Source organism: Cimex lectularius, unplaced genomic scaffold (genome assembly GCF_000648675.2).
Source record: "Cimex lectularius strain Harlan isolate CLEC.00 unplaced genomic scaffold, Clec_2.1 scaffold70, whole genome shotgun sequence".
NCBI lineage: Eukaryota > Metazoa > Arthropoda > Insecta > Hemiptera > Cimicidae > Cimex > Cimex lectularius.
The window spans coordinates 407,850-479,938 of NW_019392651.1; the positions used below are offsets into that span (position 1 = coordinate 407,850).

The 72,089-nt window shown below is 33.8% G+C and overlaps 1 protein-coding gene and 1 long non-coding RNA gene across 19 annotated transcripts in view; both read right to left on the reverse strand.

The window, feature by feature from the left end:
* Positions 1–1,659: 1,659 nt before the first annotated feature.
* On the reverse strand, positions 1,660–52,561 carry LOC112128457. Its single transcript, XR_002911029.1, has 3 exons — positions 52,336–52,561; positions 47,034–47,186; positions 1,660–1,810 (listed from the first exon to the last, which is right to left on the reverse strand). It is a non-coding gene; the product is annotated as an uncharacterized LOC112128457 (long non-coding RNA).
* Positions 52,562–59,386: 6,825 nt separating this feature from the next.
* LOC106667682 (CUGBP Elav-like family member 1) overlaps positions 59,387–72,089 on the reverse strand; it is a 661,474-nt gene continuing 648,771 nt past the window's right edge. For 6 of the 18 annotated variants that reach the window (XM_024230661.1, XM_024230662.1, XM_024230655.1 and 3 more), the window contains 6 exons: positions 71,944–71,970; positions 70,895–71,002; positions 69,597–69,773; positions 65,088–65,255; positions 59,853–60,017; positions 59,387–59,662 (listed from right to left, as the gene is read on the reverse strand). In XM_024230661.1, the coding sequence (XP_024086429.1) occupies positions 65,128–65,255; positions 69,597–69,773; positions 70,895–71,002; positions 71,944–71,970 (440 nt within the window). In that variant the 3' untranslated portion in view covers positions 59,387–59,662; positions 59,853–60,017; positions 65,088–65,127. Of the gene's footprint in view, positions 59,663–59,852; positions 60,018–62,450; positions 63,309–65,046; positions 65,256–69,596; positions 69,774–70,894; positions 71,003–71,943; positions 71,971–72,089 lie in introns of those variants that run through there. The other 12 variants (XM_024230651.1, XM_024230654.1, XM_024230649.1 and 9 more) reach the window with 9 other exon arrangements.

Consider the following 72,089-nt stretch of genomic DNA (forward strand, 5'->3'; position numbering starts at 1 on the left):
CGTAAAAAAAATTTAATACGTTTTGGATATATACTTGTTAAAACATCAATAAAGTCGTTCAGTTTGGCACTCGCATTTGAGTTATCGATGTCAAAATATGGCATATCATTACTTAATTGATATTTCAGCATACTTTTTGTATTTGTACATTTTCAAAAAATGTCTGCTTCCTGTAAATATAAAATTCACTTATCACTTTAAATTTTTCGACGAATCCTTAGCACCAAATTGTTCCCCGGGGATCGGGATATAAAACTGCTACAAGTACAATGAAAGTTACACCACCAGGGAAAGATCCTAATACGGATGTTGATATGGACTCGGCTGAATGTGATGGAAATATAATCAATATTTGGGTGGAGTAGATCCAGAGAGTGACATCGTAGAGTAAAAACCTAACCAAGGAATCGGGTCCTGTTTTGCCTGGACAAATGTTTAGTTGGTTGTGCCTAATAGACTATGAAATATGTTGGTACTCTGTCTACGCTAAACAAGACCAAAATAATGTTAGTTTAGATTTTAATCAAAAGATACTGACGTTTTACGTAAGGTTAGGTTGCTCACCATATTTTTTTTTTACGAGGGTTCGCGTCAGCAGAGGTCATATAAACCCTCGGAGAGCCGGTGTTTTTGAAAAAAAGCCCATTTGTAAGTATTTCGGGTTCGAATGCAGGGCCGCTGGATTCGAACCCGGGTCTTTTACCTTACAGTGATGAGCGCCGTGTCAAAGCCTAAACCGTTGCGGCCACCGATGCCCCCCCCCAGCTCCCCATATTCTACTGAATTTTAAAATGAAGTTATGACAATACAAATATGTGAGGAAGTTAATTTTCGATAACGAATGAGTTGATGACGCAACTTTACTTTTTTATGTTTTTGTTTTAGTTTTTATATTAAATTTTATCATATATTATCTAAATCAATCTTCATCTATCATCTAATTTTAATGTAAATTGAGGTTGTTTTTTGGTTTATGTTAGCTATGACAAAAATGTTTCAATCATAATTTGTTTATTGGTTGAGTTTGTGCCTGGTGACCTCTAGAACAGTATAAATGGCACAAAAACTCGATCTTATAATTGATATAATTATATAATTAATCCATATCAATTGTTTATCATTATTTCAACAAAAGAGTTATTTTCAATTAGGATTTAGTGTTTTCATACATTATTTCATTTGTAGCAACCAAGTTAAATTTAACAATTATAATATCGACATTTTAAAATTTGACTATTCCAAGAAATAAAATATGTTATTGAAATTAAAAGCGAAATATCGAAAACCATTTATGGATTATGACTCTTACGCTAAGGAAAATTAACATGCTAAACCAGCATGACTTGCAAGTCGGGACGGGCGATGTCTTTTCAACCTTAACATTAACTTATATTATTTTTTTAACTTACAGTATTGTTTATTGTACTAACGAAATAAGGTGAGTGCTCAAAAATGGCATATTATGGCTTCAATAATTACCTTTAATAATTTAAAATAAGTAAAGATAAATACCATCAATAATATGTCATAAATCGTAAATCAATAAAAGAAACGTTAAATTCTGTTTGGAATGTTAGTCAAATGGTTGGAACATTAGAAAAGATAACTTAGAGTTAGAATTCAAAAAATAAAATATAATAAAAATAGTGAGGTTTCACATTGAGACTGCAGTCGTTAGGTATTCTTCAATCATCCAGATTTGCTTAATCTCTTTGCTTTTAGTCTGTCAGCCGGGTTTGACCATTTTTCATGGTACGACAGGATGTCTTCGTTTTACTGAGGATCTTTACTTTTATATCCCAAATCGCCACTAAGAGATCAAAACGGATAAATCAGAAACTACATACATAACAAAATTATGTGGTTAAAATACAATTAGATATTTCAAATATTGTATGTATATATATATATATATATATATATATAATTATATATTATATAATTGTGATTAAATATTTGTTGGCCCTCACTTACTCCTCATTTTGTTCAATTTTTCTTTGGGATTACTGACACCACTATTACGTCTATCTCTATCACTCTCTCTCTCTCTCTCTCTCTCTCTCTATACATATATATATATATATATATATATATATATATATATAAGTTACGACTGCACGAAACCACTAATTCAGCAACAAATGATTCTACCCCTATACAAATTCAGAGAATGTAATGTAAGCATAAAATGTAAATTGTATTATAAGACCCCTCTTCGAGAGATCAACTCGGGACTCCGAACAGTATAGACACTTTAAAATAGAATCCTTGTGTAAAGTTATAGTTTATATTGAATAAACGTTATTTTTAAAAAATTAGTTTCTTGTTGTTATACCATAAAAAAAAATTTAAACAACCATAACTGTTTTATTTGTTAATTTTAATAAATAAAGAAAATCAACGAACGGGACATACAAATTTAGCATGTCCTACCTCCTATAATTTGGAGTTAATTTTAAAATTCTTACTTGTCCCAATACTAAACATATTTCACAGAATTAATAATTAGATAAATAAAATAAAAAATATTTCTGTATTTATCTGCCTCTTTACGCAGTATATTTCAGTTCTTTGCCGTTTCAGATATCCAATAGAAATTTGTCCTTGTAATTTGTTTCTTGTCCAGATAATTCTTCTGTGTCTGATCATTTCAACTATACCTCTGAGAGTTTAATTCATGCGCATAAAATGCGGTATACATCTTATGACACAATTTGTAGAATCCGTTTAAAAAGATCCCATATCTTTTTCCTTTTTACCGACAAGGTTTTAGTGCTATGCAGGTATTAAAAATCTATTTCCTTACAAAGTGAATAAATATAATTATTCCTACTTTCAAAAAAAAATTTTTTTTTTTTTACTTACAATTAGTCCTGACTTATCAACATCTATAATAAAAGAATACTACCATTTTGACACATTTTTCATATTAGGAGTAACAGGCAATTATATGTATTAATTTCTTGTAACGTAATATTTTTTCTTGACAATCTGTTGGGGCAGGATAATTTAATTTTATCACAGAAAAAATGCAGAATGTATAACATATTTCAGTGTTTCGTAAAGCCATATTATGGAAATTTTCATTTTTTAACGCTTTCAGATCACAAAAAGTGGTATAAATCGAAAAAAAATGGAAAGAATAAAAATAATACGGAGTCTTCTGAGAGGCGTTTGCGTGTCAAGACCTGTAGGGGGCGTCGGTGGACGCAACAGTTTAGGCGTTGACACGGCGTAAGGTGAAGTTCCCGGGTTCGAATCCAGTGGCCCTCCCTTCCACAAACTAACAAATTGGCTTTTTTCAAAAAGGTTGATTTGACTTCTGCTGTTGCGAACCCTCGTTAAATTAATAATAATAAAATGATATTAAATAAACTCTCACGTTACCCGATATACTTACAAATGGTTTTATTCCCAAAAAACACCGACTCCCTGAGGGTTTATATAATCTCTGTTGTTGCGAACCCTCGTAATAAAAAGACTATGACTTGTAGATGAGTCTCCGAGAACCTGAGCAGGAAACGGCGAATTGCCTTTATCCGATTGAAAATAGGTCACATGCGGTTGACTCAAGGGCACATGCTCCTGGGATATACTCATTCAAATGCCCCTTATGCAGACGTATATCCCTGTCCGATGATAAAGACTAATCATGCCGCCGAATTTAAGAATAGTCCTCGGGTACGGTACCCAGTTTCTGGGCCCCCAGTTCCAATTTTGAAGGATGTAGGTTTTTTTTATTGTATATAGATCTGTTCTATGTGTTTTTGGTAATGTGTTTTGTTCGAGTTAGGTTTCAGAAAAACATTTTCTTTATCTTGCCAATGTTTCGATCTTTATTGAGATCATCTTCAGGGCCTGGGATATACAAACATTGTTTACATATAACAATTACATTTTGGATGTGGAAAAGGATTAAACAAATTTCTCTTGTCCTATAACTTCAAAATAGCTTTCAAAAATTATAAAACAATTAAAACACTTTTTTCCATAATTAAAGATCCCACACCAATAACAAATAAATCTAACGTAATCTACAAGAGCAACTGTTTAAACTGTCCGGCAACTTACGTCGATCTTACATCCCAATATCTTGACAAGAGAGTAAAGCAACATATCTATGACTGCAAAAAACCTAAGCAAATCCTACAGCAGTCGCTACCCACCATCTTGAACACCAACACAATTTTTACTTCAAAAATCCAAACGTATTACACACAGAACAAAACAAACATAAACGTAATTTCTTAGAAATGGTTTATATCAACAGAGATAAACACAGCATAAATTACAGAACAGATACATGTAAACTCAGTCGCAGCTACGCCAATATCATTAATCAAATTCAATACAGATAACATACCTATATCAACACATTACATTCCACACATCAAATATTTTTCACATAGTCTAATTTTCCAACAATTTAGCTTTCCTTTTCCTATNGGAAGTTTTCTCTGTTTTGACCTCTTCCGAAGATCCTCTGAAAAGACTTTTTATTTGAAGAATGCATGAAATCGTTAAATAATCGTGATAATGCATCTTCTTAGTAATTCTCAACTTTATAAGATTTTTTTCAGATTGTTGACTAGATGTTACACTTGTGATTTATCAACTGTGGTGGTATTATAACAAACAAAAGTCATTCAATGTGTTTACTTCAAGCGCCTGTTGTCACAATCATATTCAGAAAGCGCGTAAATTAATTAGATGTATTCAAAAGCGAAACCTTGGGAATCACGTCTCTATAAAGACATCCTTCAGGCAATGGAAATGGGAAAATAAAAGGCTAGTTGAAATATAGAAATGGGAGCGTTCGGAGACAAAACGACGTTTTAATAAGAGAAACGTTCGCACGTTAGGCCTCGTTGAATGGTGAAAAGGGGGGCTAACGGTGTTTATTTGAAGGGAGCACGGTTCGCTAAGGAGAATCTGTTGGCTGAGAGCTACCCTGTAAAAGGTAGACTATTTGCCGAAGGCTAAGATGCAATTAAAGTACCCTTACAAGAAATAAATAGCGTCTCTTTCCTTGATTGGCTATGACCCACTTGTCTGACAAAAACACTGCTGTTAAAGTTGCCTTATCGGCGAGAATGTGGTTTCCTTTTTAGAGAAAACAGTCATTGTTCTATTTATATAGCACAAATGTTGGCACAGAGCAGAAAGGAAATTCATCACGATACGTTAGGACAAAATCATTAAACAATTAGGAACTATTCTGGATCAAACGATCTACACCAGGGGTGCTCAAACGGTCGATCGCGATCTCGAGATCTTTTTGAGTAGATCTCGAGAAGAAAAAAATTTTTAATAAGTAGGTAGGTAACTAAACTACAAAAATGTATTACGTAATAAAACAACACTGCTTGCGGCAAAAGGTGGCTTTATCAAAGGAACGCGCGGCACTTGTCAAAGAAAAGCCGCGTTGTTTCTAGACTAGTAGACAGTACAGTCTAGTCTAGAAACAACGAGAGACAGTACAGTCTAGTTTCGGGCGGCGCGTTTGACGGGAACATTCGAGACTTTCGTTCACGCCGATATAAATGTTGTGCCTGCAGGAATTGGAGTCATTCTGAATTGTAACTTGATGGCGATACTACGTCGATACAAAGTTTATTATTAAATAGTGGAAAATGAGTGCAGTGAAATCTAAAACGTATCATTTTAATAAGGATTGGGAGGAAGAATTTTTCTTTTGTATGGTGAAGGATAAGTGCATTTGTGTTATTTGTCGTGCGTCAGTTGCAATACCTAAGCGTGATAACTTAGAGAGGCATCATAAAACGGTTCATAAAAACTATGAAATGGATTTTCCGCCACAGAGTGAATTAAGAAAACGAAAAGTAAGTGATTTGATATCTTGTTTGAAAAAAGAACAATCCATGTTCACAAGACCAGCCAAACAATCAAAAGCTGCTACGATCGCGTCATTTAAAATATCTCATATATTGGCGAAACACAAGAAACCATTCGAAGATGGATCGGTGGTGAAGGAAGCACTTATTGAAGCGGGTGAGTCTTTATTTGGAGATTTTAAAAATAAAACAGAAATCATGTCTGCTATTAGAGAACTTCAGTTATCTCGTCCGACTGTCACAAGGCGTATTGAAGTCATGAGTCAGGACGACTGACGAACTGACGATCATATGTCATCATGCTTGCGATTAGCACTCAGTGGTTACGTACCATCTTATGAAAAGTATGCTGAGGACATGCAGTGCCACGCTTCAACATCCAAAGCCACTCCTTAGTTAAGTTTAACACCATATGTAACTCTTTTGTTTTGTAACAACCAATAAACTCGCAATTTTGAATAACTATGAGTTTTTTCATTGATATTGTAGAGAAGAACCTAACTAAACCTAACCCAAACCTTGACTAAAATAATGTACCTATATTGTGCAGAAAGCTAATATCTATATATGCTACGGTACACCCTACCTAGGTAGGTAGGGTGTATCGTGTATGTACGACAACCCTGCATCACACACACTTGCAGCCTCTCAGAGTCGATCGTAAGTAGTCTAAAAATATTGAGGTAGATCGCCAGCAGTTCAAGTTTGAGCACCCCTGATCTACACTGACAGGCAAAAAATTCCACCCACTTGTAAAACAACTTGATGTGTATATATTTGTATGTATTATTCAAAGTTTTAAGTTTTTTAACGTTTACTAATTTAGTCTTTGTCTAAAAAAGTTTTAAAAAAAGTAAATTGCTGAAGAAAACGAAAAATAAAAAAGAGGGACAGAAAATTTTTTTAAATTATTTTAATTAACATTTCAATATCTTGTATTTCCTCCTCTTGCCTTAATTACATCTCGAAGACGCCTCGGCAAACGTTCTACCAGTCTGGACATGTCTTTTTGCTGGAGGTTAGCCCATTCTTCACAAAGAGACCTTTCAAGATGGTGGTATCAGGAAGAGATGGACGTGCTCTTAGTCGTCTTTTGAGGTTATCCCATAAATGTTCGATGTGGTTCAAGTCTGGAGAACGTGAAGGCCAGGCCACGACCGTGATGTTATGCAGTTGAAGGAACGTTTGCACAGTGCGAGTGATGTGGACGGGCATTTCGTGCATTAGAATAGGATTGTCGAGCAACTCATGATATTCCAAAATTCATCCTCGAAAAGCCGTTCAAGACCCCTTCACGAAAAATAACCTAACTCTGTGCGACGCTCCATTGAAATTCCCGCCCACACCATAACTGAGCTACATTGCAAATGTTATCTCTGGGAAAAATTATAGTTTTCGTACGTTCCATTTGCCTTCTCCACACACTTTCAAGACCATCTGGAGATCGCAGAGCAAAGTACATCAGACCAATCGTCCAAAGACTGTTGTTCTGTGTTCGCTTGTGTACTCGAGCAAATGAGAGACATGAAACTGTGTTCTGATCAATTCTGATCCTCTTAATGGGCGAAAAAGCCAACAGTGTATATTGATTTAATCTTCTTCGAGCAGTGCGTTTAGAAATTTGGACACCTTGAACTTCCTGGAGCTGATGAATCGCTTGAACTGAACACTAAGGTCCCGGGTTCGCCATATTCTCAAAGTAAAAAAAAACTGTCATCCTGTGGTTCTGTTACCTCAGGCCGTCCAGAACCGGACCTTCTATGGTAGGACCCAGTTTCTCGAAAACGTCTAACGGCATCCCGCAGAGTTTCGTAGGGAACTCCGTTAACTTTAATAAATAAACACAATAAATTCATGAATTAGTTTTTATTTGGAATTAAATAGGGCGTACCTCAATATACTGAGGATATTTCCCTACCATTTTTTTTTCAAGTTATTTCCCAACAAATACAGTTTTAAAAACAGCCCACATTTCTGGTGATGGCGCCAGATCGTCAAATGAAGATATCAGTGAAGTAGCTAATCAGTGCTACAGAAATTCTCAAACAGCACCAGCAATTGGTGTAAAAAAATGTAGAGAAAAAGTGAACTCATATAAGTCAGAAGTAGTCCAATTCACTTAACGTCGACTAGTGTCAAACGATACAATTTTGTTGTCGGGAGAACCTGTAACATCTACAATATTGGTGCCATATCTAGGGCTACACCTGGATCAAAAGCTACTATGGGAAACCCATATCAAAACCATTGTCACACATACTCGGCGTTGTACGTACGCTCTGAAACATGTCCTTCACAGTACAAACCATCCTCTAACGTGACGCGATTAATTTACATAATATACCTGGCAATATGGTTGTGTCATATGGTCATCGGCAACTGATTCGCCAATCATTCAGAAACGTATACTCTGTTGAATAACAAATGCTCCGTGGTATGCTCGTAACCAAACTATTCATCTAGACATGGACACCCCTAACTTTAACTCCGTGATTAAGTAAACCTACAGTTGACACCATCCATCATAGCGCACCCCAACCAACTGATGCAAGAAATTGACCAGAGCTAACCAACTCCAAGAAGCCAAAGAAAATGAAGAGACACTCCGACCTTGTACCATCCTAAACTCGTTAAACATAAATGAAATTAAATTCATTGCATTTATGATTTATTAATATTTATTAAGTCTTAAAATTTTCAAGTTATTAAATTTTTTTTAAACAAAAAAATAACAGTACAGTCAATTCGTTTGGTCGGTGGAGTACTTGATATTCCTCCACCGACCTATACTCAAACTAATCTAGATTGGGGTCGACGGAGTACTTTTATAAATATTCCGCCATCGACCCCGAACACACACTCATACGCTCTCAACGTTCGATGGACTATGATGGCGTTATATTTCACCCTCACACCTCGCCATTCACTCTAATAAATACATGCACTCAGACAAAACATATAGACACATAACACATAAGACATACTATATACAATAAAATACCCCAATTTCCCCTAAAAAGCGGAACAGGGGACCCAGAAACCCGATGCAGTGCTCGAGTACCATTTTCAGATTGGATGGCATGCCTACACGCTCCCTGTAGGGAGCCAAGGCATGACATGTTTCCAGTATGTGGGACACATCGAGCAACCTTTCTCTGCATAAAGGTGGCCATTCACGATCGCTCCAAGCAGGCCAAACGGAGCGACGCCGTTCCAAAAACCACGTCAATGGCAAAACTGAACTGGCGTGCCCGGCTGTGCCGAATATTCGACCGGTCCAAACTCCATCGCACCCCTCCAAATATGGCGGGGCATGGCGCGTTCGTGAATGGGAAAACCTGGCGGGAACGGTGGAATATTGGAGAGCTGGCTTGGTCTTGAATGGGAAAACCCTTGTGTTTTTTTTGTTTTTTTTTTTTTGGCGCAGTCTCCGTCTTTCTGTCACTGAGCAAACATCTCCGTCGTACATTCTCAAAAAGTCAAAAATGTTTATTCTTTATTGGTAATGACATCCAATGGAGATTTTATTGTTGAGGTGATTGAAATGTATGAAAGTTTAACATGTTTATGAAAGTGGTGGACATGATTATATTACCACGATAGAAATAAAAGAAATTCGATCCTCAACCAGTTGGTCGACGTTTTCAAAACAAAGGATACAAATGCAATGAGAGATGAGGTATTGATAACCCCTATCAATGATCAGAAACCGTAGTAGAGAACTTAAGTTCTTTGTAATTCATCCCTGTAGCGAGAAATCGTAATGTGGTTGCCAACTTTTCATGTAGTGATGATTTCTCTCATGACTGTCTTTTGTTTTCTAATCAAGGGGGTAACAAGCTGGAGTAAATATAAATAAGACGTTAATCTTTTTTTTGAAAGGTTTTGGTTGAAATGAAACACTAGTGTCACGAGGGGATTCGAATCCACGACATTCGGCTAAATACGCCGTTGCGCTATACTGACTTCGATAGTTAGATCCACTCGGGCACCAACTCCCCATCTCAACCTACAACCTTTCGAATTTTCTCTCTTTTTGCCATTTTTTGGTGTCGGAGAGGTTCGAAGTCACGATAGCTCAAGTGGTAGAGCAGCGGCGTATTTAGCCGAAGGCCATGAATTCAGATCCCGCTCGTGGCACTAGTTTTTTTCATTTCAACCAAAACCTTACAAAAAAGATTGAATAATTGAAAGAAGTAATTAGGTCAATAGAAACTAAATATAATGAATAAATAAGACGTTTCATCCATCCTTAAATAGTTCCTCCAATCAGCGGGTTCAAGGGAAAGATCTTTCATCAAATTGATATAGGTATTACGGCTTCTGTTCAGGAGCCACTTCTTACACCATTTTCTCTTCGATTTTTTTATTTTAATATGTAAATAAACAGAAGAGATCGTCATCCATTTTGAGAAGGTATTTCACTGGTTGACGTTCGGAGTGACTGGCCGTGGAGCGGTCGTGAATGCCCCTCAAATTTCAGGCACTCCAAATGGAGCTGTACGGCTTGGCGCGGTTCCATTGGAGTGTTCGTGAATGGCCACCTTAAGGGGCACCTGCGCGGGCTTTGGCCCAAGAACAGGTGCCCGTGTGTCAACAGCGTATGGCCTATTCTTAACCGCGTAAGGACGATTCCTTGTTTGGAGGGCCATCTACGAAAGTGCTCTTGACGCGCAAAAGCCTCTCGGACGACCCGACCCACTGACGCTGCCATCTTTCTTTTATCACGTTCACGTTTATCACGTTTACTGCTAGCTTGGCGTCATCGAAATTGTTACCAAATTTATTAATAATCTCACTATGTGAGGAATGCCGTTGGGCGTTTGTCCTCTTTACATGTTTCAAGTCCTATTTTATCCCTATCATAACTGTAATGTGCATTAGCGCGTTTTTAAAAAAGTCATGTTCTTATTTATTAGTTATTAAATAACGAGTAAATATTAAATAGTAGTTTCTGTCATCTATCAGATTAACTCAACCCAGGTATTTGTCATTGGCGATTATCTCTGACCAGTTTAATCTCGCTAATTGCTCGTGGAGAGATTCGATTCTGTTTAGTGCAATCTCCCTCGAACTATTGTTTTCAACAGTCCTATCAATAGTGTACAAACAGTGGTTATGCGAAACAAGCTTTGGGTATAATTTGAAACGGTTAAAGTGATCATTTGCTTATCCAATGGGGTTTAATTGTTCTCAAGTTATTGAGGATGTGTACGCGGGTAAGATTGATTACCAATCCGAAAAGATAATAACATAAAAAATCAAATGAAAGAGAAATGTTTTCTTTTTATTTCTATCTATGAATATGCTTTTTCTGGCACGGTTTCTATCTATTGGAGAAAACTGCTCTTAATGCTGACAAAACGTAGAGTTTAAAAATAATTTTATAGAAAAAAACAACTATTATTTAATTTTAGTTTGGAGATCGTGAGATGCGGTCGGGTGTGACGTAGGTTTACAAAAACATATTCTTTCTTTCCATTCAAATCGTTCAACAAAGCTAATACAATATTCTTGACACAATTAATTAATAATTTATTACACAAATAATTAGTTATACAAAACACAGTTTTCTCCCGATGTTTTTAAATAACCAAACAATTATTGAACCCTGTGTGGGTTTCCGAAAGTTTGTGAATGTTGAATATAAAAGTAAGTTACGATTACAATCCAAATTCATACATTCAAATTTCATTTTCCTGATTAACAAAACTTTTACAGTTATTTTTATTATTATTCAGAAATCGAGAGATGCGGTCTGGTGTGATGTAGGTTTCAGAAAAACATTTTCTTTATCGTGCCAACGTTTCGATCTTTATTGAGATCATCTTCAGGGCCTGGGATTTATAAACATTGTTTAAGATTTAATACAATGTTTATAAATTCCAGGCTCTGAAGTTGATCTCAATAAAGATCGAAACGTTGGCACGATGAAGAAAATGTTTTACGATAAAGAAAATGTTTTTCTAAACCTACGTCACACCAGACATCATCTCACGATCTCCAAATAATCATTAACTAACGGTCACTAAACACCACACATTATTTAATTTACTCAATTTATTAATACTAATATCTTAAAAAATAAACTTAGGATGAAGTTGAGGTTATCAACCTGCTGTATACGATGTTGTGAGTTGGATCTTCAGGAGGTCAAATGACGGATGAATTTAAAGACACAAGGAAACAGCTTCCGTGTTCAGCCGAGCTTTCGGCGATTTATATCTTATATATTTAGGCCCTGATGATGGCGGTATAAATGGCCGAAAGCTCGGCTGAACCCGGAGCTTTTTCCTTGTTTCTTTAAATTCATCCTTCATTTGACCTCCTGAAGATCCAACTCACAACAAAATAAACTTACATAGGATAATGATGTCGGCAGACAAATAGAAAATAGCTTTTGAAACTTTTGAAAAGCTTTGTTTTTTTAAATAAATTTAACAGCCGGACAAAATACGAATAATTCTGCATGATTCAATTTAGTTTCCTGCTTTTATTCAGTATTTTTAATAATATTAACAACCACAATAATAGTAATTGTAATAAAAAATTTTTAAAATTAGTGTTTTATAGATTAAAATAAAAGTTATATTTTGATCAACATCATTGCTATAAAAATATTATTTAAGACAACTTGGGCGTCATTTTTTTCCATGATTAAATTATTGTTTTCATGTTAATCGTAGCTTAATCTGTTCGTTCGGTTAATCAGGTTCAGTTGTTAAAATAACTAATCCATCCATAACAGGGAAGCTCTGATCGCTAGTCTCGTGAAATACGCACGGAAATCACGATTCAGACCAGCCAGAACGTGTACGATTATGTTACACCTCACTAGCACGGCTTTCACCGATGACAAATACTAACCAGCACATAGCCGCATAAAGAGAAATTATGGGAAAATTTTATGAAAAGGGGCTCCCATGTGCTACGATCCAAGACGATAAACGATAGATTTTTTCCCCAAACAAATTACTATCTTTATGTGTACGAAAGTCTATGTCTATGATCAATAGAATATATGTTAGATAAAATTGCAACATAAGATGCTTACGACCAATACCCAGGAGAGCCGGTTTTTTGGACAGAAAAAAACATTTGTATATATTAATCCCTATATGTATTTATGTCATCATTTACTTATTAATTATTTAAATTAATTATACTTTTTATCTAAGGTCTTGGTTGAAATGAAAAAGCAAATATATCAATATCAACCAAGATTTTAAATGAAAAGTATTCCTCCTTTTTGCCATTTTTCAAATGTCGTGTAATCGGATTGGATTCTCAACGACAAATAAAATGGCCACGGAGAGCTTTAGTGAAGTATACTTCATTTTAAATCATTAAATTCAATAATTTCAAAGTTTTTAGTTGAGAGAAAAATGGCAAAAAGGATGGAAAATTCGAGAGGTGAGGTTGAGATGGGAAGTTAGGGACCGAGCGGATCGAAGTCACGATAGCTCAAGTGGTAGAGCAGCGGCGTATTTAGCCGAAGGTCGTGGGTTCGAATCCCGCCCGTGACACTGACTTTTTTTATCTCAACCAAAACCTTTCATACATATTAATTAATTGAATAATTTACAACGATATAGATTAATTTATTAATTGATCTATATTAACTTACAGTTCCAATTTCTCTAATTAATTCCCCAATTGTCGTCGATCGATCAGTTTTATTTATGATCATCTACTTTTGGACTTTAGTATATTTTGTGGGATAATAAACGTCTTGTTCATAAATAACCGGTTCCAATTATTTTAGTTCAGAGTATATAATCCACGTACTATAATCTTGTTCATCTTTCCAACAGGATAAAATGAAAAATGGAGATACAGCGATTAAAGGATTATCTAAGACTTTACAATCCTACTGGTCGCTCTCTTGTTTTATTGCCGTAATCAATTCATTTTATATACACATATGAGTAAAAACACAATAATAAACATTAATAAAAATCACACAAGGCATGGATGTTGCGTGCACCTTATTGTGGATGTGTTTTCCTGTTCTTTCTTTAAATAAATTTACATTTCTTGATTGTATTATTTCACTGCAGCAAATGTTTTGTAGTGTTAGTTAGTCCTGTAATAGGCTTTATTTTTCACAATTAAATCTCCATAAAATCATTGCGTCAAATTAATTTAATTCATCATCTTTCCAGTTTGTAACCGATAGTTCTGATAACATTGGCAGCGATTCGAAAGGAAATTTGAATACGCTAAAAACCAGGTTTTCTATTTGTTCTTTAAAGACGATCATTAGGTTTGCGATGTAGGTTTCTTAGAACATTTTTATACTGATTTCATAAGAAATATAAATCAATTAAATGTAAACCATTTCACAGGGATCGCTAAACCATAATTTGAAATTTTATAACCACCTAAATTTGACTGTTGGCCGTTTCTAGGAGTTATTCTGTGAGAGTTCCGGAGGAAAAGTAATAATATAAAGAGAGTATTGGTATTTGCATGTAATTGACCTAGATAATGAGCACATAAAGTTTTTAATGAATCAATCGCCTGCAATTTCAATTCGACCAAACTCACGTCCTATATTAATTTGAACTCTAATATGTGTTGACACAAAAACCTTTTTTCTTCAGGACGAAAACAAAAAATCAGACAAAATCGTTAATATCTATGTTGTTAAAGTACACGTGTAAATTATTATTAAAACCATATTTTCTGATTTTAAAGAGTAAAGTACGAAATGGCCTCTGGCCACAGAGGTTATTCCCTATGTAAACAAAATTGAATGCTGATCGTTATGTGCTCATCTATATCATTAAAGGTTAAAAAAACTGCTGCTAAAATAATTTTGTTGATAGCCCTTGAAGTTAGAAAACTGGGGTGGGCAGGACGGTCAAACAGAGGACTCATCCCCCGGACTGTCAAGAACATGACGAGATGATTCTCACGGCTTGCCTTCCAGTTTAATGCAGAACTAATAAAACCCAAAAATACAGTGATTTTAACTGGCACTAAAACCTTAGGACCAAATAATAAGCAAAAATCAAAGACGCAATTAAAAATTCCAAGTTTACAAACCCCAAAAATGCAGCTTGAGCAATCCAATGTGCTAATTCACCTCAGATAAAAACAAATCAAAATAAATTTAAAAGTTACTAAAAAACTATTAAACTCTTAACAACCAAAAATACGGAACGATTCACAAAGCTACTAAAAACGTTGGAAACGATGACAAACAGTAATACGACAACTAAAACTACGATAAATAATGGCATGTTACTGGAACTATTACAATCTTAAAACCAAAAAGACGTAAACTTTTGCTACTACCAAATGATAAAAAAAATAATAATACACATTTGAAACCTTTCCAAAAAATAAGAGTTTTGCTTGACTACTTCTAAGAACTCAAATAGACGATGATTAGATAAAAGAAGACGGAAAACAACAAAGAATAAAGCATTACAAAAACTATTGGAATTATCCACATTACTAAATCTACAAGCTAAACCTATTGTTAAGAAGAACCAGTATTTATAAAGTTGTGGGGAGCGTAAATTTATGACGTTGGGGATTAATATAGTTATAAAAAAAATAAAACAAAAAATAAATCAATAACCGTTAAACATAAAAGGTTCTTATATTAACAACGAATAAGTGAATCAAATAAATCTTATAAATGGTTACAAAAAATTTAGGAAGGAAAACAGAACATTTTCTTATGATTGAAAAGTACTTTCAACAATAAGTATAAAGTACAAATAAGTATAAAGTTTTTCGATATCCTTTTCACTAGACAAGATGTAAAGTATAACGTAACGAACCTTGTTGAATTGAGCACCACCCGACAAGAATTCTACACAAGCAGTTTTATTTATTCTTTGAGCAAGTCACATATTTTTTTTAACTTTCTTTTCTTTTCTAACCATGCAAACGACCGACGTGCTCAAAGACTAAAAAAACAGCTTGTGTAGAATTCTTGTCGGGTAGTGCTCAACAATGCTCGTTACGTTATACTTTACATCTTGTCTAGTGAAAAAGATATCGAAAAATAACTTTATACTTAATTGTTGAAAGTACTTTTCAATCATAAGAAAATATTCTCTCAGTAACGTTTTCTAAAACTAAAAATTTGATTTATATCTTGTTAATGTATCTTCAGCTTGACCAATTAACATTTTTCAATCAATTTATATTTATGAAAGGTATTGGTCGAGATCAAAAAGGCAGTGTCACGAGCGGGATTCGAACCCACGACCTTCGGCTAGAACGCCGCTGCTCTACCACTTGAACTATCGTGACTTCGATCCACTCGGACACTAACTTCCTATCTCAACCCCACCTTTTGAATTTTCCTTTTTGCCATTTTTCAATGAATTTAATAAGTTAAAATGAAGTACATTTCACTAAAAGCTCACCGTGGCCATTTCATTTGTCGCCGAGAATCAAATAGATTACACGACATTTGAAAAATTGAAGGTTGAACAAAAATACGAGTGAAAAACCAGGAAAAGAAGTACAAACACCCAAAGTGTCAGCGATGACCTCAGCGGTTTGTGGTCCCTAACTTCCCACACTATTATCATTATTATTATTAACTCGCAGCGGCGTTTAAGCCGAAAGTCGAGGGTTCCAATCCCGCTCATGACACATGCTTTTGATCTCAACAAAAGACAAACCTAAAGTACAATTAATTAAAATTATTGTTACTACTGATTCACTACATAGTGAATACAAATTATTTTAAATCAGTCCTATATAACCGCTTTTTCTTACTACTTAGGCCGTAAGTTTTACACCAAGCAATAAAACTTTTACGTAAGAGAATAATTATGCGCTTCTACAGAAAAGAAGATGCGCATTACCGCTCTACCTGCGAGAGCTGAGGTAACATTAGAAATGTACTGAAAATAAAAGCCCCACTTGAACAATCAGAATCAGATGTTAACTGGCTCGTCATGTAGTTATTGGGAAACAAGTAAATGTTGTTCTATATAATTTTAATAATACTTATTAAATGTGTGGTATTTAGTGGCCGTTAAGAAATAATTATTTATGGAGATCGTGAGAAGCGGTTGGTGTGACGTAGGTTTAGAAAAATATTTTCTTTATCGTGCCTGTTTCGATCTGTATTGAGATCATCTTCAGGCCTGGGATTGAAAAGCATTGTTTAAAGTTTACAAATACATGTAGGACGTAAAAAAATGAATTTATACAATGCTAGAACTTTTAGACACAATCAAAGTATTTGTACTCACTCAAAGTGTTTACAAGAGAAAACAAACACTGATGATCCATGATGTGTTAGTTATTAGAAATAGTGATGATACATTAGGGACAAAATGATATTGTAAAAATATTGATGTTTCTAAAGCCTTCGATTCTGTCCGTCACTCTTCTCTCCTGTCTAAATTCGAATTTTTTTCCTTCTCCGCCAGCACCATCCGTTGGTTCCACTCCTACCTTACCAATCGCCACCAAGCTGTTTCCCTTCCCAATGGCCTTACATCCTCCTTCCTCCCTCTAAAATCTGGGGTGCCCCAAGGGTCTAACATCTCTCCTATCCTTTTTTCCATTTATATCAATGATCTGCCCGACTCCATCCAGTCCTGTAACTATCACCTATATGCCGATGACTCCCAAATATACATATCCTTTCACCTTTCCGATCTTCACTCGGCCATTCTCAAGATCCTAAAAGACCTAAACTCCATCAACGAATGGGCCCATAAAAATTCCCTAGTCCTCAACCCGTCCAAATCCACCGCCATAATTATCGGGTCCAGGCAACTCCTCAATTCCCTCCCCAGCATCCCACCTCTCATGCTAAATAACCATCCCATCCCCTTCTGCTCTTCGGTTAGAAACCTAGGAGCAGTCTTTGACCAAAACCTTTCCTGTCATTCCCACATTTCCCAAATTTCCCGCCATTTCTCCCTCAGCCTGTTCCGTCGGTCCTGGCTTCTCTTACCTTTCTCCATCCGCAAACTCCTTGTATCTTCCCTTATACTTCCCTTCTTCGATTATAGTTATTTGGCATACGGTGGTCTCTCGGAGGGGGAGAACGCGCGATTGAAGCGTATTATGAATTGTTGCGTAAGATTTGTGTACGGCATCCCGGGTGTCGGGGTTGTATTCCCAACTTTCCTGGCTATTCCCCTCCTTCCGTGCACAGTATTTCCTAGGTTGCTTTCTTTTCCAGTCCATCCACACTCGTCGTCCTACTTACATCATCCAATCCCTCCAATTCAACTCCTCACATCACACTCGTAAGACCCGCTCATCCCCAATCGACCTTGTCCTTCCGCAACATACAACCCATACCTTCGAAAGATCCTTTCTCATCCGAGCCCCTAAACTCTGGAACTCCCTTCCCCTTTCTATTCGTGACGCTGCCTCCTTTTCCTCCTTTAAATCCCATCTTTATAATCACCTCCTCTCCCTCCAAGCAGAGACCTCATGATAACATTTATTATTTTTGTTTAATATTCTCGTAATTTTCTCTTCTGGCCTGCCTTACTGGCATACATTATGTAAAGATTTCTATCTTTTTTTTCCTATAAATTTGTAACTTCATAGAAGGTACTTCCTTTATTTTATCTCATGTCATTTACTCTTATGGGACACCAGTCGCAGAATAAAGTTATTTTTCTTCTTCTTCTTAAAAAACTAGCATTGAACCGTCTTGCAAATTTTAATTCAAACCACCCCTTTGCCCAAAAAATTAACGTAGCTACAAACTTGATTAGAAAAGTGTTTTGTCTCAATTCAGAAATGGCTAGATATAAAGACAAAAAATTGTTATAGACATCCTAACTGAGAATAGGTTCCCTAAGGAGTTAATTAATAAATTAATAAATAATAAAAACATGTGGGATTTCCGAACAGATGATAAACCGATGAATGTAGACCCTGAATTTGAAAATTGTTTTTGCGTCCCCCCATATGTGAAGTACACAGTCAGACAGACTGAAACAGTCTATTTTAAAGAAATGTCCAGGAGCGAAGGTTTAGTGTGAACCTGGAAAAATCTCCACTCACACAAAAAGGATTTATCCCAGTAAGGGTTTTTACTCCTGAATTATTATTTATATCACAAAGGTGTTTGTAATATAAAATCAGCCCCCCCCATTGCAGCATATACACGGCAGAACTGTACGCGATTTGGCACGCTCTCGAGGCGGAGCGGACCGAGGAAGGATCAGCCTTCCTCGTATGCACCGACTCTATGAGCGCTGTCTGGGCCCTGCGGGACGGGTTCTCTTTGGACCCTCTCGTCGTGCTGTTGATGGAAAAAATCGCCGAGTTGAAGCGTTTCGGAAAAACGGTGATTGTTGTCTGGATCCCCGGGCACGTCGGGCTGGAGGGTAATGAACGTGCGGACGAGGCGGCAAAGGCCGGGACGTCCAACCCTCCAGACCGGACCATCGCGACCAGGCCCTCTAGCAGCTACCCAAGCTAGCAGTAAAGACCATGATAAAAGAAAGATGGCAGCGTCAGTGGGCCGGGTCGTCCGAGAGGCTTTTGCGCGTCAAGAGCACGATTCGTAGANATATATATATATATATATAAAATCAAAAACTAATGTATTATGTAATAATATAGTATAATGTATTTGTATGTTGTAGGCGTTTCTCTTGTATACCTTGAGAAAAGAGGTATATTGTCCGAAACGTCGGTGAAATAAATGTAAGTGAAACGTGTCATTTTTGACCGAAAATTCCCCCCAAAAAACCCAACAGAGACTTTATCAAATATGTTAAAATTAATGTTTATTACTAGCGAAGAAATGAAAGGCTTAGATAAGATTTAATTATAGGTAAGCTGTATTGAAAGGCGTGCTTAACTTGAGGATCAGGTAACCCCTTCTCGCTCTTTGGGTATCTACTTCATCAAACCGAATATCCCATTACCGTTAATTAGTAAATAATCTCCCTTCCATAAAAAATGAAGGCAAGGATCTCGGAGATAGGAGGGTTTCAGGACGAAAAACTTTAATTAACTCGCCCAATTAATGGTCCCTTTTCTATTGTTTAATTAATTCCGCCGGCCAATTGGCGATAAAAAAAGTATGCAAATTTCTTACAACGTGTACGTTGAAGTTGAAAACTGAATTTCTACGAAGAGGAACAGTCAGAATTTTAAAAACGCAAAGCATTATAATGTCATTAGATAAAGTAATAGATATTTTCTTTTATGTTACAGTAAAAACGTAAGACTAAACTTCCCTCTCTGGTCTTCTATTAGTTTTAGTTAAATTTAACATAGAAATTAACATAATTTTTAGATCGTCTAATAAAAATATTTTAAATAAGAATGTATATTATTTCAATGCAATACAAACACATGAGAAGGAGCACATATTCCAAATAACCCGCCTCATGTGGTCATATTGTTGGGATGTCCACCCGATAAAATGAAGAGGAACATGTAAAGGGGTCAAAAAGGTTATGAATAAAACACTGTTAAAAACCTACACTACAAATAATATAATAAATAATAATAATACAAATACAAATAATATAATTATAAATTACTATAAATAATATATAAAACTTCCAACTTCCATTTTTAGTAGTAGAACCTCTATTGTCCTTTATTAGAAAAATCGCAACTCTGTCAATTATTTCAATATTGCAAAAATCAAATTTTTGCCTAATTGTTGGTTAACGTTCCAAGAGTCCAGTTCCATTTCTGGATCTGTTACCACAGTCAGTAACATAATCCCGTATGTTCATTGAATTCATGATTTTCTCAACAATGAATGGATATTTTAAATAATGATACCACAATATAAATGCAGGTTGATGGTGTGGCGATGGGTGGCGTTTTCCCCTCCTTTTTCGTAGATATGCTAATGAATGTTTTTATTGATTGTGTTTTCATCTAACTTACAATCTTTCAATTAATTAAGGTTTTTAGTTGAGATAAAAAAGTCAATGTCACGACTTTCGGCTAAATACGCCGCTACTCTACCACTTGAGCTATCGTGACTTCGATCCACTCGGACACTAACTTCCCATCTCTACCCACCTTTTGAATTTTCCCTCCTTTTTGCCATTGTTCAAATCTATTTGATTCTATTCTATTATTTTAAAAATTTCGAATCCCGCTTGTGACATTGACTTTTTTATCTCAACGAAAAACCTTAATTAATTGAAAGATATTAATTGGTCAAGCGGACCATGAAAACTAGTGAATTGAGTAACTTAAATATTCAGTTCATTTGTTTCTGATGTTTCCGAGATTTTTCTGTCTCTGATTGTTTTAGACTATCTTAACCTTTTTAATAGTTACCATGAGAATTTCATTTATGAAATTTAAAGCAGTGTCTCTATTCCTTCCTAGTCGTAAATTGAGTAAAGTTCCAGAGGACAGTGATGGAGGAAATTTCTCTTTCTCTTATTCTTGTAAAACGATGTTTATAAATCCTCAAAATAAACTAGCTCACAATTATTAATTTGAATTCAATAAATCATTATATTATCCCATGAAATGTTGAAATTACGTCCAATGTCCATGCTATTTGTACAGCTACTCAATGTTTTCCCTCGAGGATGGAATTTTCTTTCCGAAAAAGACCTTTCAGTGGATGGGGTTCGTGCGCAAGAGCTTTATCAATTCTTTGTTACAAAATAGAACGCCTATAATGGAAAATTCTTGCTTAAAGAGGCAAAGTCACGTTTTATTGTTTGCTCTTAAGAAAGGGGCCGGGGATGATTATTTTCTAATATTGAGAGAAAGGTTTCTCAGAATAAAAAAATCGTCTCTCTATTTTTCTGTACATCTGCGTGAAATTAATCTGTAAACTTTCGTTTTCACGGACCTTCACTTGTCAGCCTTTGTAAAAGGGTTTGGTTCCATTTTCATCGACAGTTATGACTATATATAGAAGTCATTTTATATTAATAAAATTACATTTAGAGTTTACTTTTGGATCATTTTCAAATGGCCAGGTGAAACGAATTGTGCGGAATTTACCCTTCTATTTACTCAATTAATTATACACAATTTTTTCGAAATGAATCCCGCCTGTGACACAAAAAAATTTCATTTCGAAAAAATTGTGTATAATTAATTAAGTAGACATATAGTTAAGAATAAATGGATAACAATAATAAAAAAGTTAGTATTACCCTTTTGTATTATTGTATCTTTTTATTTTCCAATTTCTCCTCTGGACACCAACTCTATATATTTGTTTCTCGCCTGAAAAAAAAGGAAGAAGGCAATGTTTATGGAATGAAAAGGCACACAGTCGTTCAGTATTACAGAGTTATAATTCCAGTGAGAAAAACCTTGAGTTTAAATTTAACGTGGTATCAATTCTGTGACCATCCCCGGTTTAAAGGTAGTAAGTCACTGCAAGGGATCCTAAAGGGATTAGGAACTTTCAAAATAACGAAAAGCAATTATCAAAAACAAATCTATTTCATAACCACAATTTCCGATGTGGAATGGATCACAGTTCTCAATAAAAAATTAATTAAACTCAGATTATAAATGCCCAACACCAAATTAAACAAGATAAATTCTTCTGGTAATAAAACTATAAAAAAATAAAATACATGGCGATTGATAATGAAATAAATTCCTGTGCTATTTAAAACTACAATTAATCTTATAAACTAATAAAATGACAAAATAAATTGAGGCAAACAACGGTTTGAAGGGCATGCAAATATTTACTATGGCGTAGTGCCGTCTTCACTTCTGTTCAGAGTTCCCGATAGACCTGAAGGGTCTAGCTGGGCACACTTATCACCGCTTCCTCCACCACTTTACCCATTGTTGTTGTCTCCCATATTTTCTACATTTTCCACGACGGGGCCGGCCGTGACAATTCGTAACTTAGTTTCCGAATAGAAAGTAACCTAACCCTAACATAATCTAACCTAATCAAAACCTTTTCCCTACATAATCTTACCTTGTAGTGGCCACTAGTTAGTTTCCACGATACCGCTAGATGCCTCTACGAATTATGAAATTTTCTCGCCCTCCACTTTGCAGCCAATCTGAGTACAGCTCTCCCTTATATAAGTAGGGGCACTGCACCGCTGGAAATCTGGAATCAGACTCGTCAGCCCGACAAGGTCTCATACATCACTAATACTCAATGACACCAGACTCGTCAGCCCGACGAGCTATTACCAATGAAAACCTACAAAACTCCCAGTCACTAAAACCTAACCCAATCAAATTCTAACCCTAACATAACCCTAACACAACCGTAACCGAATCCTTACGCTAATCAGTACCTAACCTAATCTAGCCCTCCTAAACTACCTATACCTAGCCTAACTAACCCATATGCAATCCCCAGTTTAATCGATGACGGTAAATAAATTTGTGTATTTTGCCAAAAAAAATTATCCATGCCGACTTCAAGCTTGTGATGTTTAGACCTTCATGGATTCGATTCCCTGTCAGATTTCTGAGCATTCCCCTTCCGATATTTTTAAAAACTATTGTATTTTTACGTATGACAAAAAAGAAAGTTTAAGGACGAAAATAACGCCAAAGGAAAGATGGTTTAAGAAAATAACGCCAAGGAAAGATCGTTTAACAAACAGCAGGAGGTCATGTTCGGGGATGTGGGAAATTTCCGATTAAATCAGAACGAAATAGATTGCATTATATGTTCACAATTCAAAATCAAAATGTCCAAATTCATTTGACTTTTAAGCTGTCGCGTTGCTTTATCTTATTTATTTTAAGTACGATTGCAAGAACATGATTAAGGGAAATACAAGTAATAAGATAATTGACAATAATCGAAAAAAACAATTAGGTTACTAATGTATAACAGTTGATAATTACAATTGTATTGACCTAAAAAGCAAAAGTTATACAATCTTTTACTTATTTATTTAGAAATCGTGAGATGCGGTATGGTGTGATGTAGGTTTCAGAAAAACATTTTCTTTATCGCGCCAACGTTTCGATCTTTATTGAGCCCTGAAGATGATCTCAATAAAGGTCGAAAAGTTTGCACGATAAAGAAAATGTTTTTCTGAAACCTACATCACACCAGACCGCATCTCACGATTTCTAAATAAATATCGATTAACGGTCACCAATCACCACACAATCTTTTACATTCTAAAGCTCAATTGTTAGACTTACAAACTTAAAAGCCATTACAAGCCATTATGCATTTTACTATGTGATCTTATCTTTGTTCGTTCGACCCCTTAGGAATTTTCCTTAAGGTTTTATTACTTTCTTATTTTTATTTTGTTATATTTTGTTTTAACGATTGCTTACTTTCCAGCTTTTACAGAAAGCTTTTGGAAACGATTTGGCCAAACGAAAACAACCGACATTGACGAGCTTATGTTTCAGCTTACTCACTGATGGCTGTCTCGCCGTCCTTTTTAGTTCTTTCCCTCTCCGAATCCGGTCTCAATTGTAAACTTTGACATGCCCGGAAGTGTTAATCTCTTGCTAAGGGCGGGCAGCCATCGGACATCAAGATCTTCCTTCAGGAGACAAGGGGATAATCCGGTACAATTAGAGAAAGCGGGACCAGAGCGGATCCGGGATTAGCCGAGGCTAAGCACGAGTGATGTCGACGACGTGTATTTTTCACACTCATGTTCAACCCTCATGTTGCCCACACCCTCTGTTTACCTTACCCTAATGTCCCACTGTATGCACTTACCTGGTCTAATATTACCATTTTAAACCTTTTTTACCCCTTTTATACATTTTTAGCATTTCAGCAAAAGCAGACGGAAAGAATATAAAAAATTGAAGTTATTATGAAGGTATAAGTAAATGTAGGATTGCCAACATTATTACAACGTTTTATAATGTAAACACTTTTAACCGAACTTAATGAAAATAGTTACCCTTCGATAGTTTTTGGTTAAATAATAAAAATAAAAGTATTTCATACTATATACATTAGATAATAATAGCTAAATATATTTTAATTTGACTTATTTAATTATTTGGTTGGTTTCACCTAGTTCACTTTGAAAATGTTCCAAAAGCATACTCAAAATGTATTTTTATTAATATAATATGACTTCTATATATAGTCATAACTGTCGGTGAAAATGGAATCAAACGTGGCTGAAAAGTGAAGATCCGTGGAAAATTTACAGATTAATTCCACGCAGATGTACAGAGAAATAAAGAGACGATTTTTTTTCTGGGAAACCTTTCTCTCAGTAATAATAAATCAAATAAATCACAATTAGTAAAAACACCACACCTCCAATCTTCATATATATTTTATTATCATATTTAAAATATCCATTCATTTTTGAGAAAATTATTAATTGAATGAACAAACGGGAGTAATAATTAAGGTTTTGGTTGAGATAAAAAAGTCATTGTCACAAGCGGGATTCGAACCCACGACCTTCGGCTAAATACGCCGCTGCTCTACCACTTGAGCTATCGTGACTTCGATCCACTCGGATACTAACTTCTCATCTCAACCCCACCTTTTGAATTTTTCCTCCTTTTTGCCATTTTTCGAATGTCGTGTAATTTATTTGATTCTCGGCGAAAGATGAGTCGAGATTCATTTGTCGCCGAGAATCAAATAGATTACACGACATTTGAAAAATGGCAAAAAGGAGGGAAAATTCAAAAGGTGGGGTTGCAATGGGTAGTTAGTGTCCGAGCGGATCGAAGTCACAATAGCTCAAGTGGTAGAAGAGCAGCTGCGTATTTAGCCGAAAGTCGTGGGTTCGAATCCCGCTTGGGACATTGACTTTTTTATCTCAACCAAAACTTTAATTAATTGAAAAGAATTTATTTGGTCAAGCGGATCTCGAAACCTAATAAAATGTAAACGGAAGTATTTTATTGATTGTGGTTAAAGATACAGAAATGTTCATGAACTCATAGAATTGAGCAAAAATTTGATTTTTATAATGTTGAAATAATTGTCAAAGAATCTCGAATACTCACATAAAGAATAACGGAGGGCATAGATATTTAAAAGAAAAATATATTATTTGATGTATAAATTTTTGAACAGTGTACAGCATGGTTTTTGAGAGAATTCTGTTTTATTCGACTCCTTGACATGTGCCCTCTTCTGTGTTATTACAATTTATCGGATGGACATCCCTACAATGTGAGCACATGTGGCGTGTTATTTGGGGTTTGTACTCCTTCTGCTACGTTTTAGCTAGTCATGTGTTTGTATTGCATTGAATTCATTGATATTATAAGTCCCTACCTGCTGTCTTATGCCTTACCTAATGTACAAATACAATGCTAATTTACAAGAACTAATATGAATAATTTTTCAATTAATGAATATTTATGAAAGGTACTGGTTGAGATAAAAAAGTCAGTGTGACGAGCGGGATTCGAACCCACGACCTTCGGCTAAATACGCCGCTATTCTACCACTTGAGCTATCGTGACTTCGATCCGCTCGGACGCTAACTTCCCACCTCAACCCCACCTTTTGAATTGTCCCTCCTTTTTGCCATTTTGAATCCCGCTCGTCACACTGACTTTTTTATTGAACCAGTACCTTTCATAAATATTCATTAATTGAAAAATGTTAATTGATCAATCGGACCACGAATGTAATGGATTTAATATAAATAATGATAATTATACATTTAATTTTCACATGTTGAACAGAAAAAATAATTTTTACGGTAAATGACATATAAGACATCCAAAGCCATCAAAGTCAATAAAATTTCTCAAGGAGAGAGATGTAAAAGTGATAGATATGGACATACACGGCGATAACGAGTATAGTACAACACAAAACAAAAGGTATTATTCGACGAATTGAAATATAAACCGGCGATGGGCAGAGTCCGTGAGATAAAATAAAATAAAAAATACACATACACAGCAATTCTGCTGCGTGGTTATTTGAAAGCGAAAAGACATCAGAGACACTCGACAATGCAAATTCTTGTTGTATTGGGTTGTCCGGAAAATAATGCAGGATTTTAAGTTTTCATTAAAAAAAATCTATATAAAATATTCTGTTTACGTTTACAGGATTACTCATTTGTATNAATTATTTTGATTAAAGAACATTGCTTTAAAGTAACTAGTTTCTTTTTTTTTGTTTAATACCAAAATCCTGCATTATTTTCCGGACAACCCAATACATTACTCAAGGGGCCGAGCGGTCCGTATTTTTAGTCGAAGCAAACACGACCACTGTCAATATTGGCGGCCTCTTGTCTTCTGGGCAAACACGCGGAATTCCGGTAATGGGATTTAGCCGATGTAAATACCCATTACGCTGATTCCCTCCCGCGCCATCGCCAAATAGAAGTGAGGAACCCTCGATACTCACAATCCATTACCCAGATCTAAATCATAAAATAGGTGATCATTTGATCTTGTCCGTTACATTATTCCCATTCCTCTTGCAGTACAACATGCCGGAAATATTGTTACACCCAAAATTATGGGGGGTTAGGGTAAAATTATTCTGGCAGCTCGTCTGAAGGGATAATTTAAAAAACAAAACGGAAAAAAATTAAAGACCAAAGAAATATCACTGATTTTGGCGCCACCCCATTTTATGCCTCCAAAGTTTTTAAGGAGGGAGTAATGGTAAATTCCTTCAATTAAAAGTATTTTTCTTGTTTGCACCAAAAACAGATTCAATAAATATAATAAATAAATGAATAAAAAGGACACAAAAATATCAGAGGAAAGCAGTATAAAGAATTCGCTATGTATAAGAAATTTACCTGACTCAGTAGCGGATACTCGTCTTATATCTATACTTTATCCTTTCTGAAAACCACAAATGACGCTAACAGTCCTTACTCGCTCGCCGTGGTCTAGTGAGGAAAACGCACGGTAGAAATCCCAAAAGCGGAAATCCACACAAAGAACAATAAATCCGGACGACCTGTTTTCCAAAGAATTTTTTTTCCGTTTTGGTCGTAGCTGTTTACCGCAGTGTAATCCTCGGCGACCTGCCGCTCGGTCCATGCGGTCACGTTATCACTTAATCAATAACACTCACTGTTCATTTCCGCAAATTTCCACATGTACACTTATTTTAATTAATAACCCGTTACAAGAAAGGAAGCTTATCAAGTCAGAAAAATAAAAATTTAATTTTGGGTAAAAAAGGACTTTTTTATTCTTTACCACTTTCACCAACCGACCAAGTACAATTCTCATATCTGGTAGCATTGCTCTACATGGAGAAATCTATCAAACAACCGAATATAAAAACATTCTTCTTTTTATAATTATTTTATTCCATTGACGTCGCTTAATCCAATATTACAAACGAACGATAGAAAGGATAAATGGTGGAGTGAGTGTGTTGTTCAATATTTTTAAAAAGATAGTTCTTACTAACTGTTAGTTGTTTTCACAATCCAGATTCCAATCTTGCAGCGCATCACCAGGTTGAAGTAGTTTACAACCACGTCTCACGGCATGCATTGCAATAGAAGCATTTACTGTTGATTTTGATAACAGTTGACAGTTGGTAAAAGGTATATAGTTACAGCTGATTCCCGAATGTTTGGATGGTTTGAGAATAGTTACATCACGAATATTCGTACCCTTTGAAGAGGCAAGAAAACCGACAATAAGCCGAGCAGCGAGAAAATCGAGTAATATTATCTTTGATTTCCTTTCGAGACATTACAAAAAAGATATTGAATTAAAAGATACGTTCTTATGTTATATAAACGGAAAATATATAATTTGAATAAATGAAAGATAAGCCTGCTAGTAAACCGAAAATGATAATGAAAATAAAAGCAATAAGAAAATACGATTTGAGAAATGTGACGAATAAAAAAAAATATTGATTAAAATCTATTGATAAATCTAGTAAAATATTTGACAAGCGTTCGTGACATGAGTTGCTCAGTTTTTAATGGTCAGGCCGTGTACTCCTCTAAAATGAAATCTCTTTCCATTATTTTCAGTTTGGGACATTCTAAAATTATATGGCGCCAGTTCTGAACGGGAGCGGCACAGGTGCATGAAGATTTGTCAATTATCTTTCAATTAATTAAGGTTTTCAGTTGAGATAAAAAGTAAGTGTCACGAGCGGGATTCGAACCCACGACCTTCGGCTAGATACGCCGCTACTCTACCACTTGAGCTATCGTGACTTCGATCCGCTCAGACTAACTTCCCATCCCAACCCCCAACTTTTGAATTTTCCCTCTTTTTTGCCATTTTTTAATGAATTTAATAAGTTAAAATGAAGTACTACTACTACTACTACTACTATATGTCTTTATTGTTTAATATATATACAAAGTTTACAGATCGGCAGTATATATTACAGAGCAAGAAAGACGTTCCTCATGATTTAAAACCGTCTGAGGGTAAAATGAAGTATATTTCACTAAAAACTCACCGTGGCCATTTCATTTGTCGCCGAGAATCAAATAGATTACACGACATTTGAAAAATTGAAGGTTGAACAAAAATACGAGTGAAAAACCAGGCAAAGAAGTACAAACACCCTAAGGGTCAGCGATGACCTCAGCTGTTTGTCGGCCCTAACTTCCCACACTATTATTATTATTAAGTCGCAGCGGCGTTTAAGCCGAAAGTCGAGGGTTCCAATCACCGCTCATGACACATGCTTTTTGATCTCAACCAAGACAGACCTAAAGTATAAATAATTAAAATTATTGTTACTACTGATTCACTGCATAGTGAATACAAATTATTTTAAATAGTTTAACCACTTTTTCTTACTACTCGTAAGTTTTACACCAAGCAATAAAACTTTTAAGTAAGAGAATAACAAAACAATCGTATTTCTTAGAAATAAATTCTACTGTTTTATATTTTATGCAAAACCATGTCGGTAAACCTAGGGACGGTCTCAAATTTTTCGATTCCTGTATGACCGTGGGACGAGTCGAGTCGGCCCTTCTACCCTTTTCGTATCGGCTACACGGGTCGGGGGATGGGAAGTTTATGTGCAATCCTCCCAGGAAAAGAGGAATAATTTCCCATATAAACATCAGGCCAGGGCGAGCATATGTGTTAAGAGTTCTATAAAACAACAAGAAAAATAAAGACTAGCACGTCATGCGTGAATTGGCGGCCTCTATACCACTGGCAAAATGGTGAAATTCCAAATGTGGTAAACAAAGAAAAACAATGGCTATTAAAAGTTTTAACTATTTGATAACTTATAATTCATCCAACTTAAAATTTTATATAAAAAAGTCTTAGCAGATCCTTAAAACAACTTACACGTAAGAGCTCAATTACTGCCAACGTAAATTAAAAATCGTTTATCTAAAATTCTCTTATCAGCTGTACAAGTAATAGAAATTTATTATAAACCTGAAATGGTGGATCACAACACTAAAACTAAACATCAAGAAGAAACAGACCTCGGTTGATAAAAATAAACATGGATATAATATTCGTGTTTTCCATTTCTAAGACATTTACGGAGATACTACTGAATAGATTAGAAGAATCGTGTAATTTAAATAATATATTGGTAGAGAGCCAGGCAGGATTTCGGAAAAAATATTCCGCTGTGGATAATATTTTTAGTTTAACTAACATTATAAAATTGAAATTATCTGTAAAACGTAGAAAAGTTTACTGCTGCTTTGTTGATTTTAAGTCGGCGTTCGATTCGCCAAGCAGAATGGCCATTTTCTATAAACTATATAATTATGGGATCTCCAGTAAGTTTATCGAGGTATTAAAGTCGTTGTATAACGGGACAGAAAGTGCTGTGTGGCGGAGGGGAGAGGTCACAAGTACCTTTGAAACTAGAGTAGGTGTAAGGCAGGGCTGTCTGCTTTCCCCTCTTCTGTTCTCGCTGTTTATTAACGATTTACCCGAGTTTTTGGGTGGTGGTCTGTTTGTCGGAGCATCAAATGTAAACTGTTTAATGTATGCAGATGATGTGGTTTTGATGAATACTGAACCGGTTCAACTTCAAAAGATGTTAAACAGGTTGGGAGAATACTGCCGAATGTGGAATTTGTCAGTAAATTTGAATAAAACTAAGATTATGGTGTTTAGAAATGGCGGTAGACCATCAAAGAATGAACGATGGTTTTTAGAAAATGAAAGAATAGAGGTAGTAAAAGAGTACAAATATTTAGGTGTAACGTTGACTCCTCTACTTTCCTTCAATATGCATTTGGCCAATAAACTTAGGGTTGCTAAACAAGGATTGAATATAACCTGGAACGGATTTTCAATAGAGGAGATGTTCCTCTAAAAAGTAAATTTGAAGTTTTTAATTCCGTCTCTAATGCTGTGATGTGTTATGCGTCACAAGTATGGGGCTACCATCAGTATGAAGTGGTAGAAAAACTTCTTTGTTTTTTTTATTAAGAAGTTGTTTGGCGCTCCCTATTATACACCAAGTTATTTTCTTTATTTAGAATTAGGCTTTAGACCTTTGTTTGTGTATACGTTGAGGAGTCACTTAAATTATATACAGCAGGTTTTGAGTCTGAAACAAGGTCGTTTGCTCTACCTCCTTGCTCAGGAGATAATAAAAAAAAACATTTTTTGGTTTAAAGAATTGGAAGTGTTGTCTTCCGGATTGAACTGTAGTTCTCGTATAAATTTTACAGATGCGAAAAATTTCAAAATTTGGGCAGTACAATTATTGCAGGCAGCAGAAATTCATCACAGAGAAGAATGTTTAAGAAAAGTGCGATGTTCTACATACCATTTAATATACAAGAACTTCGATCTTGGAGACAACAATTGCTTGTATAAGGAATACAACTGGAATTTGATCAAGGTTGTTTTTCGCGCGAGAGGTCAATTATTATATTTAAATTTTAAGCCTTGGCTGGAGGAAAGAGACCAAGCATGTAAACTAAAAACGGTGGAAGATTTGTTTCATTTTTTGGCAGTTTGTCCAACTTTGGAGAACGTTAGGTTAATTTGATTCCACAGATGTCGTTTGACATTCCGTGGGTATATAGAACTTTAAAATGGGAACGATTGGTTTCGTTTGTATAGATATATTATAGTGCACTAAATTGCAGAGATAATTTTATGTTAAGTTTATAATTTGTATGCTAATTTAAGTTTTATTTGAATATAAATATGTAAGGGTCAACTGGCAGACGACTAGATTATGCCATTACAAGTATTATTTTGTAAAGAAATGTAATATTTTGTTTTCTTTTCTAAATATACTTTTATAATAAATAAAAAAATATTCGTGTCTTCAGCATAATCACTATCCATCAAACTTCAGAATTTAAATTTACGGCGGAAACATTTGTCAAAAAAAAAACTTAAAAATTTACAGGAGGATTGGTATTCGTTTCTCTTTATTATACAGCGCAACCAGGTCGATCAGAGTTGATCAAAGTCAAAGTAAAGGTTGTCAAAATTTTAACTCAAGTCCAAAAACAATTTTGAATTAAAATATTTTTTACATCCATTCTAATTAATATAAATCAAAAACTAATTTCGATTGGTGATATTTAATTTAAGATATGCTTGTCTTCTTTTTATAATTGATGATAAATATGGAACGGCACGAAAAAAATTCATTTTAAAATCAACCTTCCCGAATATAAACATCGATTTAAACGTCCATCCTCCAATATCAACCCCTTTTTCCAGGCTAAGGGGAATCTGGGTTATAAATAAAGCAGGCGGGGACCATAAAAGTCCTTTTTCAAACATCAGCCACAAAAAAAATTATTTAATTCCCAGACGTCCCTTAATTATTTAACGTTTTTCTATGGGAGTAGAAAATTGCCATCACCCACTCGCCAAGGTCATGCAAACAGATATTTAATTTTGGGAGTAAACTTGTCTAAAATATGTTAAGGAAACGTCTTAAACACTACGATTTACCGGTTAATAAACGACTTGATATCGTTCAATCGATGAATGTAATATAATTTGCGCACAAAAAATAAATCTATATAGTTTAATGCTTTCAGACATTTTCGATGTCCGTTTTCCTTAAAGATGGATAGTAAGGCCTTAAGTTGCCTTTTTTTATCTCAACTAATGACTTACATAAAGATTAATTATTTGAAAGATGCCATTTGGCCAATCGGACCACGAAATCTAATAGATTTAATAAGTTAAATGAAGTATATCTTCACTAAAGCTCTCCGTGGACATTTCACTTGTCGCCGAGAATCAAATAGATTACACAACATTTGAAAAATGGCAAAAAGGAGGGAAAATTCAAAAAGGTGGGGTTGAGATGGGAAGTTAGTGGCGGAGTGGATCGAAGTCACAATAGCTCAAGTGGTAGAGTAGCGGCGTATCAAGCCGAAGGTCGTGGGTTCAAATCCTGCTCGTGACACTGACTTTTTTATCTCAACTAATGCCTTACATAAAGATTAATTAATTGAAAGATGTTATTTGGTCAATCGGACAACGAAATCTAATGGGTAAAAAATAATGTAAAGACCAGTCCTATTTTTTTAAATATTTCCAAACAAAAGAAATACAAATGGGGTACTTTATAAATAATCACCCGGTATGTATGTAGATTGATGAGTTTAAAGACAAAATTATAGTTATGTTTTTCTTTACATTTTACAATATTAAAAAAATTGATAAAAAAATCTACACTACTATAAAATATAATTTATGGACACTTTGAATTCCCTCAATCTTTGCTATTATACAGGGAGAAAAACGGATTAAATACTGTGTTGTAGAGTGTAAATTTGTAAATCTAAAATACTGTCATTGCAGAAAGTACATATTATAATAAGTGGGTAATAAAAATTATTAGATATTGGATGACATTTAAGATGAATAATTAATTAATGGGCATTTTTCTTGGATCTCTCTCTCTCTCTCTCTCTCTCTCTCTCTCTCTCTCTCTCTCTATCTATCTCTCTCTCTATCTATCTATCTATCTATCTATCTATCTATCTATCTATCTATCTATCTATCTATCTATCTATCTATCTCCCTCCCTCTCTCTCTCATTCTATCTATCTCTCTTTCACTCTCTCTCTTTCGCTCTCTCTCTCTTTCTAGCTTTCTCTTTTTTTCTCTCCCTCTATCTATGTCTATATCTATTGCTCTCATAAAACACATAAAACTTAATCGTACACAGTATCCTCTTGTACTGAGTTAACACGTTACGATGAACGATTGAAACACATATATTGTAAAAGTCTTTGAAAATCTAAATATTGAATGTTAAACGTTTGAGTATTAAACATCAAAAATGTATCACAAACGGCAATATTCGAAAAGCGTGAACGGTAATCAGAAAATTAGAGTTCTTCCTCTTCTTATCCACTTTCTCGCGACATCTTCATGTTTATCTATATTTTGTTTTTATCCTCATTGTTTACGTAATTATTATTATTATCTCCAGCCTACCACTTGAGCTATCGTGACCTCGATCCACTCGAACACTAACTTCTCATCTCAACCCCACCTATTGAATTCTCCCTCCTTTTTGCCATTTTTCAAATGTGTTGATTTGATTCTCGGCGACAAATGAAATAGCCAAGGAGAACTTTAGTGAAGATATACTTCATTTATCTTATTAAATTCACTAGTTTTCGTGGTCCGCTTACCAATTAATATCTTTCAATTAATTAAGGTTTTTAGTTTAAATAAAGTGGTAGTTGATCGAGTGGATCGAGGTCACGATAGATCAAGTGGTAGAGCAGCGGCGTATCTAGCCGAAGGTCGTGAGTTCGAATCCCGCTCGTGACACTGACTTTTTTATCTCAACAGAAAACCATAAATAATTGAAAGTGTACATACAATTTATCTAGATTAAGTTAAACAGTGAATCAATCCATTACAATTTAGTGAGTTTAATCCAATACTAATAAAATGAAGAAATTCTTAGTTAATATGTAATAATAAAAAAGAAAGTATAAAAATAGTATAATATGTTGTTTTTTTCTTCAAATTTAGACCCTTTGTTACAAAATTGGAAATCCTTTCTCCCCGATACAGCATTTGTTGGTATGTGCTCCATTTGATAAAATGTCACAGGGTGTCACAGAGTTAAATGTCAATACTGCCATCGTAGATTCACTAAATGAAACGTAGTTCGGTACCACCAGAACGAGATATCTAACTTGACTCTTCGTGAGATATTAACATTTTGTAATTTTAGTCTGAAATGGCAAAAAGGAGGGACAATTCAAAAGGTGGGGTTGAGGTGGGAAGTTAGCGTCCGAGCGGGTCGAAGTCACGATAGCTCAAGTGGTAGAGCAGCGGCGAATTTAGCCGAAGGACGTGGGTTCGAATCCCGCTCGTGACACTGACTTGTTAATCTCAACAAAAAACCTTAATTAGTTTAGAAAAACATTTTCTTCTGTCGTGCCAACTTTCGATCTTTATTGAGATCGTCTTCAGGGTCCTAGGTTAATGTTAGACTCAATCGAAATATTTGTACTCACTCAAACTGTTTGTTTTCTCTTGTAAACACTTTGAGTGAGTACAAATACTTTGATTGTGTCTAAAATTTTTAGCATTGCATAAATTCATCATTCAATCCCAGGCCTGAAGATGATCTCAATACAGATCGAAACGTTGGCACGACAAAGAAAATGATTTTCTAAACCTACGTCACACCAGACGGCTTCTCACGATCTCCACAAATAATTATTACTTAACGGTCACCAAATACCACACATTTAATAAGTATTATTATAATTAACATAGAACAACATCTACTTGTTTCCCAATACCTACATGACGAGCCAATTAACATTTGATTCTGATTGTTCAAGTGGGGTTTTTATTTTCAGTACATTTCTAATGTTACCACAGCTCTCGCAGGTAGAGCGGAAATGCGCATCTTCTTTTCTGTAGAAGCGCATAATTACTTTAGCGGGCTTAATGAAAAGCAGGGAAGGAGTAACATTTTTACAGGCACAATTTCACCTTTAGGGGTTGTTTGGACGACTTTTACAAGGCACTCACACGTCTTTATCGTTCTTGAAAGAGCTTTTCAAATAGAAGCAGCCCTCAGGGGTAATTATCGCCTTTTATAGATTATCCACCCCTTTCCTACTTTAAGCCGGTTAACAGAGGTACTAGTGCCCCTACGCCACTTTTTCTGGTCCGGCCCTTTTCTAATTGCGAAAATTGACACAGTGCGATGAATAAACGCGTTTCGTTAAAATTCATCACTTTTGGTTTTTGTTGTCGCACCCGATGATCTCCTCTATCTTTTTCTATTTTTCGGTGTAGTTTACAAAGCGATTATTTGTCCACTCTGTAAAAAATGTTCAGTTTTGTTGGTAGGAACAAAGCTACAATTATTGTCAATTTGTGTTCTTTGCTTTAGATTGTTTTTTTATTTGTTTTAATTACTTGCGTGTTACGTTAATATTTCCAGTGTTTAAGAATTTTTTTACCGGCCGTCAATTAAATACATTCACACACTGCAAAAATCATGTATTCCCTATCCCAAGTTAGCCTAATTCGTCCGACGAGGTCTGAGGGTGCTCGAAATTCTACGTATCCGTACACACTTAACCATTCGCGCAAATAAATACATTCACACAGTTGGGTGGTAACTGGTTGATGATTACGTCAGTGAGTATCCCCTTTCTTATGGTTGATAAGGATATTATTTCAATCTACGTATAAAAGGCTCCTTATGTTTGACCATATACTTTTTTCTGCTTCAGGAATCACTTCTTGGGACGTGGGTTCGAATCCCGCTTGTGACACTGACTTTTTATCTAAACTAAAAACTTTAATTAATTGAAAGATATTAATTGGTCAAGCGGACCACGAAAACTAAGGAATTATTATGATATTTACTTGTGTTATAATTCCCGCTTTTCGCACGTTCAAATTGATCGACATTAAAAACCTTCTCAACCTTCTTAATGTTGTTTCCCATTTTGATGAAAACAAAATGAGCAAGATTTCAATTCTCAAAACCAATTTGTTCCAAAATTTGTCTCAGTTTTACATACCAGCATCTCCCTGACTGTCAAAGGCCATATATACTTTTTTCTACTTTCAAACTTTATTGTTTTTATCTTTAACAAATCGAGGGGGTATTTCCATCTATACTGGATGTCGAGAGTTGAATTATCGAAGGCACGCTAGCTCAAGTGGTGAGAGGAGCGACGTATTGAGCCGAAGGTCGTGGGGTCGAATCCAGCTAGTGACACTAACTTTTTCATCTCAACCAAACTTTAGATAAAAAGTATATTTAATTGAAATAAGAATAAAATCAAATGAAATCAGCGAAGGAAAAATATTAACTGAAAGCGATCTTAACTAATGTATAACGATAATGGATTTAGATTTAAACTAAATAAATTGAGATGTGTTAAATTTGTCCATTAGTGTACTTAAATGTTTTAGTGGTTCGATTAAATCAGTCTTCCTAAAATCATTTTTCAATCCCAAAATCAGTTTTCCTCAAGCTCGTATCGATAATAAGTTACAAAAGCGATGTTATTTTCAAAAGAGAAAAATTATATGTCAGTGCCCACTGGGCGACTGCAGTATCTGCCGAAATGGGCGTTGATTTCCCGAGAGATGCAGTTTCCGCATTCCTCTAGAGGGTTTTCGTTTTTTTTCGCACAATTCGAGCCCTGCAGATTCTTTGTTTATTTTTTCCGTACTGCAGTTATGTTGATTGATTCTACTTTATTGTTACTGAATTGGTCTTTGCCTTTTTTGCACACATAATGCACAATTTTTATGTAATGCAATGTTATAGTTGATTATTAAATTCACTGATTTCGTGGCCCGCTTGACCAATTAATATATTACAATTAATTAAGGTTTTTTAGTTGAGCTAAAAAAGTCAATGGCACGAGCGGGATTCGAATCCACGATCTTCGGCTAGATACGCCGCTGCTCTACCACTTGAGCTATCGTGACCTCGATCCACTCGGACACTAACTTCCCATCTCAACCTCACCTTTGAATTTTCCCTCCTTTTTGCCATTTTTCAAATGTCGTGTAATCGGATTGGATTCTCGACGACAAATGCATTCTAGCCGAAGATCGTGGGTTCGAATCCCGCTCGTGCCATTGACTTTTTTATCTCAACTAAAAACCTTAATTAATTGTAATAGTTGTTTATGTTGAATAAATTCAGATAATAACTAAGGCTAGTAATGTTTAGAAAACAATAAATGTAAAAATCGATAAGCTTTGTTAACAAGTGTAAACTTCGATTCCGAAATAGTTTTAATTAATGCCCTTTAAATTGTAGAACAAATAATTTCAAAATATGTTGTGGTTTTCGTTTCGGATATTTTATTTGAAGTACAAATAAAAATAAATTCTTTGCAGATTGGACTGACCTACGTTCTCTGTGTACAATTTTTTACTATGACTTTTCAGTGCTTTTCATTAGAGTTCATTTGGACGGATAAACATAGCCCGCCAGCATTAAACAAATAAATGTTGAGCAGTTTCCATTGAATTTTCCAATAACTCGTTCGAAGGCGAAATTCACTTTTAGTCTAATATTTTAACAAGCAAATATGAAAATAATTAACACATATTTTACTTATTTATTTATTGGAATTCTTTCGGAACTTTATCACTATCAAGAGCTAAATTCTTTCTGTGAAAACATCACAAACCTTTGTACGGTTGATTGAGTTACAGACAGATGTACATTTTAATGTTTAATTATTTTTTTAAAATTGAACATTAAATGTTAAAATGTTTAATTGCATAAAATTGATGTTTAAGTGACTCCGCTGAAAAAAACCTATATAAACAGAGTAAATTAAGTTTACTTGTAAGCAATAAACAAATAAATTCTTTCATACATGATCTAGTAAATTTAATATCAATATTACCAACATATTATCAATTTCTTTTGAAATTTAGTACTAGGATTCGATAGCTACAGGAGTATTCTAGTATAACTATGTATATACTCTGGAATTATAATATTTTATTAATATTTTACTTTGTTTCAATTTTTTTAATAATTTTCAATTAATTAAGGTTTTTAGTTGAGACACTACCGCTCGTGTCACTGACTTTTTTATCTCAACTAAAAACCTGAATTAATTGAAAGATATTAATTGGTCAAGCGGACCACGAAAACTAGTGAATTTTTTAATAATAATAATTTATTTGTATCCTGTACATAAAAATACATATTATAAATATTTAGGTGTCCGTTATGTAAGGATAGAAGAACGGTCGAGGAATGTCGAGTACTCTGGGGTGAGTGTGTGACGTCTGGAGAGTAAAAGTAAGTTATTAGCGAGATTGGAGGGGGTTCAACCCCGCCCCGAGGAATATCAAGTACTCTGGGGTGAGTGTATGACGTCTGGAGAGTAAAAGTAAGTTATTAGCGAGATTGGAGGGGGTTCAACCCCGCCCCGAGGAATATCAAGTACTCTGGGGTGAGTGTATGACGTCTGGAGAGTAAAAGTAATTTATTAGCGAGAAAAGAAGGGGTTGCTTATAACCCGCCCCGAGGAATATCGAGTACTCTGGGGGAATGAATATGACCAGACATCTATGTTTGTGGTGATGTATATATATATATATATATTGTATGTCTTTTTTTATTCTGTATTTGACAACCTGAGGTACAAACGAGAGACTAGCATTCTAGAATATCAACGTAACACATATCTGAAATCAGAGAGTCAGTAACCAGATCGAGACGCTCAAATGGCTGCAGTTTAAAATAAAATATGCGCGAAAGAAAAGAAAAAGATGGAAAACACGCAGAGGGCCGGCGAAGACCACAGCTGTTTGTCGGCCCATAAACTTCCCACTTATATATATAAATATTTGCTCATATGTTTTTTTTCTCCCGGTCACAACTATGATACTACGGCCTGCACTGCACCTGTAGGTCGTAGAATAAGAGAAACCAGACAACCCTGGAACTCAACGCGATGATGATTCAGGCAATCTCCTTTGAAGCGACGTGGCTGGTTCATGGATGGAAAGTGTAGATGTGGCTTGGGCGATAGGATTAGAATGGATCGAAAGATTGGTGTGGAACTTTTAGAAGCAGGATCGGATCAGTTCGTTGAAAAAAAATGTTTGAGATAGCTATGGATAATGAAGTTAATCACGTACTAAAAAGCTTTTGTAATTTGTCTCAGGAATTTTGATTGGAAGGATTAGATTCGTTGGATATTGAATGGATTGAGGGGACACCACATTCCCTCTCCGTATTTCCAGCGTAGTCGCAGTAATGTATTGAACAGTTTATTGATTCATGTTGGCCTGCACTGAGTCACTTATTGGGTACATCGTCATTCTCGTGTTTATTGAACTATTAAAAACGCGATTTGGCATTGCACCACCTTCATTAAGGAACTCCTCAACAAACCCGCGAGTGATGACGCAATAAGTGACACAATGCCAGCTCAGCATGGGATCGATTAACATGCCAACAACCAGCGTCAGAATTAGTCGAGTTTTGACATTCATAACCGATTAAAATCCTTCGCAGTTATTCAAGTCTTCCATTAAATTGTAATCACTCAGTCTTACACTAATCCTTACACGTTTTTAATTATAAATATTAAAATCATTACAATCTGGATTCACTGTTTTCAATACTTCGTCTAAAACCTTACGATTTCATTAATTCTTGCCAAAATACTGATCATTTACCATAAAACCACAAATTAGGAATAGTAGTCATAGCATGAAAAATTAAAAAATAAGATAATGTACAATATATTTCATAATTCACTAATTTCGTGGTCCGCTTGACCAATTTTAGTTGATATAAAAGAGTTCGAATCCCGCTCGTGCCATTGACTTTTTTATCTCAACTAAAAACCTTAATTAATTGTAATATTTCATAATATATAATTACGCCTTAATAATCGAAAGGATTATATTTGTAATAAATTAAAATGTATTTTTAATCATTTCAAGTTTTTTTATGTTGAATATTCAAGATCAAAGCCTACATCATAATTTAAAAGTCCAAAGATCAAATGTTTGAAGGGTTACCCCGCAAAAAAAATTAAAGGCACCCTTAACTACGCTTCGATTTTCAACAGTATATGTTTCACATCTTATAAACTTTTTTATATATAATAATTTACCTTTAAAAAAAATATCCACTTACCCTTACAGGTCACATCTTGCGAAGGGAAATCTAGCGTTTTAAGTTGAAACATCTTAACTAAGTTGATAATTATTGGAATAATAATAATTATTATTATATAATTCTATCTATAATTTTTGTTATAAATTCAAATTTTTATACACGATTTTCAGAATGAAAAATTTGTGTCACACGAGGATTCAAACTCACTTATCTCGGATTCTTATGCAATGCACTTACAACATGTTACCTAACAATGAACGTAAAATAAAATCGGGAGACCGTTTTCAATTAGAGTATTGTTGGCACTGCGTGTCACTAATGTAAAAATTACATAAAACCACTAGGACTTTCCTTTACTTGTCCCGCTTCTAGGCCCTTTAAGAGCTTTGCAGGTGAAATTACATAAAACCATCCCTCTGCATACCGCCCCTGGACGGTGTCGATCCCAAAATTTTGTCTCCCCTCTAAGTCCTACAATAAAAATAATACTCCTCCCCAAATCTATAAGAAAAAATCCTACATATTCAAAGCCATGCAAACACTCTTCGAATATATTTTTTTACTGATGGATCGAAAAGCGCATATGGAATTGGAGCAGCTATTGTTTGCAGCGGACGAACATATGGTTTCAAACTGCCCCCACTATGTAGTCATTTCATAGCAGTTACTAGCAGTAATTTTCATTGTTATTTTTATTTTATTTTTGTAAGTATGTACACTTTATGAGAAGAACGGATCTAATTTTTTTTACCAACTAATAAAGGTTTTCATTAAAAATATAACACGTACGGTGTACTTGAGTTGCTGCTCTCCTTGGTTCGATATCTGGTTTTTCAATCACACTACGAAAAGTTCTAAAAAATATAAAAATGAGTGAGCCCTTGGAAGACATATAAAATAAGGCAACATCGGTGAAATCCCATGTTTTTTTAGACATATTCAATTGTGGCTTGCAAATTTTTAGAAATATTCAAATACTAAATAAGAAAAGCTTTGATCTTCCGAAAATTTTCATCAAAATTGAATTGTTTGTGCATGTATTTGAATATTTCTAAAAATTGCCAAGCCACAATTGAATATGTCTAAAAAAACGTGGGTTTTAGCATTTGTTATTCTTTGAGCGGAAACTGTGTATTCAGAAAGGCAAATTTTTCAACGGAAATGTGGATATCTTGTCGAAAATTTAATGTAGTTTGCTAAATAAATATCAAATTTTGTTTTCATGGCACTAAAGTTGAGAAATTTTTGCGTTTAAAAAATTCTGATTTCAGACTAAAATCACAAAAATGTTAATATCTCGTTCTGGTGGTACTGAACTACGTTTCATTTAGTGAATCTACGATGGCATTATTGAGATTTAACTCTGTAACACCCTGTATAGACAGACATTTCACCAAATGGAGCACATACCAACAAATGCTGTATCGGTGAGAAACGATTTACAATTTTGTAACAAAGGGTCTAAATTTGAAAAAAAAAACATATTGTACGATTTTTATACTTTCTTTTTTATTATTACATAGTAACTGTCAGAACATACAATAACAACTAAAAATGTCTTAATTTTATTAGTATTGGCATAAAACTGACTTAATTCTACGGATTGATTCACTTTTTAACTTAATCTAGATAAATTGTATGTACACTTTCAATTAAGATTTTTAGTCGAGATCAAAAAGTCAGTGTCACGAGCGGGATTCGAACCCACGACCTTCGGCTAGATACGCCGCTGCTCTACCACTTGATCTATCGTGACCTCGATCCACTTGATCAACTACCACTTTATCTCAACTAAAAATCTTAATTAATTGAAAGATATTAATTGGTCAAGCGGACCACGAAAACTAGTGAATTTAATAAGTTAAAATGACTTAACTTCCCATCTCAACCCAACCTTTCGAATTTTCCCTCCTTTTTGCCATTTTTCAAATGTCGTGTAATCTATTTGATTCTCGGTAACAAATAGATTACACGACATTTGAAAAATGGCAAAAAGGAGGGAAAATTCAAAAGGTGGGGTTGAGATGGTAAGTTAGTGTCCGAGTGGATCGAGGTCACGATAGCTCAAGTGGTAGAGTAGCGGCGTGTCTAGCCGAAGGTTGTGGGTTCGAATCCCGCTCCTGACACTGACTTTTTTAACTCAACTAAAAACCTTATTTCATTGAAAGATATTAACTGGTTAAGCGGACCACGAAAACGAGTGAATGTATATACACTGCTAGTCCGTCATTCGCCAGACCCCATGACGACATCTCATGAGTTAATTTATAGTAAATATTTCAGTTTAGATTTTTATTAGTTCATAATTAATTGAGATTTTAAAGAAGTGTTGGTTTTTACTTTTTTACTTTTCAAACTTGTCATTTTGGCAGTTTAATCTTTGCTAGGTTCATTTTGACTTATTGGACAAAAAAAAATGAAACCTAGGTATGAGGAATTTTAATAATTTCGAAAGTTTATGACATTAAATGAATTGCATATTGCGTTTTTATATATTAAATGAATGGGCGGCAACTGTCTAACAAAATGCCATTTCAATTCTCATTTCATCTCAGTTTTCCTCTCAGTAAATAGACGGTAAATTTCTGTCATTTAAGGTGTATATTTAATGCAAGAATTGGTTCAAAATTAATTACAAACGAATTTTGTCCGATAACGATGAAAACATGTTCTGCAGAAAATTCGGGAAAGGTTCAATCGCTAAAAATATGCTCCTTGTCATCAATTTTCATAAAGTCATGATGATAAATGGATAAGTATATAATTTAATGTTGTTGTTTAGACGGTAAAGCCAAGGTGAGAGGGCGGGTTCCTCGAGAATAGCCTAGTTTAATATGGGCCCTACATAGCCTCTCTCATCCGTTTTCTTGCCACGTGAGATATGGTTTTAAAAAGAAGGCATTCTGCTCAGACGCCTCCGAGACGTCGGCCGGTTTTTTTGTACACGGGGGTGGGGTTTAGGGGGCAAGATCCAATTTCCTGTTAGCCCCCGCGCCTCATTTCCCAGCGATAATAGCCCGAAGGGTGGCAAGCCTCGGAAAAAGGAAAATCAAATTTTCCCGGACATAATCTCGAGAGGCCTGTGACTTAGTGAGGCTCTAATCCAGACATAAACTACCCCTTCACGGTCTTTATTCCTAATACCCGGGCCCTCCCTTAAATTAGAGCCCTCACGGCCATATGGATGTAAGGGACAACCGACCTCCACCCTAGACAAATTAAAGCCCCGACCAAATCCACGACGACCCCGGTTTTATGACGATAAATTCGAGCAAAGCGCGGCTTAATTCCATCCAATTAAGTTTTCGCATTGACTAACTGTAAAATTTCTTTGCAGGAATTTTAAATCAAAGTTAATGAGAAAGGAAAAATTAAAAACAAATTTAAAAAAGACAGGAGATTTTAATTTTATTTTCGGAAATGTTTGCACAAATTAAATGCCAAAAAAATTCCCTTCGATTGAACATTTTCATTAAAAATGTAGGATAAAACGAACACAGAATTGTTATTGTGAAACTTATAATTGAACTTTGGTGTATTCTTCTTAAAATCCCTGTTATTGGGAAAATATTTTTGATATTCTTGGAAAAAGCCATCACCTTGTTTGGCAAATAAAGTTAAAGAAAAAGATTTAAATAAAATTTTAAAATGCTATCAGCAAATTTAGTGCATTATTCAATACATTAGAAACAATTAATCAGACTTGTAAAGTCAATCCTTGTTAAAAATATACTCTTACTAATTTGATAATAACTGAATTTTTTTAAGCCTTCAAAACATATATTTATACAAATGGAATTGAGGAAAATCGAAGGGGAGAGAGAGAGAGAGGAGAGAGAGAGAGAAAGAGAGAGAGGAAGAGGAGAGAGAGAGTGAGAGGAGAGAGAGAGTGAGAGGAGAGAGAAGAGAGAGAGAGAGAGAGAGAGAGAGGAGAGAGAGAGAGAGGAGAGAGAGAGAAGAGAGAGTGAAAGAGAAGCGGATATTTCGGAAGCCGATCATTCGTCAGTTTTAGCATTTCGTACAAATCCTGTCAATGAGGCGATAAAAAAAGGTATCCAGGATGTAAGGAGGTATCTAATCCAAAGTCGGAATCTTCTCCTCCAAACCTCGCTCACTCCATAAAAATCTCAAATGTGTAGCCCACTCGTATACATTTTGCAACCAAGAGCTGTTGCATTGAAAATCCAAATTCTTCTTGACACCAGTTAGTGGCCATAAAGGATAGTAGTTGACTGACTCAGATGGTGTCGAGTCTGTTTCACTTCAAGGTTTAAAATTCTAAACTCCACATTTTGCCAACGTCTACGTGGGGATTTTTTCCCCATGGCAGCTACCTACTAGCCTCTGGCTTTCACTATTTTGAGCTTTCTTTTTGAGGGGATTCCCTAGCGCCCGTGGAAGCCAAAATATGTGTTGCTTCGACTTTTACATATCGTTTTTCATTCTAATCGTTCAACAAAGTTAATAACATAATCTTGACACAATTAATTAATAATTAATTACACAAATAATTAGTTATACAAATCACAATTTTCTCACGATGTTTTTACATAACCAAACAATTATTGAACCCTGTGTGAGTTTACCAAAAGTTTGTGAAAGTTGAATATAAATTCAGTAACGATGAACTAGAAAAAACATAATGTACTTCTGTGCCCAAAACACCATGTTGTTTAATTTCCTATTAAGGTTTTAAAGTAAGATATCCAATTATTGTTGTAATTATTGTTTTGTCATGTTTTAATTGTTTGTTTATATGATAATAAAACAGGCCCTGAAGATGACAGTATAAAACTGTCGAAAGCTCGGCGAAAACCGTAAGGAAGTTTTCTGTTTTGTCCTCTTCCGAAGATCCTCTGAAAAGACTTCTCATAAATTCAGTAGTAATTAATATCTTTCCTCAATTAATTAAGGTTTTTAGTTGAGATAAAAAAGTCACTGTCACGAGCAGGATTCGAACCCACGACCTTCGGCTAGATACGCCGCTACTCTACCACTTGAGCTATCGTGACCTCGATCCACTCGGACACTAACTTCCCATCTCAACCCCACCTTTGGAATTTTCCCTCCTTTTTGCCATTTTTCATTAAAGTCATTTTCTATTTGATTTTATCGTCATATAAACTTGCACTCGGCTGAACATTGAATTTACAAGTGGAATCTTGTTTGTGGAAGAATTTAAGCCAAGCCATACTCGGCTCTTTTTTTCTTAAACCTCGTCAGGCGCCCTGTAACTGTTGACCAGCTCTCGAAAACCTTTTTTACTGTACGATATACTTCATTTTAACTTATTAAGTTCACTAGTTTTGGTGGCAAAAAGGATTCTAAAAGGTGGGGTTGAGATGGGAAGTTGGTGTCCGAGTGGATCGAAGTCACGATAGCTCAAGTGGTAGAGCAGCGGCGTATCTAGCCGAAGGTCGTGGCTTCGAATCCACTTGACTTTTTTTCTGAACTAAAAACCTTAATTAATTGTTGAATATAAAACTAAGTTACGATTACAATAAAAATTCATACAATCAAATTTCATTTTTCTGGTTAACAAATCTTTTATAGTTATTTTTATTCTTACTGAAATATTTTCTTCTTAACAAATAGTCTTCTCACGACAGACATTTAATCAAATTTAATTTTGGGTGACCGATGAACATTAAAACCCAAGAAATATAAAAATCAATAACCGAAAAAGAAGAGTAAAAAATTTTAAAACTTTCCGTTTTTTGATAGTCAGTAATAAGTTGTAAAGACTTTTTAATAAATAACATTGCAACCGTCTTCAATCTGAGCGCAATTGTGATGTCGGTTTTTCGTTTAATATGGTCAGAATGCTCAACATGCTATAAGAAAGGCGGACTGAGATAAGCGGAAAAGCGGATGGAACTGCCAACTTGTTTCCTTTTCACTTTTAATTTTAAATTCTTACATGACGTTTTCCTAATTTTCAAGATTTTAACCTATCGTGACAAAACATTTTTCGTTTATGAACTTCGTTATTTATTTCAGTGAGTGCCTGGAAGGGTTTCAAGACTTGTTGTTGACTTGCATGTTCCCTTTTAGCCCGTTGGAATCCTCTTAGAACTTATTATCTAATTATTTCTGGTTTGTGAATTAGCCGGCATTACAAATTATCTGAAAGGACTTTCTTATTAAGAAGAAATACTTAAACGTTACATTTTAGACCACAAGATTTTACATTTTAAACTGGTTGTAGATTGTATTTACATACTTACATTTTAAAAAAATTTAATACTGGTTAGAGGCATCTGGGCATATTTTAAACAGCGAAAGGCGAGCTCACAGACCAGCCAATGACATTAGCGAAATAGCGAAACGTGGCAGACCGGAAAAGCGCAATACACTACCAACCTCAAGAAGAAATCTCCCTGTAAAAGACAGTTTCAATTACAAAGTACAGTTTTTGAGCACATATTACATAAATATTGGAGGCTGTAGAAATAACGCATTTGTGCTATTAAGCTCTACTACTCCAGCCCATTATAATGAGATAAACAGAAAGAAAGTTTGGGCGGAAATATTTAAACGATATTACCACAAAGGGAATAAATTGGTGCCGTCTGAAACACTAAACCAGCACAGTCATTTCTCACAAATCCTGACGAAGAACAAGTTAATCAAACGTCAGTTATACCGAATCGAGTTTCCGAAGAGCCAGTTTAACAAACAGATAAATTATTGAGCTGGGGAAAAGTCTAGTGAAATTTCACAATACTTTTATCCTCAAAATTTAACATGCGGGAAAAGTTATGAGCTGGAAATCTGTGTATCTTGGCAGGCTTGGGCAAGACCAGGAGATAGTTTTGTCTTAACCCATTTGTAATCATCAAATATGTTTAAACCCATAATTAATATGGGTAAATAACATTTAAACAATAAATTGATAAAATTGATCTTGAGATCTCTTTATTTTGAAATAAAATACTAAAAAATGCATGTTTACAGATGTTCAAAATGCCTTCCGTGCTGCCTAATGCGCGCTCTGGTTCGTTTTTTCATTTGTCTAACGGTAACTTTTGTAGTTAATTTGGTCTTGCAAAATCGGGCTCCCTCTTCAATCTTTGTCTGTAATTCATCTACAGTATTTACGGGCGTTTTGTACACAATTTCCTTCAGGTAATATAACATTGCCCGGTGGTTTAACACCAATCTATTTCTCTTTTTGTAGTTTCAAGGTTCTGTTACACTGCTGGAGTTCGAAACAAGTTCTCCTCTCCTAGTTTACCCCAACCCGGCGAACGATGAAAATAAATAATAAAATAAAAACTAAATGAAAAGTCCTCTTCTGTATACGTTAATTTTACACAATTGAACAAACCAGGTTGATTTTACCAATGAAGGGTTGACGTTTTTTACACTTTGAGTACACCGTAAGAAAGTTTATTAAATGAAGAAAGTCTTATGATGTTTGGCACCCCTACAAATATGTTGAAAAAGTTATTATTGGATATTTATCAAAACTCACTATTCGTGGTCCGCTTGACCATTTAATTAAGGTTTTTAGTTGAGATAAAAAAGTCAGTGTCACGAGCGGGATTCGAACCCACAATCTTTGGCTAGATACGCCGCCGCTCTACCACTTGAGCTATCGTGACCTCGATCCACTCGGACACTAACTTACCATCTCAACCCCACCTTTTGAGTTTTCCCTCCTTTTTGCCATTTTTCAAATGTCGTGTAATTTATTTGATTCATTAGCATTAGTGAAGATATACTTCATTTTAACAAGAGAAAAAACCATAATTTATCAAAACTTTCTCTTTTTTAAAATTTGTACTTTTGGGTTAAATTAATAAGCATACATCGGCGATTGACAAGATTAAAAATATCACCCTCTTGTGGGATTTAATGCAGAATTAAAAAATAGGATTAACATTGGAACAGGTGCTCTACATCCTGAAAACAGGTCGGGATTTTTGGAAGAAAACACGTAAAAATCCATAACTTCCGACCGGATTGAGATAGATCAGTTCGGTTGGTTGGATCTTACTCTATTTAGGATGTACTATAACCCAATTTTTGTTTTCAGATCATAATAGCTATTAAAAACAGGGCAATTTTCTTATATCAGATCACATAGAAAGCGTCGCAAGGAACCTTAAATTAGATCCATTTTTTCAGAACCAGTTCGTACAGTTTATTACTGCAATTGGAAATAGTAATGTATGTATTAGTACAATCGATGGTATATTGATAATAGTTCATTAAAATTAGTCAGAAACTCGTGCGAACTCTACCGCCAATTTGAAATAAAACAACAAATTCTTTGTCTCTGTAGGTTTATTATACTTAATACTAAACAAATTACTAAATAACTCTTGTGGTCTGCGAGCTGTAAACCTTATCATGTTGGTCTGCCTATCTTCGCTGATTTTTGTTGGTTCAGACGCGTTTCGGCATATCGCCATTCTGTGTTTGGGTGTAATTTTTTAAATAATTTTTCAATATTATCTTTTAGAAATGTGTGGTATTAGTGACCGTTTGTCGATGATTATTCAGAAATCGTGAGATGCGGTCTGGTGTGATGTAGGTTTCAGAAAAACATTTTCTTTATCGTACCAACGTTTCAATCTTTATTGAGATCATCATTTATAAATCTCAGGTCCAGATGATTATCTCAATAAAGATCGAACGTTGGCACGATAAAGAAAACGTTTTTCTGAAATCTACATCACACCAGACCGCATCTCACGATTTGTGAATAATCAATATTCTCTTTCTTATTTATCATCAAAACTCTAATTTTCCAGTCAAAATCAGACGAAATAGGTTAATGTACTGTATATAATGTAAAAATGTAATTTAATTTGTACCTGAAATTTGTCAGCGCTTTTATAAATTAATACTTTTACATATGAATAAATTAAAGTCATAAAATAATATGACATATTTTAACCTTATAAATAAGAAAATGCCTATTGCATATTTCACTGTTTTACAGAAAACTTTTTAATTTCTCAGGCTTTTTAAAAAAAGGCAATTAGGATAAATGAAAATATTTCTACTTTCGTAATTATTATCTGTTATATGTCTTTCATTTTCTTCGGTGGTTTATCTACAAATAATGTGGAAATGTAATTTATTTAATAATTAAATTACCTATGAAACGTCTGATACCTCTGCTTAAAGAGAAAAAATTGTTAATTCACTACTTTCGTGGTCCGCTTGACCAATTAATACGTGACAATTAATTAAGGTTTTTAGTTGAGATGAAAAAAAGTTAATGGCACGAGAGGGACTCGAACCCACGACCTTCGGCTATATACGCAGCTACTCTACCACCTGAGCTATCGTGACCTCGATCCACTCGGACACCAACTCCTCATCTCAACCCAAGCCGAAGGTCGTGGGTTCGAATCCCTCTCGTGCCATTAACTTTTTTTCATCTCAACTAAAAACCTTAATTAATTGTCAAGAAAAAATTGTGTTCGACTGTTTTGATTCGTATTATTTTTCGAATTATAACAATTAAGTCCACAAGTATTAGACATTTCGTTAAGTTTGGCAATTTCGCTTAGCCTTGTCGTGTTCAAACATTGACCCATTCCTTGAAAATCAACCGTAGTTGTATATAATTATAGTTAATGAAGCATTTGGAAACTGCAGAACACATTTTGTGTTTCTGTGAGGGTCTATGTAGGTGCAGGTTCTTACAACAAGGACAATAAAAACCACAAGCAAGATCCTACAGCATGAGCCGCTGGCAAGGCTTTGGAGGTTGATTAACCTGAAGCGGGCCAGTGAGTTTTTAAAACAGGGCAGAAGGCCTTGAGGCCGCCTCTTTTATCCCTATCCCACAATCCCTAACATTTGAAAGTCATAAAACCATTTTATCCTACCGTTTGATTCAAATTACAAAAATTATGCCAAAGATACTTCTTCGTCATCAAAACTCTTATAGGCGTGAAGGCCTTCGTAAACAATTATGTTGTGAGCGCAGCCGTCGCATTCAGCAGTTGCATCATCGGGTTAAATTTATACTGATTCGTGACCACAATCAACCGCCGTTTTGTGGTCACGTTGTGGTATTAAAGAGGGCCGCCTTGTGCTTAGCAATTGCATTTTCATACCACTACCGAATAATTAAATAATAATTTAAAGTAAAATTTAGTATAAATTCTAATATAAAGATATCATTAAAAGTCAGTTATCTTGTAATATTCCTGGGTTTATGATTGATAATTTTCCTAAATTTTAATTTTTTTCTGCTTAGAAAAGAATGGATTATTATCCACGTTTTAATGTAAAACCTGCAATATGTGTGAAAGAGAGAATGTGTCGATATTCTATTTTTGAACAAATTATTTTAAAAAATTATGAGAGAAAAAATTAATTATAAATATTCGCCTAAAGCACTTATGGATAGTACGATTATGAACGTTGGGTCGTTAAAAAAATAATACCAGATTGGTCACTATAAGATATTATAAGATGTTTGAAACCGCTAACCCATGTTTGCTTTCGTATTGTTAACGTATAATTTGTTGATTTTATTCGTAAATACGTTTACCGCAGCTTTATCATGTTACGAGTAGAATTTATTATTGAAAAATACTCATGGAGGGCAATACAAAAAACAGACATGTGTGTCGACGATTCATTCAGCATCAAAGGTCGTTTGTCACATTGAATCAAACATAAACCTTCGGTAGTAATCTAATAACACATTTTCAATAACTAAAAAAAAAAAAAAATCAAAATGTCATCTATTTCACGAGATTCAAATTATGTACTTTTTTATTATGACATCGTGATGAATATTCTCAATGTTATGTAGCCAATGCTGTGGGGACATACACCATTTTGAAAAACAACGCAACTTTGATTTCGGCAAAATACAAATACACCGAAAAAAATACAAACGCAACGTTCTCGAAATGGTTTTCATTAACATAGACATACTCAGAATTAATTACAGAACAGATACATGCAAACTCAACCGTAACTACACCCATATCAAAAAGCAAATAAACTAATAAACTTAACTTTTATTTCCTTTGTTATCGTCCTTAACTTTTTTCTTAACTTCTTTTCCAATATTGAATAACACCGAATCCGAAATCCAATCCAGAAAATCCCTGTTATCGACTTCCTGTGAGTTAAATAAAATCGCCTATGATCAAAGAAAATTTCTGAGATTTACTGAGTACGCCACCCTGTCACAATCGTATAAAAATAGCAAAATATAAATTCATTTCACAATTGCTCATAACACGAATATGGCATCACAAGAATAGCACCACACTTTGTGAGTATGAAATATGTGGTTCACAGTTTATATTTACATCGGTATTGTATTTTTCCAATTAGCATATGTTATAATTCACCCAGTCCCTGAAGATGACCCGAATAAAGGTCGAAACGTCGGCAAATACCTGACCTACCTCACAAATCCCACAAGAAATAATTAGGCAGGGTGCCGAATTAAAAATAATAGGGATAAAAAAATAAAAAATTGAATGAAAATAAAATAAAGTAAAAATAAATAAGGAACTGTACTAAAGAAAGGGAACTTACCCTTCTTGCTTCGGGTAGGCGGGCGTCGAGGTGAAGCGGGATTTTGGGCCCGAATCACACTTCTCCCTTCCTTGCTTGGCCGTGGGATGCCGAGGAGGGTAGTTTTGGAAAGAATGAGAGAAAGATCATTTTTGAAGAGTGGAGAAAGAGGTAGGCATAGAAACGTGAGAATAGCTCGCATGGAGTACATAAGAGTAACAGCCACCAGAGACCGAAGTAATAATGAATTCATCCTGTCCGGGCTGAAGGAACAACAAACACATGAGGAAAAAAGTTCAAAGTTCAGATAAAACGCTTAACGTCCCGAAAGATGCTCCCAGCGACATCTCGGAATGTTATCAAACAACAACCTGTCACCAAAAAAACACATTTATCTGTGAAGTGAAGTGGGAGAGTAATGTTATGAGAACGTGTATTTGCTTATAAATATATCTATTCATCAAGTTATATATTGTAACCAAAAATTGCAGATTGTAATAAAATATTGGACAAAAATAATAGAATAAAAACAAATTATCATTATTCTAGAAAAAATAAATGTAGATACATTATCGTTTAATTATGTCAGTTATATTTTGAATTTCACATGCAGCTTTCATCAGCCTCAAAAAAATTCACGTAAATTGTAAAGTGGGTTTGTTTGTAGCCATTTACCAATTATTTTTTTATATTGATTTGCAGGTAGTATGGTAAGCTTACTAGCAATTTATTAACATATTGACGTATTTATTATTTATTATTATTATCATTAACGTATTTATTTATTATTATTATTATTTATTTATTATTCTTTTATTACTATTAATGTATTAACTTTTATAAGGTGAGCCAACCGTGAGTGCTCGCCTTAAGCTTATTTTTTTAAATTCACTAGTTTTCGTGGTCCGCTTGACCAATTAATATCTTTCAATTAATTAAGGTTTTTAGATGAAATAAAAAAGTCAGTGTCACGAGCGGAAAGGTGGGGTTGAGATGGGAAGTTGGTGCCCGAGTGGATCGAGGTCACGATAGCTCAAGTGGCAGAGTAGCGGCGCATCAAGACGAAGATCGTGGGTTCGAATCCCGCTCGTGACACTGACTTTTTTAACACAACTAAAAACCTTAATTAATTGAAAGATATTAATTGGTCAAGCGGACCACGAAAACTTGTGAATTTAATAAGTATATAATATATAATTAATATATAAGTATATAATATAATATTATAATATAATATAATAAGTATATAAGTTTGAATGAAGTATACCTTCACTAAAAGCTCTCCGTGGCCATTTCATTTGTCGCCGAAAATCAAATAGATTACACGACATTTGAAAAATGGCAAAACGGAGGGAAAATTCGAGAGGTGGGATTGAGATGGGAAGTTAGTGTCCGAGATGGGTTCGAGATCACGATAGCTCAAGTGGTAGAGCAGCGGCGTATCTAGCCGAAGATCGTGGGTTCGAATCCCGCTCGTGACACTGATTTTTTTATCTCAACTAAAAATCTTTATTTTTTTAGATTATTTGATGACCAAATCTTTGTCAATTGTACTGTTTCAGTTTAATCAAGGAAAAACACTCTTACAATCGGAACCACCTTTCAAACATCTATAAAAATCCGAAACATTGTCTTTTTGTAAATAGACGTCTGTAAGATCAGGCTCAAAATAAATATATTAGAAAATGCACGGGCTAAAGGCAATTTGTTGAATTTAGTCATTATATAAGTTGAGCGGATGTGAACATCGGCTCTGTAAGTAACTGGAGTGGAGGGCATGAAACATTTATGAACCATGGCTTCGACCAAGCATTGACGGTAATATGAGTGCAGTGATTCCGAGGAAGAAAGGTCTCGTCTATGCATCTTTAACAGGCGACGGCTATATGCAAACTCGACAGTAATTTTGTGTGACATACATGATTCCTCCATAGTTTCTTGGTTTTCTGTAAGTGTTCTTCTTTGATTATTTAAGGTTTTTGCTCATTAGAACCTATTGTACTACTATTCGCAAACATAGCGACACTTCCAAAGACAAAATTAAATTCTTTGTGCCAATAAATTAAATATTTTAATTGGTGCTTTCTTTAGAAATCCTTTTTCTAATTGTGATATTATATACTTATTGAAGCACGCGGGTGATGAACGCTTATTTTGGTATTTTCTGATAATTCTGTTTTTCCTTTATTTGCTGTTTTTGACTTAGCCGGTGCCATTTGTATGATGAGTTTTTATTTTTATATTTTTAATGGAAATTCACGTTGTGTTTTTCATTGTTTAGTGGTACTGATTTTAGTCTAGATTTTTGGCATGTAGTTGAGTTGCTGCCAGTTCTTGTGTCTTACCGCCCGAAATAAAACAGTTGGGAGCCAGTCATTTTATTTATTAAACACAAGAATGTCAAAAATAAAGAATGAAACCAAAGGTAAATGAAATAAATAAATATAAAACTCCCTAATCGTTTGGAAAATGTGAACACACTTCTTTTTGCCTCATCTCACAGACGTCCATTTACAAGAAAAAAAAACCATATCCATTTTTATCTGCGATGGAATCGTGGTTCCGTTTTTCCTTGATTAAACTGAAAACAATTTACAAAGATTTGGTCATCAATTAATCAAAAAAATAACTGAAGGCGAGCACTCAGGGTTTGTACGCGTTAAAAAAAATCAACTTTTGATTTGCTAATTATTGATTATCCATTATTATACATTCCGGTCCTAATTGACCTAATCGTGTTTCTTGTTGTGTTTTTTTAATGAGCAATAGTAAATTCGGCAATTCATTTATTTTACATTATCGTTTCCTTTACCATATTTATTTATACTCGATAAGTCGCGTCATCATCAAGCGGGGAACACACTTACCCGATGCAACGCTAATAAATTAAAAAAATTGTTAGTTAAATTTTATGAGCAAAACCATGAAATAAATTGTTAGTTAATCAATAAATGGTATTCCGGTTTTTGATCGATTTTCTGCCAAACTGTTAATATTACAATTAATTAAGGTTTTTAGTTGCGATAAAAAAGTCAATGGCACGAGCGGGATTCGAACCCACGATCTTCGACTTGATACGCTGCTGCTCTACCACTTGAGCTATCGTGACCTCGATCCACTCAGACTCTAACTTCCCATCTCAACCCCACCTTTTGAATTTTCCCTCCTTTCTGCCATTTTTCAAATGTCGTGTAATCGGGTTGGATTCTCGACGACAAATGAAATGGCCACGGAGAGCTTTCATTTCATTTTTAATCATTAAATTCACTAATTTCGTGGTCCGCTTGACCAATTAATATATTACAATTAATTAAGGTTTTTAGCTGAGATAAAAAAAAATGGCAAAAAGGAGGGAAAGTCAAGAGGTAGGGTTGAGATGGGAAGTTGGTGTCCGAGTGGATCGAAGTCACGATAGCTCAAGTGGTAGAGCATCGGCATATCAAGCCGAAGATCGTGGGTTCGAATCCCGCTCGTGCCATTGACTTTTTTATCTCAACTAAAAACCTTAATTAATTGTAATAAAAATAATATCAAATGAAATCAAGGAAGAGAAAAGATTAACAGAAAGCGATCATTAGGCATAGCAAATGGAAGGGCATAGTCCTACTTTTTGTGCAAATGGGATTAGAAGGTACAAAAGTAAATAAAAGAAGTAAACGAAGCATTAGTTACTTTTATTTTGTCTAAGATAACTCCTAATTACCGCTAACTAATGTAGAAAGATAAAGGATTTAATTTTCAACTAAATAAATTCAGTACATTAGTATATTGAAATATTTGATCTAATACAGGATTTTGAATTTGCTATTTTACAGTATACTTTACTGTTAGTATTATAGGTGTGTGTGTGTGTGGGTTTTAGTGTGTAATTAGTTAATCATCCTGCAAACCTCGTCGAGAAATATAACTGAATAAAATTAACTTAAAAATCAAACTCCGAACCTATTTCTACAGAAGTGTTATGATCTTTCAGTACAGTCGTCACGGGTTTCTGAATATTGATGAAAATCCCCTTTTTCCTTATGTCAAGGAGTGTTACAAACGGGTCACAGTGTTTTTACGAGGTGCTGAGTGCGCTCGTCGGCACTTTGCGACCTTTTTTTTAACGCCGTTTATTTTCGGAACGACAAAGGCCTCGGTGAAAACGAATTTTTCCCGATGATGAAACAATTTCACGCCGGGCCATAAAGGAAATAGAACGAATTTATGAATAAACGTCACCGGCAGAAGCGGTCCATCGCCAGGAGAACAATGCAAATGACAGAACGAGTCTGAATGAATGTTTTGACAGGTTCGACAGTTGACATAACACGCCCCTCTTTCCGCTAGCACCCTTAAACTGTATTTGGCATGGTAAATGAAAAACCATCCATCGCCGGCCTGAATTCGGCAGAAAGTTTCGAGACCTTGTGACCACGAGAGGCTTTTCCATTCACGCCGTCCCTTTTTGACCTCTCCACCTCTTTCAAATGTCAGGAGAAAGAAAAGCAATTAAATCAAATGAATTTGTCCTTATGATTTCTTCGGTTCTGTTCGGATTATTTCTGCGCCAAAATCTGTTAATAACAATTATTATTATAAAACGGCAAAATAAGAAAATTATTGTTGGAAGACAGAGGGAGGGTAAAGGGGGAACACACCCCATGCAACGCTATGCGACGCTACACGATGCTACCCGACGCCTTGTCACGTTTTGGTAGGGTGTGCACATCTATTCAACCTTCAATGTCAAGCGCACGCCACGTACAGTCTCACACACCATGTATCTCAAATCAGTATCACAATCGCAACGCCTCTTTTGTTCTTAATGCATTATTTTGAGCAAAACCATGTAATAAATTGTTAGTTAAATTTTATGAGCACAACCATGTAATAAATTATTAGTTAAATTTAATTGTTTTAAATAAAGTTATTCCGGTGTTTTGATAAAGTTTCTGCCTAACCATCATAATTAAATAATTTGTAGAAAAACACATGAGCTGTTGATCTCGTTTAATTTGGTTTATACTAAAATAAGAATGTTGTAATTAATACAACGACAAAATTACATATACTTAGTTTGAAATAAACTACAAAAAATATGAGTGTCCTGTTCTGACGTTACTCACGAAAATGGTGTAATTTTATGAGCAAAACGATTTTTTTTTAACTTTTACCTTATAGAGATGAGCGCCGTGTCAACGCCTAAACCGTTGCGGACACCGACGCTCCCAATGGTGTAATATTGTATGAGCGAAACCATGAAATAAACTGTTAGTTAAATTTTATGAGCAAAACCGTGTAATAAATTGTTAGTTAAATTCATTATATCAAAAAATGGTATTCCGGTGTTTTGATCAATTTTCTAACAAACCATTAAAATTATTATTTTTTAAATAAAAACTAATGAATTTCTGATCTCGGTTAATTTGGTTTATATTAAAATAAATATGTTGCAATTAATATAACGAACAATAATGCCTTTAGTTTGAAATAAAAATATGAGTCTCCGGTTCTTTTGTCTTCGAATGTATTCGATGCTACCCGACGAAAATCTGGCAGAGGGGATTAAATTACTTATTTACATTTGTTTGGACATTTCACGACATGTGAATTTATGTATGAAAAAAATGCTACCACATGGTTTTCAATCCTACTTTAATATAAAAAAATTAAATGATTAAAACATAAAAAAAATAAATAAAAAAACATTTGAGAAGTAAACAGACTTATAAAATCCAATTTTTTAAATTCAAACAAGAACTAATAAATTGGAAAAATTGTATGATGTTAATGATTAATTTTCTTTAGTTAATAATTAATTTACTTATTGTAATGCTATTAATTACTGTTTATTTTGACCAAGATAGCTCCAAGATAACTAATGCAGAAAGATAATGGATTTAATTTTTTTACGAGGGTATTAAAAATAAAACAAAAATAAAATAATGTGGATGAATTGTAAAATTTAAAACATTGTACAAAATAATGAACAATAAATAACTCTTTGGTTGAGATGAAAAAGCGTCACGAGCGGGATTCGAACCCACGACCTTCGGCCAATACGCCGCTGTTCTAACCACTTGAGCTATCGTGACTTCGATCCACTCGGACGCCAACTTTTGACTTGGCGCCAACTTTTGACTTGGCGCCAACTTCAAAATCACGATAGCTCAAGTGATTAGGACAGCGGTGTATTGAGCCGAAGGTCGTGGGTTCGAATCCTGCTCGTGACGCTAACTTTTCATCTCAACCAAGACCTTACATATTTCGACATATATTTGTTTATAATCGCATCTGTACTTCCCAGCATTATGAAGTCATCCATGTAAACTCCAATTATTATAATTAAGTTGTTTCCCCTTTCGATGAAAATAAGTGAGCCAGATTTCAATTCTTAAAACCAATTTGTCCCAAAATTTCCCTCAGTTTTACATACCAGCATCTCCCTGATTGTCAAAGGCCATATATACTTTTTCTAATTTCAAACTTTATTGGTTTTATCTTTACCAAATCGAGGAGTATTTCCATGTATACCAGACTGTTGAGAGTTGAATTTGGGTAAGAAGATTTTTCATCATAATAATGTATTTTCCATTTCCTCTTAATCCTAACTGTAAATAGCTCATAGGTTATCATAGATTGTAGTCTACAGCGGGTTTCTGACCGCAATCAACAGCTACTGGGCGATCCTTATTATGATGTATGTACTATGGATACATGAATATATTTCATCCCAGGTTGTTTTCAATTTCATTAAAGATGTCTAATAAAAATACAACATTTCATAACAAACAAACCAAGAATAGCAGAGGAATTTCAAATTTAAGAATTAAAACAAGATGAATTTTTCAAGTCCAAAAATTACAAAACTTTCAGTACTATTAAATTTTCCCAAACTTTATAAATCAATACAGAATGAATTGAATTTCTAAAACAAAAAAGTGTGGAGTGAATTAACCTGGTACATTTAAAAAAAGGGAACTGAAAATTCACAAAACTAGACAGAGAGGGGGGTGGGACAGAGTCCCCTTAACAAACAATAACGCTGGGGAGGTCATTATTATAAATTAAAATAAAATTAACACATCAATGATTGTTGATGTAAATGAATGATTTATTTTTTAAGTAAGTCAAACTTGGGTTAAAAATGATGGTCATTGAGATCTTCAATTAGTAAATTTCTGAAATCTTCATTTTTCTTTGTCTTGAAATGGAATCTATATTTTTAAACCATTTTTGTCCAGTCCATTCCACTAGTTTGACTCTTGTTATGTTTGATATTTTTGATAATTTTACAAATGTTTAACATTTTTATAGGATTTTATATTTTTTTGCAGTGTTACATATTCTATGTTTTACACGGATCCTAGAACAAAGAAAAGTATGTTATCTGGTGAAATATACAATTTTAGAAAAATAATTTGAATTAGGCAGACATATAACAACTGTAATAATAACAATTATAACATAGTTAAAAGAAATGAGAATACTTTATAATTAAGACGGTTAACCGCAAGGAGTCTTGTGAAATTGATCTCATGGACTCAAAAACTTACCTCATGTCGGCCAGCCATTCTTCAATACATTCTAGATAAACTTTTCTAAAACCCAGGATTCGCCAAGTTTCTTCATCATTGCAATGGTCGTGTCTTCAATTTTTATTTTTATTTTTTCAATAGAGTGAGTTTGGATAAATTCGTGTTCTTGTTTATCGGCAACTTCTAAAATGTACAATCAGCATTTACCATTTCTTCATAATGAAAATGTTTAAAGATTAATAAATATGATCCACAATATTGAAATCTATTGTTTCAAGTACGATGAACTTAATAAATTATTGAGATCATAATGATAAGTTGCTGCTGATGATCGCACAACGAATGTTCCAAAATAATTTACTCGCAACAACAAACAGAACCATCCACATAAATCTAATTTATTTGCCACACTTGGCAGTTAAGATGAATTTTGAAATGTTCCACACTTAGAGCATGTTATAATTAATGCATTTATAAGTAAGGGTGGTTTGCATACAACTGTCTTTTGATTTTATTGAATGGGTAGGGATGAAAGCAAAACTTTATTTAATGGGCTTGATTATCTTCGCCCATGCTTATAAATTTTTATTGGGTTGTCTGGAAAATAACGCAGTTTTTCATGTTTTCTTTCAATTACCCCACTATTTAATACACTGTTGATGGATTATTCTTTTGTATGAATATTAACACTTTTTAAAACATGGTACTCACTTACATACTCACCCCACCTTATTGTTTCTATAAATACATTTTATCCTCTTTCAAACAAAAATGTTTGTTTACCTAAGTAGCATTTCGTTACCTGAGAATAATACATTCTTTACTACGATGTCCATGGAAGATTTTCATGAAATTTTATTTTACAAGTTCACTATTTTTCGTGGTCCGCTTGACAAATTATTATCATTCAATTAATTAAGGTTTTTAGTTGAGATAATAAAGTGTCACAAGCGGGATTCGAATCCACGACCTTCGGCTAGATTCGCCGATACTCTACCACTTGAGCTATCGTGTCTTCGATCCACTCGGACACTAACTTCCCATCTCAACCCCACCTTTTGAATTTTTCCTCCTTTTTGCCATTTTTCAAGTTGTGTAATCTATTTGATTCTCGGCGACAAATGAAATGGCCACGGAGAGCTTTAGTGAAGTATACTTCATTTTAATTCGTTAAATTCACTAATTTCGTGGTCCGCTTGACAATTAATATCATTAAGTTAATTAACGTTTTTAGTTGAGATAAAAAAGAAATTGAATTGAAAAATGGCAAAAAGGAGGGAAAATTCAAAAGGTGGGGTTGAGATGGGAAGTTAGTGTCCGAGTGGATCGAGGTCACGATAGCTCAAGTGGTAGAGCAGCGGCGGATCAAGCCGAAGATCGTGGGTTCGAATCCCGCTCATGAAACTGACTTTTTTATCTCAACTAAAAACCTTGATTAATTGAATATTTATTGGTCAAGCGGACCACGAAAACTAGTGAATTTAATAAGTTAAATGAAGTATATCTTCACTAAAGCTCTCCATGACATTTCATTTGTCGCCAAGAATCAACTAGATTACTCAATTGAAAAATTGCAAAAAGGAGGGAAAATTCAAAAGGTGGGGTTGAGATGTGAAGTTAGTGCCCGAGCGGATCAAAGTCACGATAGCTCAAGTGGTAGAGTAGCGGCATATCAAGCCGAAGGTCGTGGGTTCGACTCCCACTCGAGACACTGACTTTTTATCTCAACTAAAAACCTTAATTAATTGAATTTGTTTTACAAGTTTAAACTCTGTCAGAATTTTACTCAAACGGCAAGAAACATCAAGGAAGACTTAGGCGATGGCATTGTAAGTGAGAGCACAGTTCGGAGATGATTTAAAAAATTTCGAGAGGGAGACGTTTAGACTTGAAGACAAAGGACGTGGAAGGATTTCTTCCCTAAATAGTAGGTGTAACATCATTATGTTCTGCGAGTTTTGGCCAAAGAAAATCTCAGAACAATTGTTCAAGAACTAGCAAATTGACCGTTGCAGACCACCTTAAAGCAATTGGAAAAGTAAAAAAGCCTGGGTTTCTCTCGCCAAAAAAATCATTGTTATGAAACTTTGTGCAACACATCTTAGCTAAAAAGAAATGAACCTTTTCTGAATAGAATTGTTACTTAGACAAAAACTAGGACAGTGGCTCAACAAAGGACAAGAAGCACCACATTGTCCAAAGCCCCCAAGTCATAAAAAAAGATGATGACTTTGGATGGCTTCATTTGGGCTAAATGCTACTTAAACCCTGGCCAAACAATCCATGCCAAAATGAATGATGTCAACTTTTTTTTTTCAATGAACCTTGTGCCAAAAATTATTTATTTAATGATGTCAACTTTTTTTTTTTTTTTTTCAATGAACCTTGTACCAAAAATTATTTATTTAATCATTTTTAGGATAATTGTAAAATGTTGACAAAATTCTATTGAGTGATAGAGGGTATTTTCATTAATAAAAAATGTTTAAAATTATTTTTCAATTGTTTTTATTTTATAACCATAAGCCTGCATTATTTTCTGAACAACCCAATAATTCATTTTTTAAAATGAACAATTGTGTTAAATTGGGAAAAGAGGTATAAAAAAACAAGGAATTTTTATATGCCCAAAAATAGGTATTTTATTTCTACTAAGATATTACAATATATTGAAAAAATTTTATTAATTCTTATAAAGAAATCTTTTGGACTAAACATTTTGTTACAAATATTCACTTTTTCGTATGCTTCATTACCCAAACACAGCTCCTACAGTACACACATACATTGAGTTTCCATTGTTCAGCCCCGAATGAAGAAATGAAAAATTGTTCCTGTACAAATAGTTTCAAAATAGTAATGTACAAAATTACTCTCTTTGGTGTACATATGTTTACAATTTGTACAAAATTGAAAATTTCATTCTGCACCGAGAGGAACAATGTTTTTTTGATTTTCCAAAGTTTATTGTTGTTTCTAGTACCTATTGATAATGTTCAGCCCTGTTTTTATATTTCAAAATACATTTTTTAATGCACCCACTTCTGTCATCTCAAACACAAAAATGGAAACATTTAACTTTCTGAGTGTACATCATACAAATTTGTGCTAATTGGCCCATACATCAAACATAGAAACACTGAAAAACAGTTATATATTTTTCCTCAAAATAAGTTAACATATAATGACATTTAAAGCAGGTTATTGTACTGTAAGGCCTATTAAAATAACAGAAAACAATTTTTTAATAATAAAATTAAAATAGGCTCTTAACAATAGTTGTTCACATTTACTTTTTTAAAGAATCTTTAAATATTGGTAACTAATAAAAATAAAATCAATCACTTTATGGGAAAAACAACAGTGAGTTTGCAATTTGATAAAATTGTATGATTTGTACATCCTTGAATTTCTAACAAGCAGTGACACACGGCCTGTTTTAGATTTAAAAGTAGCTGTAACAGGAAACTGCAACTGTGGAAATCAAAAGAAAAAAAAACTTCAATAAAATATCTAAAATTATTAAAAACAAGGAACATATGAAATAAAATAAACAATACTAAAATAGAAATCAAGAAATTAAAATCCCATTTGGTTCATTAAACATAAAAAATGAAGAAAAGAAATTGTGTTGTATAATTTTTGTAAATTACTTGATTGTAAATATTAGTTAAAACAAAACCTGAAAATTTTTGTCTGAATCCAGCAGTGTTCCACAGTTACAGCAAAAAGCAAAATAAAACTAAGAAAACTCTTTGGTTTACTAAACCCTTTCAAGAACTGGCCAAAATTGTCACTTACTTCACAATAGGAATAACAAACAAATTACTCAATATACATATTATAGTTATGCTAACTATATATATATCTATACAACACTGAAAACAATATCTTCTCTTGAATAGAAATTTACATTAGAAAATTTTTGGTTTTGACCCCGTTCAGTGTGGCCTACATCTCAAAAAATAGTGGGAACTCTCGTGATTGCTTAACAAAAATTTAACACTTATTTTTCATACAATAAAGATGCTTTTCCATAGGTCAGCTCAGTATGGTTTGTATGGCACACATCCTCCCATCACGGTTTATCACGTCCTACAGCGAAAGATTGGTAAACAATGAGCTAACGGACAGTCGGTATTAATTCTTCCTTTATTTTTTTTTGCCATCTCTCGATATTTGGTACAATTAGAAAGCAATCTCCAGCAACAAATCAACAACTAGACAGATTGCACAGTGAGCAGTAGTGTGTTTTCATTAACATCTACTAAATTTCTAACACAAAAACTGCTTTGACTATGACACACATATTTTAATAATAACACCATTATACTTTACAATAAGGCTATAAGGCATTTTATAAAACTATTCCATTGTATAGTTTTATTCCCTTTAAAATGAAAGAGAATAAAAATTTTGAATTCTCAGCAGTAATTCATTTATACAAAATAAATTGCTCAAATAAGTACACATAGTCATGAAAAAAGAAAACATTAAGCTCTTTTGCTATAGTAAAAATTCACTATTTCCATGTTATAAAACAACATAAACAGCATAATTATATATATGTATGTAAAAAACAAAAACAATCAAATCCAGAGAAAAATGAAATGAATTACTACTCAGAATTGATAAAAATTTACCCTAGTATCATAATTTTATATCACCCAAAGCTTCTTTTTTAAATTTATTTCTATGAGTTAAAAGAATACTCACATTCAATTGATGTATACCTAAAAACATTTCCACTACATCATAGATTTTGGGGCAGGTATATGTACAAATTTCTTTAGACAGATATTCGCTTCAATTAGATAATTGAACAACTTTACGTTTGCTTGATATGACATCAATAAGATTTTTTCTTTTCTTTTTTTATATTTTTTTATGTCCATGTTTAAAATACCAAAATACATTTAGAGTGACATAAAGACTATACATCATTATTACACCAAAAGCTTATTTCCCACAAGTACCTCAAGACTTTGGTCCTTCAAGTGGATCGAACATAAAACAGTCTTAAAAATAGTTACTTTCTTGGTAACTTACAAAAAACAAGAAAAAAGTAATTCAGTATTTTATACTGGCATTGATACACAGTGTTTATCAACAAACTAAAATAAAAACTGACATTTTAAATGAAATCATTGGTTCATCCGACAAAAATAAATACAATAAAGTGAAAATACAAATAGGGTAAAATAACTAAGTCTTAAACAAAAACAAAAATTTATCAAAAAGAAGGAAACATACATTGGACATTCCTTCTTGAATGTTACTTGCGGTGATTAACTTAGTACGGGCGAGAAGCCTCTTTCGATCTTTTAAGTTGAACTTTAAGGCGTTTTGCACCTATCTGGAACCCATTCATGTTCTGAATCGCTGTCTGGGCACTTATTGGATTCTCATAAGAAACAAACCCTAAAAATCACAAAAATCATTAGGCTGAAAAGAAATGGAACATCATATTTGAATAAATCTCGTTTAAATAATTGTATTGATAAAGAATAGCCAATTTTTAAAACAGACACCACATGCTTCCATCGTACATAAATACATTACCTGAAGGCCTACTGGCTCTAGTAATTGCACAATGACTTAACCAATTAACTTGAAAAACCCAGCAAATAACACAATTGCATTTTATTAGTAAGGAATTTTATTGTGGATGTATAAAACCTGTGCAAGTTTTGTTTATTTGGTGTGTCACTGTTTTATAGATGAATTAATTGATAAATCCAATAAACAAAAAATTATATATATATATATATATATATATATATATATATATATATATATATATATATATATATATATATATATATATATATATATAAAAATTCACTAGTTTTCGTGGTCCACTTGACCAATTAAAAAATTGAAAAATGGCAAAAAAGAGGGAAAATTCAAAAGGTGGGGTTGAGATGGGAAGTTAGTATCTGAGTGGATCGAGGTCACGATATCTCAAGTGGTAGAGTAACGGCATATCTAGCCGAAGGTCGTGGGTTCGAATCCCGCTCGTGACACTGACTTCTTTATCTCAACTAAAAGCCTTAATTAATTTTAAAAAATATTTTAAATTAAATAACAATTATGAAATGTAAATTTTCATTCATAAAACTATGAATAGATTATAAAAGGAAAAGTAATTAGTTATAAACACTGCATAGAATGTTAATTGAATGTCTGATGTTGCACACATACAATTGAACAAAAAATAAAAATTGACTTTTCTTTTTACTTACTTAGTTCCCATATTTGAACAATTTTATTATATTAATATTTATTGGCTTGTTTAGAAGGAATATATTGAAAAAAAAAATACAATGTAGGTCTACATTTCACCTCTTCTCCCACAATCAATTATTGATACATTCATTTTTTTATTACACTACAACTAAATTTTTGATTTAAAAAAATCATGTAATTGTTTGTTTGTTTTAATTAACCACAAAATACAATTTATTTAAGTAGTTAAAAATAAATAAAATAGGCAAAGTGCGGAAACAGCTTCAAAAGAAATATCTATCCTCTAAACAAACCAAAAATATAATAATGTAAATACAATCTACCACAAAACGTTTTTCAAACCATCTTTTTATTAAACTAATTTATTCTTAAGCTTACACGTTACAACAAACATTATTTATGGTCAACATCATATTCATTCTCTATGTTAGTATGAAATTATTTATTTAGTAAATTTTACACAGTTTACCAAGTTTCACATAGATTTTGTATATTACATTTGACCTATGAAAATCATTTCCTCAATTTTTTTTAAATTCATTTGGTTGTTATTTGATTTTTTTAATTTACAGGTGAAGGTGTTACTAACCTTTGAACTAGTGATCTAATAAACAAATGTACACATTGACTTCCATGCTTATCTATGCATTTCCGATAATATTAGTTTATTTTTATTAGTTGGCTGAGGTCATTTTTGCAATTCACATATTTTCATTAAAACTAACACTTAAAGTTAGATTCAGTCATGCAAATAAGCAATTCACATAAAATTGTTGTCATTTCCTACTTTAACAATGAAACAGACAATAAAGTTGATGCATTGATAAAATTAACACTTTCATTTCTTGCAACTGGCTTTGATTTTAGTTTAATTTAGTTTTGTTTTCATAACATAACTAAACATAACTCAAATATATAGGAGAGATTCACTAATTTCATGGTCCACTTGACGAATTAAATCATTACAATTAATTAAGGTTTTTAGTTGAGATGAAAAAAAGTTAATGGCATGAGCGGGATTCAAACCCACGATCTTCGGCTAGATACGCCGCTGCTCTACCCTTGAGCTATCGTGACCTCGATCCACTCAGAGCTAGCAGACCATGAAATTAGTGAATTTAAAGAATTAATATGATGTACACTTCACTAAAGCTCTCTGTGGCCATTTCAATTGTCGTCGAGAATCCAAACTGATTACACGACATTTGAAAAATGGCAAAAAGGAGGGAAAACTCATAAGGTGGGGTTGAGATAGGAAGTTGATGTCCAAGTGGATCGAGGTCACGATAGCTCAAGTGGTAGAGCAGCGGCGTATCTACCGAAGATCGTGGGTTCGAATCCCGCTTGTGCCATTAACTTTTTTTCATCTCAAATAAAAACCTTAATTAAAAAATAGGAGAGAGTAGATCCAAAAATAGTACTGTTCGGTCAGACAGCATATGTAATAGCGTCAATTGGAAATGCAACAATTCCTAGGGATCCCGTAATACTGATGATCAAATTAATTCTTTGAACTTGAAAGCAGACTCAAAAAAAGTGGGCTTGATATGGGCCAAAGAACATTAATAACAAATTAAATAATGCTGTCGATAAACTGACCAAGACTGTTGTGCGGGACTGAAATTTGACTAGCTACAATGTAGGGGCCCATTTGGAGGCATACTATAGGCAAAAATGGCAACGTGATTATGAAAATTTAAGTAGGATAAAAGGAAGGCATTTTTCACTGATCCGACCTCAGCCAGGTATGGTTTAAAAACAAAAAATTTCACAGAAAAAAGATCACGGTAATGATTAGACTCAGAAATGTGTGGTGATTAGTGACACTGTTAATCGATATTTATTTAGAAATTGCGAGATGCGGTCTGGTGTGATGTAGGTTTCAGAAAAACATTTTCTTTATCGTGCCAACTTTATATATTCAATCAAAAATATTCAATATTTTGCATTGTATAAATTCACTTTTCCACATCCAAAATGTAATTGTAATATGTAAACAATGTTTGTAAATCCCAGGCCCTGAAGATGATCTCAATAAAGATCGAAACGTTGGCACGATAAAGAAAATGTTTTTCTGAAACCTACATCACACCAGACCGCATCTCACGATTTCTAAATAAATTAGACTCAGATTTGGTCATAATTGTCTCCTGGAACATCTCAGGAGACTTGGTGTTATGGAGACCACCATTATAACCCTGCCCCGAGGAATATCAAGTACTCTGGCGTGAGTGTGTAAGAAGTCTGGAGTGTAAAAGACGTTATTAGCGAGCATGGCATGGGTTTGACCCCGCCATGAGGAATTCGAGTACTCTAGCTTTGAACGGTGAAGTATAACATCCCTGAATTCTACTTTATATAATTATTACTGTTATCACACAATACTCACATTACATAATTATTACTGTTATCATTCACAGCAAATCAAAAACTAAAATTACACCTTTACATTTAAAAAAAAAAAAAAAAAAAAAAAAAAAAAGTACTACTCTAGGTTCTAACATAATCCTTTTGAATTGTAGATAATTCTTTGAAAAAAAAAAAAAAAAGTATAAATGTGTTATCTTATTTAATAATATGGATGTGTGTGCGCGCACGCACTTGCATGCACTCATGTGGAGACTTTCTAAAATAACATTATTATTTAAAGATAGATTTTATAATAAAAATACAATTTTTTTTATATTTTACATACATTGAACTGGTACTAACAGTGTGCTAAAGTTCACATGTAAAGATGTTAAAAATCAATGGAAGTATGTATATATAAAACGATAAATGTAGAAAAACAGTTTATACTACAAAAGAAATTACATTTCCCAAACGTAGGAAAAATAAATCCATCCCAAAAAGGATTCCATGCCACAAAACTTAAGGAAATATTTGCTGGATTCAACAAGTCTTTGTAAAGTATCATAACATATTTTCTATTATAAGAAAACACATTTCATATCAATTATTTCAATTCAATCATGCTTCGTGTCACACAGAATCGAGTCTGATTACTTGTCAAGTTTGGGTGTGATTTGCTATAATTGAAAATTTAAAAGTTTCTCAATTTTTTTTTTTAGTAAATGAAAATCACATCAAAACAGTCTGTGTATGCTTGTCAGTGTAATTTGAGGGTTGTGTTTTGGAGGGTAAAACACTTAAGGATAAACATATATGGGTTTAAACACACATTCACAATTATTAATGTCACATACATGGAATTTAAAGAGAAATTGGAACTTGTTCCTCTAAGGTAAGAAGAATGCCTTATAATAATGTTTAATTTGCAGATAAAAAAAATAAATAAATAAATAACCAAGTGTATGAATAATATTAGAAAAATTTCTTTTTTCATGTTGAATAAAGTGCAAAAATTTTACACATTGAATTATAATAATAATTAAAAAAAATTAAACTGTGATCTTTGAATAACATCAAGTCCAACAAAAACCACAGTAGTAAGTTAAGCACAAAAAAGTTTGTACCAGGCGTTTGTCATAATAATACATTTTATAAACATACCGAAACATTTAGATAATTTGGTACTTCTGTCAATGAAGACTTTTGCCGATACTACAGTACCAAATGGGAGAAACGTTGCGGCAAGATCAGCATCACGGAATTCTTGTGGTAGGTGGTATATGAACAGATTTGCTCCTTCTGGGCCCTCTATTTGTTTGCCAGCAGATCCTTTCGAAGCTAAAACACCCATCATAATATGTCACAGGTTACCAACACTCACTTTCAGAATTGGTACCTTTTTTTTGTTTATTTTACAATTATGTACTCTTGGTATCCACTGTGTTACTCTCTGGATTTTTTTATTTTTTATTTTTTTGTAATGTTCTTTTTAATCGAACATTTAAAGGCATTCATGCATATAATATAAACACCCTATTTTCATTTCTTATAAATTTATGAGTTAAATCTTAGAGGAAACAAGGAAGGTTGGACAACTTGAGAATGGAGTACACGCCACAAAAGGAATAGTTGTGTTGCAGTATTTACTAATGTTGTATACAGTGATATAATCAGTATTTTTGTCTTTGTCAATGTGTGGCTAAATTTTTGAAGATTTTCCCTTTTTCAACTAGAAAATAAAATGCTGCTTAAAAATGAAATTAAAAATAAAGTACGCTATTAATAAATTATATATATTTTTTGCAATTTTTGTGAAATAGAAAAAATTGGTTTAATATCAAACATTATTTTGCATATTAGTGCTTTTGTTATTAATTTAGTAAAAAGCAGGCACCAAGAGTACAATTCAATAGCACTAAATACAATAATCAATTTTAAAAAGCAATCTATTAACTACTACTTAATTTGGATAGAAAAATATCAGTTTGGTGTATTTCAAAAAATATTGTTATCCATTCAAATTTCTTAAAATTCGTTCTTAAAAAAAAATAAATAAAAATAAATAAAATAAAATAAATTCAAGCTAATAAAAAATTGAATGCATATAAAAATTCTAAGATCAACATTAGCTCATACTTGTCATGCTAGACATTCTGTTTTAGTAATAAAAGCAAATTTGTTTCTTCAAATAAATGTAATCAAATAAAAAATAAAATCTTTATGGTATACTAAAAAATATTTATCATACATGTTAGTCTTTCAAATGAAAAAAAAAAAAAGAAGTAAAATGTGTAATTTCATATTTTTTTAACCACATTGTTGTTATAATACTGCAACAAAAATCATTTTCACAAAAATTGTATTTATTTAGTCTCAGTGGGGCGTTTCCAAGGACGGACAAAACAAGACATTTAACAACTTATATTATCTTTAACTAGATAGAAAAAAAAGTGTATAACCTTGTAACTTGGGCATACCGGAAAAATGCTGGTAGGCATCTGAAACTGACAAAGCAGTTGGGCCATAGCCATTAAGTGAACCCAAAGCGCTCAACGCTGTGGGTGTACCTGAGAACAGTATAAAAATGCTAGGTTTAAGAAGAAAATTTTTTATTCATTAATTATTTAAAACTAAATTAAAAACTGATTTTTTAAATTAAATTAATTTTTTCCGAGTTATTTTTCAATTGCAAAGTTAATAAGAGATTCATGTTTTTGACAATGCAGGAAGGTATTAATGGTTCAAATTTTAGAAATGTAAAAAAGTAAATTATCATATTTCATTAAAAAAATTTAATAAAAACTGTCTAGCATTACAGAAATAAAACAGAGAATTAATTTTTATACTTACATTCGTGGATGGATTTTTGAATGCAAAATATACATATATATAGATTACGTCTCAATTATTTTCGATTTCACCTCAACTCATTACTATTACCCCATTAATTGAACAATATATTATTTAAGATTTTGCTATAAAGTTTTTGTGCTAATTTTAATATTTTTGTTTTTATCTAGTACTAAAGTTATTCAAATAGCTTTTTTTTAATGTTCAACCCTCTGTGTAGTATACAGTAATTATTGAAAGACATATGGAAGAAATTTAAACATTTTATTTTAAATTTAAAAAAATAAATAAAAAATAAAAATAAATAGAAGTGAAAAGTACTTTCTATTAAAATCAAGTGCAAGCTTATTCAAAAATTATTAAATAAATATTCTTACAAAAATCATGCTCAGTAACTCAATTAAAAAGTAACAAACACTTTTATAAACTTTGTACAATATGCTTTCTTAAAAAAACTAAATTTATTTTCATGTTTTAGGAAAAAAATTCAAAATTGACCATGCAATGCAAGCATGCAGCATTTTTTCCTTCTATTTTATAAGTGTAACTGTTAAGTCGTTGGAAAAAGTCAATATTGCCAAAACACATGCGTGTTCTCGTTATACTTATTGACATTCCTAAATAAGCACTGTCTTTTCTTTACTCAGGTATAACTCACCAGATGCTGCAGCTTTCCCGAGAAGTGCTACAAAGTATTGTAAATTTTAATTTGCATTGCAAAGCGAGGAAATTGTATTGAAAATAAAATTTTCACATCATTTTTGTAAAAATACTCTTTAAAAAATCTTTATATTTAATTAAAAT